This window comes from Thalassophryne amazonica, chromosome 23 (assembly GCF_902500255.1).
Source record: "Thalassophryne amazonica chromosome 23, fThaAma1.1, whole genome shotgun sequence".
Classification (NCBI taxonomy): domain Eukaryota; kingdom Metazoa; phylum Chordata; class Actinopteri; order Batrachoidiformes; family Batrachoididae; genus Thalassophryne; species Thalassophryne amazonica.
In genome coordinates, this window is record NC_047125.1 from 24,618,480 (window position 1) to 24,676,829 (window position 58,350).

At 40.5% G+C, this 58,350-nt stretch overlaps 3 protein-coding genes across 4 annotated transcripts; all 3 read left to right on the top strand.

Moving 5' to 3' along the window:
* The first annotated feature begins 1,301 nt into the window (after positions 1-1,301).
* LOC117505416 (kin of IRRE-like protein 1) lies at positions 1,302-28,909 on the top strand. The gene is made up of 15 exons (XM_034165060.1): positions 1,302-1,329; positions 2,049-2,198; positions 6,882-7,031; positions 7,114-7,271; positions 7,358-7,508; positions 7,931-8,036; positions 9,000-9,148; positions 9,328-9,455; positions 11,462-11,588; positions 11,719-11,819; positions 13,992-14,208; positions 15,491-15,598; positions 15,819-15,946; positions 16,236-16,313; positions 26,792-28,909. The coding sequence occupies exons 1-15, from the start codon at positions 1,302-1,304 to the stop codon at positions 27,452-27,454; spliced, it is 2,442 nt and encodes an 813-aa protein (XP_034020951.1). The 3' UTR covers positions 27,455-28,909.
* A 2,217-nt stretch (positions 28,910-31,126) lies between these two features.
* On the top strand, positions 31,127-47,438 carry ndufs2 (NADH:ubiquinone oxidoreductase core subunit S2). The gene is made up of 14 exons (XM_034164030.1): positions 31,127-31,279; positions 32,635-32,738; positions 34,387-34,577; positions 37,719-37,839; positions 42,852-42,964; positions 43,940-44,014; positions 44,177-44,254; positions 44,378-44,463; positions 44,922-45,041; positions 45,670-45,799; positions 46,593-46,688; positions 46,773-46,856; positions 47,124-47,181; positions 47,282-47,438. The coding sequence occupies exons 1-14, from the start codon at positions 31,185-31,187 to the stop codon at positions 47,317-47,319; spliced, it is 1,389 nt and encodes a 462-aa protein (XP_034019921.1). The 5' UTR covers positions 31,127-31,184; the 3' UTR covers positions 47,320-47,438.
* A 256-nt stretch (positions 47,439-47,694) lies between these two features.
* On the top strand, positions 47,695-53,552 carry fcer1g (Fc fragment of IgE, high affinity I, receptor for; gamma polypeptide). Of its 2 annotated transcripts, none has more exons than XM_034164034.1 (5): positions 47,695-47,831; positions 52,023-52,114; positions 52,575-52,622; positions 53,130-53,150; positions 53,317-53,552. In XM_034164034.1, exons 1-5 carry the CDS (start codon positions 47,771-47,773, stop codon positions 53,368-53,370), a joined length of 276 nt encoding a protein of 91 aa, XP_034019925.1. In that variant the 5' UTR covers positions 47,695-47,770; the 3' UTR covers positions 53,371-53,552. The 2 variants fall into 2 exon arrangements, with proteins under 2 accessions (XP_034019925.1, XP_034019922.1); XM_034164031.1 differs by having other exon boundaries at positions 52,575-52,619; positions 53,127-53,150.
* Positions 53,553-58,350: the final 4,798 nt, after the last annotated feature.

Genomic DNA, 58,350 nt, shown 5'->3' on the forward strand with positions numbered 1-58,350 from the left:
ATGGAAATGTCATTTCAGTGTTTTGGGGCGGGGCTACAATACAAGAAATAACTGTCAAGATGCACTCAAAACTGTCCTTTTATTAAATGTAGAAAGCTGTTACTATTTTTCTACATATTGAAGAGCACCTGGGCCTGTTGTCATAAGTGTGCAACAATGCTAGCTAGAAAGAGAAAAATAATTGCTTCACTGGCTCCACAGTGACATCTGGTAAATTAAATCACGTGAGGGGAACACATGGTCATATGTTTTAAATGCAGTATATTATGCATTCATTACATGGACTAATTTATTCTTCATGTCAATAACTTGACATAAACATCTAAAAAAAATCTAAAAACAAAAAATACATTATTAATAGATTTGTGATTATACTTTTTGGAGATGTTGGCTTGTGAAAAAACAGATATTTTGTTGTTGTTTGGTTGCTGCTTTTGTTTGTTACACTTTTGGAATGTGGTTAATTTTGGTGTTCCACAGGGAGCAAATTAAGGGCCCCTGTTATCTTTTCCTTTTCTTTCTGTTGACTCATTGAGGATTGTGTGCCACAAATCTCCATCTCCACTGTGTATCTCCTTCCCTCCCTTTATCTTTGGAATATTAATGCTCTGCACTGTCAGAAGCCATTGTGATGATTGGTGCAGAAATCTTTATGCACGCTGCGTTCTTCGTATTATCAGGCATATTGTACCTCTGCACATCTGACATGATCGGGGAAGAGTGCACGGGCGCGTACCAAATGGGGAAACGTAAGCGATAGGGTCACATCATGAGGGTCAGGATGTGAAGTGGGAAGCAAAGGCGCGTTTGGCAGTCGGGGTCCTTGAGTAAAATGAGTTTCAGCGCATCGCAAAAGAAAAGGGTGATAAAAAAGTGACATTTCCACAGCAGGAGATGAACAAGAGGGAGCGAGTGGGGAGGAAAGTGAGAAAAGAGGGGTGGAAAAGGTAGAGTTGGAATAGGATATGAAAAAGAACGAGAGAAGTGCCAGAGGGCTGATATTTAATGTGATAAATGAGTTGTGACAGCCCGCCTCTAGTCCTCTTCAACCAGCGAGCGAGAGGAACACAGAAATAGAAAGCATTATGGGTAAGAGGACATTCAAAGCATTATAGATGTGTACAGAAAGTGGGCGCCGCGTCCGCATCCACTAGTGGACATCCACAGATGCCATTATAGATGGACAAAGCTAACGAGGCGAGCGGTGATGCATGCATACGTTGGGAGGGAAAGGCCGGTGGTGACACAAAGCATTTTGGGTAAAGGATGTGCAGAATAATGGAGAGAGAAGGATCGAGGAAATGGGGGAGGAGGAGGAGGAGGAGGAGGGTGCAGAATGAAGCATCGGGTTAATGAGCTACTACATGAGAGGCTTGGAAATAAAAAACAATACACAGTGATGCAAATCCTCCATAGCGATTACATCCATTGTTTGGCTGACATCCAATTACTGCTTGTCATCATATACCATGGAAGAAAAGAGGAGGGTTCCCCACTCGTCCTTTGACTTTTCTTGCATCGGACAGGCGGCCGGTGGACCGTCACAGCGGCCCGCCGACTGTCGGGAGAGATTCTCGTAGACAATGACAGCCACTGTAGTTTTGGTTGGGGAGTGGAAGCTTGGGTGATGACTCACAGGCAGGAATGAGTTGAGGGGGAAAAAACGAGAAGAAGGGAAGGAGGGAGGGTGAGGGCGAGTTTGAGGAGCTAGAAGAGGTGAGAGACCCGATGGATAGAAGTTGTCTGTGTGATCGCCAGACTTTCCTCTCCTGAATCAGCTTTAATCGTCTCCCTCTCTCTTTTTTTTTTTTTTGTCCGTCTAACTCTTTTTTGACGCCCCCCTTTTTTTCCGCTCTGATGAAGCCGATGGCCGCAAGCAGTTAAATCCAATTAAATGCTGCAATTGTGGTGTTCCATTGCATCTGGGGGGAAATGGAGTTTTTAATCAATTAACAAAAAAACAAAAACCCACAGATGCAGTAACGTTTTATCTTTTCTCCTCCTCCAGTTCATTTCACTTCTCCATGTCTCTGTCTCTCGTCCTCCAGGGTGGACAGCGAGGTTCTCTCAGGAGCCGGCAGACCAGTCGGTGGTTCGGGGCCAGAGGGTGATCCTGTCTTGTGTTGTCTTCAACTACTCTGGCATTGTTCAGTGGACCAAAGATGGCCTGGCTCTGGGCATCGGAGAAGACCTCCGGGGTGAGACACTCACTCTGCCTCCTTCAGGCGCCTCCGCTGTGTGTCCAAAGTGAAATGAATCAATCAGGACGTAGTACGCCGGTGCTTCTGCTTCATATTTAAAGAGACAAAATCTGACATTTGATGACCTGCTACAAGTGTTTGTCACCACTCTGGTGTCTTGCCGTTACGGACGTAATGTCGTCTGTCTGTGTCCGTGTGTCTGGATGCATTTTTGTGAACACAGTTCATCAAGAGCATTACATGGCAGACACTTGATACTTACACCATCAGTATATGCTGTAGAATAAATGAATTCAGTAGATTTCAGGGCTGCTTATTTTTGCACATTAATTTTTGCACATTAACAATATATAGATTTTGCTCTTATAATGTCAGGTGTAGTAATTGTGCGTGCAGTGCACAGCATCTCTGAAGCCTTGTGCATTATCCAGTATTGTGACCGTCAGATTTGGCTGAATTCAGTGCTTCTTGGAGAATTCAGCCCAATCGGTGCCTGTCCTTCACGTCAGGAGGTGGAATTTGTGAGTCACATCAAGGAGTTGATGGAAGCACATGGTGGAGGAAATAAACCGACTGCAGCATAAGTGACGTCCAAACAACTATCTGATTCATCTTCAGTAACACAGAGCTGATTATTTGATTCATGCTTTCTTAGCTAACTTTTTATTGAAGCTGCAAAAGAGCTGATTGAACATAAGGTGATAGGGAGTGAAAGAAAGCAGCGATTGGTTTCTGTGCGCCATCTCCAAACTTAAATCAGCTGAGGTAACATTGCAAAACGGCGCACAAACTTTCAGTGCATAATCTAAATGCACAGTAGGGTGCAGGGCACAAAAGGGTTGTCTTTCATCAGAGTGTCACCTGTCATCTCTTTTAATAGACGGGTGCACCAGCAAGTGGCACATTGCTGTTTAGAAGGTAATCTTTGTGAGGAGGAAAAGGTTTTCTGTGCTCAAAAGCACCAAAATATGCAATAGGCAGCTGTGGTCAGTCATCCACCACCATGCACCTGATTTGGAGTTGTCCTCAATTTAAACTCTTCCAAATAATTTTATTTGTATAGCGTCAAAACACAAAATACATCATTTCAAGCCACTTATATACAGAGAACAATATACATATAGAATATACAGAGAGCCAACATTCCCTGAAAAGTGAGCATAAGATGACAGTGATAAGGAGAACACAGGAAAAAACCTCAAGCAGAACCAGATTCTGTTGGGATGCATCTGCGATGACGCATCTAGTAGCACACAGTTAAAATAAGTATTCATCTATAAAGCAAGAAACGTCTGTGTGTGTGTATGTGGCTCGCATATCTCTCTGACTATTTGTCAGCTCGACCTTTCGGATATGGCTTGCACACTGCACGATGATGTGCATCCTTTATTATGAAAATTTTGGGGATTCATTTTCAAAACCTTTTATTTGACATTAAACCTTTGTTTTGATATTGTACCATTAGTACTTCCAAGATGGCGCCCTGTGTGGCGTCTCTGTTCTGCAAAACCCCCATTTGTATCCAGATTTCTGTCAAAATTTGTTTCCATGTTCTGTTTATTTCATCATATAAAACCTCTAACTTAAAAAAAATACATTTTATGGCTTTATTTTGACACAAAACGCACTCCTCTCAAAACGTGACAGTGTGGATAAAAACAAGCGTACCCCTCTCTTCTTCTATGCCGTTTAATGGCAGCCGGCATCCTTATTGTTGCATTGCTGCCACCTTCTGCATCAGTCCGGTATAGCAGTACTAAATCTTCTCGATAGTCCAGTTTCTTTCATGTATTTAAAAAGCCAACACTTCCCTCTCTCACTTGACCTTATGGCTAAAATACTTCCTACAGAAACTTCTTTCAGGCCTTAAAATTGATTTCTTACAGTTTTTACTCTTTAATAGATAAACCGTTCAAAAATGATGAGATATAGTTTGTAAAATAATATATTTTGAGGGAAAATTAAAGGACTGTGCTGAATATTGCACAGGTATATTCACTGGTTATGAATTTTATTATTCATATTACAACCGGTGGCATTTTGAAACGCTGCATTCTGGTGATGGCATCTCACAACACTTTATTTAGAATTCAATTGCATTATTATAGGGTATTGATTTGGTGATGGTCTCTTTTAATTAACTTTTTAGCTTCCAATTTTCTATAGGAATATAAACTTCCTATGGGCACTGCACTAGTTTTATCAATGCCCCAATATTTATGGGCCTAACAATAAAATATGGACTGTCTCACTGAGGTCCTTTTCCAGAAACTCAAAGCATAATGTGAATGTAATTAAGCAAATGACAATTAGAGCTCCAAAAATGCACATCGGGATGAAGAATTGTCCAAAGAGAACCTGAACGAAACATTTATCTACATCTATTTTCATGACATATTTGTTTATCATTCCTCGCTCCCCCCCAACAAAACCCCCCACACAAAGTGCAACAATAACAAAGAATAACCAACGAAACATCTGATTTCATATTCTTCATGACGAGATTTTGCTTCTTTATTAATTTTGTCCCGACCAAATGATTAATGGGGAAATAATGATGATGACTCATAAACGTGACAGTGAGCAGCATGTTATTGTATCATAAGTGGAGTTTCTGTCTGTGGTGCCTCATCTGTGAGGGGAAAAAAGGGTTTTTGGTCCTAAATATTTTAGTGAGAGTTACACTGAGCCTGCAGAGTCGTTTTGCCTGAAAGATGTCAAACATTTGAGAGAAAAATCACCTTTACATTCATGCATTCAGCAGATGCTTTTATCCAAAGCAGCTTGTATTCTGTGCAGAAGCAGTTTGGGCTTCAGACACACTTTGATGTATGAACAGATGAAAAACCCCAATAGTTAATGGACCACGAGCCCGCTGTGTGTTTGCAGTTCTCAACTTAAAAACAAAGTGGTGAATAATGTGGCAAACTTGTTTCTTGCAAATCAAATATTATAAATAATTTTGAATAATTAAAAACATTTGACACTACAGGAGCATATTTAATTGTTTCATTTCAACTCCTTTATGGTTGAGTACTGAGGTAAAATTCCCCCCAAAACATTTCAGTGTCCAAATACTTGTGGAGCTGACTAATAATAATAATAATAATAATAATAATAATGGCCATATCCGCTGTATTTTCTGTGTGTGGTTTGCAGCTGCCTGCGTTACATTTTACACACTGACACCCTTCAGCTGGGCGGAGGAGAATGACATCATCACCTCTGTTCCATAAATAGCAGGTGACAGTGATTGACTCACATCTGATTTTTGTTGAGAATCAAAATCAGTAAATCAGCAAACGAGCATGTCCGTTGGGTAAATCTCCTGCTCCGCCCCTCTGTGGCCACCACAACAGCTTGTTTGACTTTGACACAACTTGAGGGAATAATGGGTCTGACGGTCGTGTGGCAGCTTCGTCAGATTGGCCCTGATTAGCCCAACGGGGGCAATTACTGTGAAAAACATGTGGCACTTCAGCCTTTATGACATCATTATGTTTGGTGTGGCTGTGCTGGCTTTGTGTATTCTGTTGATGCCTTCAGTCAACTCTCATTTTTTGTGCTTCTATGCTGTTCCTTTCCTTTCCTTTCCTTTCCTTTCCTTTCCATCATTCCATCCTCCTCCTCCTCAGCTCCCTTCTCTCTTTTTCGTCCCTCTGCTGTACTCAGCCCTCATTTTAACTCCATCTTCTCTCTCTCACTCTCTTTCTCTCCTGCCTGTCATCCCTCCTTCCTCTTCGGCTCTTTCTCCTTCGTTTTCGAGACAACGATTTTAAATGGAAACATGAATGAACACTGGTGCACACATACACCGCCTCCTTCTCACTCTGGACATTTCACATGCAAATGGATGTATATACAAGTCACACACACACACAGACACAGAAACAAGGACACACAAGGTTATGGTGTTGCAAACATGCGTTGTGCACGGCGGTGGACTGGAGCTGATTTGAGTTCTCCAAAACATCTCTGTCATAATGCATTCATCTTTCCCCCTGCTGGGGATAGAGAGCGTGCACTCCACCTAATGGCGAGAATGTACAGCATCAACACAGCTGTGCTGTGTGGCAGATGGGGGAAGGGAAAGGGGGGATTTGAGAGGACTCATTTGTTGCATGAGGGTTGGCACTGTGAAACGGTGTGAATGTGTGTATTTAGTTGTTTGACATCATGCACATGCGGCTCTATGACATCATGCAGCTTTTCATCACAGTGAAAGCAAAAAATTTGGTTTGTTTCCCCGTGTTGGACAAAAACCCTTAGTTTTTTTCGAATCAGCACAAACTCCAATCTGGACCAGATGGGTGTTTGGTTAAAAATGGGTTCTTGATGCATGCGTGCTTTTTGTAGTTTGCATTTGCAGGTTCATAAAATATACTAATTGCTGTTACCCAGAGCTCAATGCAATGCAAAGTATTTTGTCTTAACAAGATGACCAACATCCAAACACACTCACTCTCGACTGATTCGTTAACTTTTTTTCACTCGTACCTGCTGTCAACAGCTTTTTAAGTAAACCCGCTTACTTTTCTTACTTTTCTACATAAATGAAGTTAGAATAAAATTTACAGCAGCTGAATTCACACTTTGATCCACACCAACACAAAGTCACACTGTCAGATGTTTATGAAAATGCAGACTTTATTTCCTTATTTTGTTGTGTGTGTGTCTCAGCCTGGCCCAGGTACCGTGTGCTGCGTGTTCAGGAGTTGGGCCAGTATAACCTGGAGATTCTGTCCGCCGATCTGTCTGATGACTCGCTGTACGAGTGCCAGGCCCCGGATGCTGCCCTGAGATCCAGGAGGGCCAAACTCACCGTCCTCAGTATGTGTGTCCTCATTTACGTGCGTGCGCAAGTCAAGTCGAGATTGTGTGGTTTGCTAACATTCCCCCATACGGCCTCCAGTCCCGCCAGATGACCCGGTGATAGACGGCGGTCCGGAGGTGTTACTGACTGCACGAGAGTCCTACAACCTCAGCTGTGTGTCTCGAGGGGCCAAACCGCCTTCTACAATCGAGTGGCTCAAAGATGGCCTTCCTGTGGACGGGGCTGTCAGCATGACTGTAAGTTTACAACAACAATAACAAAACACACATAATGCAGTCGTAAGCCGTGTTTACAAATTTTGCACCAACATCTCTGTTCCCAGGAGGTGCTTCCGGACCGAAAGAGAGTCACCACCCGTAGCTACCTGCCGATCCAACCGGTCGACACAGATACTGGGAGGAACTACAGTTGTATAGCCACCAATCTGGCAGCTCCCACCGGCAAAAGCACAACAGTCACTCTCAATGTGCACCGTAAGCAACACTGCTCCCTTAAAGGAGTCCGATTATGCAAAATCTGTTATCTACATTTAATAGCTGCACGTGAATGTGGTTTTATATTCAACATCCCAAAAGTCTCACAGTTCTGTTCTGTGCATTTGGAAGTTATCCTGCTCTAAACAAACTTTATGCCAGAAACGGCTGGTTTTGGACACCTGTTACATATGTCACAGAAGTCCATTTGTGTCACGCAAGCAACGTTTTCCCATTACATGGAAAATTAAGTACTTTTTAAAATAATTTTATCAAGTTTCAAGTCGCTAGGTATGCTTGCGTTATTCTATTTCAGGCCTAGAAGCACAGCCACTGCAGTTTGCACTAAAATGGCATCTAAGTTGCGGCATGCACTGGATGCAGTGAGGCGATTGTTTTATATGTGCGTTCTCTCTTTTCAGACCTGCCAACAGTGACCTTGTCTATTGAGCCTCGCTCCGTACACGAGGGGGACAGAGTCACCTTCACCTGCCAGGCTCATGCCAACCCTCCTATTATGGGCTACAGGTTTGAAACTGGCCATTTTGTGCATGTGGAGTGATCGCTAACCGAGCCAGATGTTATAATTATAAATATCATTTATGTTCCAGTTTCCCATTTTTACAAACAGTGATTATTTCTTAAATTTCACTTGTGAGACTGTGTGGGTGTGTTTTTATATACACCCTATAGAAACCATTTAAAAACAAACAAAAAATACGCACATTTACAACTCAGACATTTTTGTAATTTTCTAATTTTGTAATGCTATTTCAGAATAAAGTCAAATATTTGATTTTATGTCTAGCCTCTATGTATGTCATATGCCAAACCAATGACCTTGACCCCAGTGATTGACCTTTAACAAATCTGATCTTGACTGTACATTTGAAGAACTGACCTATATATGTGTATCAAGCTTGGAAGACATTGCAGGTGAAAAATTAAAAATTTGAAATACGGCCCCAGTGACCTTGACTTTCGCCTAAACAAACCCTTAAAGGTCAGTTGTGGGATTGACTGTCATCTACATATCAAGTTTTTGGGAAAAATGTCCAAACAGACGAACCAAAATTTTAACCTTTGACCCCAGTGTCCTTGACCTTTGCTAAAACAAATGTCTTAAGGGCAATTCGGGGGTCACCCTTCATCCACATATCAAGTTTGATGGAAATCTTCCAAACCAACATTCCAACAAACATTTCTCAAATTTAATAATAATAAGAATTCTTATTATAACAGTACATATTAGTAATAATAGGAGGAAAATCACATTTCTCTGCTGTATTATTGCTGATAGAAACCATAAGAATGTCTTGTTACTTGATTTAGCATATTAACAATAAATTAAATGGTTCTTTATGTTTAAAAAAATAAAGGAAAGATTTTTTAACATTTTTAGTTTGCAAATATTTTAATGGTCCACTGGTCATTGTGCACCCAGTATATGTGTGTGTGTGTGTGTAGTAACAGTTTGTGTTGTATCTGTAGGTGGGCTAAGGGTGGCGTCATTCTGCAAGGTGCGAGAGAGAGCGTGTTCACCACCAAGGCCGACCACTCCTTCTTCACCGAGCCCGTCTCCTGTCTAGTTTTCAACGCCGTAGGAAAGACCAATGTCAGCATCCTGGTGGACGTGCACTGTGAGTCACACCCCGCTCATCTGATCTCCTTCCATTTGCGCCCGCTTCACTTACAAGCCCAGGCGGATACGCTGCTGTTGTGATGTGTTTTCTCCGAGCTGCTTCTCCCCTTTAGACTAATATTAGTCAAATGCAACAAGAGGTCGGTAAGGCCGCGTCATCTTTGTCTCTGTCTGTAGTCGGGCCGATCCTGTTGGTGGAGCCGCAGCCAAAAACAGTGGATGTGGACTCTGATGTCACACTCAACTGCAAATGGGCTGGAAATCCCCCGCTCACACTCACCTGGTTCAAAAAGGGTTCCAACATGGTAAGAAGTTTAAAAACAGCTCTCCTGATTGTTTTGCTTTCTTGAAGTGATTATCTGCACACTTAGATTTGTAATGTTTGTCCCATCCTATCATGATGTCTTTCACAGCAACAGATGACTTCACTGCAGAGACAAGTTGAATAATTATTTGGTATTACACAGAATTTAAGCTGCAGCATCCCATAAAAACAGACTTTTTAATAAACCATAAGACCCCGAGCTTCCTGTTTTAATATTATAGTTTGTGGATTGTCTGATTTTGAGATTGTGTTATTAAGAGATAAAATACTCAGGCAAGAACTGAGTAGACCAAGTGCTGATCTAATGTCAAAGAAATATCATGGCACACACAGTTAGCCGTAAGCAGAACTATTATTTCAGTAGCGTGTTGCCGTGTGGATCCACAGTCTCTAGATTGGGTCGTGCTTCTAAAATAGATAGCTGACATTTTTCAAGGATGATAATAAATTGTGCAATAAAAGTTTCTGTAATGAGTTGGAATGACGTGTGAGTCCACAATGTTTTTAGAACATTAGACCTCAACAGTTTTTAGAAGAACTCAACCCTTTTATTTCCTTTTAATTACATGATTTTTTTATGTTAATTTACTATCTTATCATATACACACACTGTTATTATCATCATTATTATTTTATTTTTAAATAGATCACAATGGAAATACGTGTTTTCACTTTCTTGTGTCATCCATGTATTTTTAACATGTTTACAATTATATTATGTGCTTATGTTGAACTTACTAAATAAAATCATGCACTAACGCTTTTAATATAAAAATGATTTGCCGCCCTCTGCTGGAATGGCATGTTAGTCCAGAATGTAATTTTCACAGCATTCATCCTTGACCCAAAATACATAAGCACACCAAATGGCAAATCTGAGCTCTCCAGTTTGTCCATGATTGAAGTTATATGAATGCACGCACACAGAGCTTCTTGTCTTCTCCGCATTCTGCTGCAAGTAGGTGCTTCTATTTTTCAACGTACATAAACAGAGACAGTGGTAGAAAACATCAAAAGCAATACACTTTTCACTCATGGTACCGGCAACATGACACTTAACTAAACTGACTAAACCAATTGAACGCCAAAAACACAATAAATCCATAACACTAACAACACTGTTAAACTAACACGAAGCACAATAACAACAATCAAAACCGCCAAACCCTGAACTCCCATGGTGCATTGCAGCACAACATCCATTGTTTACTGGTTAGCTAAAATTGCTCATTTCTCCAAAAATATTTGTCCTATCAACTTTCTGTTTTTGCGGCGTTCATCCTTGACCCAATATACATAAACATACCAAACGTAAAATGTCAGCTCTCCCCAGTTTCTCCGTGATTGAAGCCATTCACATATACACATGCGCACAGAGGCCACTTGGCTATTATAATATAGATGATTAATTTTTACTAATGTGTCGTGTTTGATGGAGGGTTTTATGCAATAACATGTGTCTGACGGCTACTGACTTGACAATTCCCCTCCCAAGATGGCAGATGAAACTATTGTAAGAATGGAGCTCGATGTCACCAGTCATTCAAACATTGTGGGTGTCCATGTTTTGCAGAGCAGATGCACTGGAATGCATTTAGATTGGACGGCAGAAATACAGACTAGGAATTATTGACTTCTGGCTTTCAATGAATGCAGCATTAGCATAGTTTGAAGTCTTTGACACTGTTTCTTCAGTAAAATGATAAATGGATCACAATGATGAGGAAAATTGCTGGATTGTTCTACCAGGTGCTCCTGTGAAATCATCATTCTGTGCCTGAAACACTTTACACAGCAAATTAATAGTATCAATAGTTAAAATTGTGTGTGTATGTGTATATATGAATTTACTGGTTATATTTACTGTACACATTATTTATTGTGTGTTTGTGCACTCTTATGGTTTCACATGTTCTGAATAATATCACGTCACAATCCAGGTTTGTTTATTTTTGGATTCCTTTCTTTATTTTAAATTCACCACAGGTTCTCAGTAACAGCAACCAGCTGTACTTGAAGTCCGTGAGCCAGGCTGATGCTGGTCAGTATGTGTGTAAGGCCATCGTCCCTCGAATCGGAGTTGGCGAAACTGAGGTCACGCTTACTGTCAACGGTCAGTAAACGCAGAGGAAAGAAAACCGTGTATTTCCAAAAAGAAAAGGCTCAATAAGGTTCGATTATTTAAATAAAGAAAGAGGTTTGACTGTCACAGTTCTTTCTTTGCTCTCCTGTTTTTGGTTCAGGTCCTCCCATCATCTCCAGTGACCCAGTCCAGTACGCGGTAAGAGGAGAACGAGGCGAGGTGAAATGCTACATAGCCAGTACGCCACCTCCGGATAAGATTGTAAGTGAAAGTGTCACATAGACATAAGAAAGTACCTTTTAAAAAATAAATTGTACAGCATACCAAATCTTAAGCTGTGGTTAATTATTCAGAAGAAGCCGAACAAGGGAAGGCTTTGGTGACAGAAAGCGGAAGGGTGTACTTTTTAGTCCTACAGCGGTTTGTATTTTACTGGTATTGTACCTTTCTGTTCCTAAATGGCTCCACTCCTGCACGGTAAATGCTTTTAGCTGCGGCCCCCTTTTCTTCTTGAGCGGTGACTCACCCTGAAACCCTGCTAGAATTTTCCTTCTATCCATCACATAAACAAACCAACACTAACATTAAGCCGGGCTGCTTTTAGCTCCCACGTCAGAAATCGTCCTGGGTGCTTTCTACACTCAGCTGTATCGCGGAGACGCTGTAATATTTCCTCTGTGACTGATCCGTCCTGACTCGCAGTGCGAGCTCCTAATGGAAGGAGCGAAGGAAGGGACAGAAAGAGATTTATAAAATATAAAGGACAGGAGAGGAACAGTTGTCCCAGTAAACACCACAGCCAGGAGATTCTCTTTTTCCGGAATAAATGGGCAGATTATGGGAACATGTGGGGGTTTATGCATAATTAACTTCCCTTAGTACAAAAACTTCAGTGCTGAATAATACAGCTGCTTTTACAGAAGTGCGAGATTCTCACCAAGTGAATCACCTCCACCCACTGACTGTCCCTTCAGTGTGGACTAGAAAAATATGTAAACTGTTGCTTATGCGGATGTTTGGAAATCGATATATAATTTCTTCTTTTTTGTTTATGACATACTTAGTCAATCTGAGGTCAGCTATCTGTTGCACGATACATGCGCTGATGTGACTAATTCTCCAACCCAGCAAATTCATTTTAACAAAATTTAGGCATATTTCAGTGGATGTCGTCTTGTATCTCATGAGCTGCTTAACCTACCGTTTAAATTTTGGTGTTAAATTATTTGTAAGCTTGAATGAAATGCTTTGACATGGTTATGACCAAAAGCAGCAAAATTCACCCCATACTTAATTTTAAACCCTGGACTCCTCAAATTTGGGGACTTGCCCTGTTTTGGAACATTTGAACACTCATAACTAACCAGTGCTGACACCAACATACACCACAACATCCCAGAGGACCTGTCTTTCAGCTGATCCAAACTTTTGCATTTTTGACCTTGTACAAGCTGAGAAATAAATCATAATGTATGGGTATGTGATTTTGGTGAAATAGGCTCTAGGGCTTAAGGGGTAATACGTCCGTAACCACTGAGGCTAGGGAGTACAGTTTGCCTTAAAATTCTTTGGAGACAAGTTTATATTTGATCCACTTAAACAGGAAATACCTCTTTTATTTTAATGACACTGATGAAATGACTCCCCAGTGTATTACAGTAACAAGTCAGCAATATGAAATGAATGAAGAGACTAAAAAGGAGCAGAATGTCATCACAGTCCAACACCTGTCTTTCAACTTCAGGTGGATTTCCCTCCGTAATCAGCTTCAGCAAAAATCTGTCTGGAGGAATTATCTTGGAAATTATTGGATTGTGTGTGTACTGTTGGAAAAAAAAATGCCTGCTTTAACTAATTTAATTGTGCACGATTTAAAAAAATTAGGTCAGTATTGTTTTTGTACAAAAATATGGTTTAGGAATACCAGCCATCACAATGGGGAAATTTAGGGGAGAAAAAAAAAAATCACATAAAAATCCCCGCACGTGTGAATCTTGAAAATGGTCGTGTATGTACCTTGAATTGTTAATGAGGTCAGATGGAGTTAATAATCCTATTGTAGAAAGACAACAAGACAGACATTTATGTAAAAGTTTGAACTCAAATCAAATAATATTAATTCATTATTTCTTAACACACACAACTAAATTTCAATTCATTTAATTTTAAATAGCGCCAAATCACAACAAAGCTGCCTCAAGGCGCTGTAACCTTACCAACCCCTAGAGCAAGCACACAGGTGACACTGGTAAGGATAAACTCCCTCTGATGATATTGAGGAAGAAACCTCAAGCAGACCAGACTCAGAGGGGTGACCCTCTGCTTCGGCCATTCTAACAGTGTCAAATTTTACTTGAATGTGTTGGAACAAGACTGTTATTTATTTATTTTTTTACATTTTGTGTTATCTTATTGTTGCATTGTGTGCTGTAGGTGTGGGCGTGGAAGGAGAATGTGTGGGAGAAGGAAAAGGGGACCCTGCTGGAGAGGTACACGGTGGAGCAGAGCAAACCGGCGGCCGAGGGCGGTGGCGTCCTCTCCACCCTCACCATCAACAACGTGATTGAGTCCGATTTCATGTCGACGTACAACTGCACGGCATGGAACTCATTTGGCCCGGGCACCGTGATCATCTCACTGGAGGAGACTGGTGCGTTGCAGCACTTGTTTAATTTATGAATACTATAGTTTAAACCGTCAAATAACCTTTCGCACATTTCTTTGGAGTCAGAATGTTTATTCAGCAATATTATTTTGAATAATAATGTTATTTTTATGGGATTTGTAATTTTTAAATCAACTAGGTATGTAGCAACTGTGGACATGAAGATGAGAAGGACTACAACAACATTTGACCCAAGTGACCTTGACTTTCACCCAATCATTTGACCTGTGAATGACCTTGAGAGCATTTCTGGAATCCACCAAAGTGTATGACACATTTGGTTTAAATTGGGTTGAAAATTGAATTCGATAGGGCAATTTTTGGGTCAGCCTTCAAATCGGCAAAAAGAACTTGGTAGGAGCAAGTCAACAAAGACAAGGAGACATGACCTTGACCTCAGTGAATGACCGTTCACAAATTGGACCTTGCTGGGCAATTCCACAACCCAGAGTGAAAATCATACATTTTGACCTTTAACTACAATGACCTTGACTCCAGTGATTGACCTTTGGGCCTTTCCCAAACTCACCTCTGTATGTGTGCCAAGATTGGTGCAAATCAGATGGAAAAACAGACAGACAATTCACAACTTATTACATGATAATAACAATGAATTACAACTACTACAACCACTGAGGCACTGACAGGCACCGAGGATATTTCCAAAGGCCAAAAACAGTCACAGATGGAATGTGTGAGGGCCATAGCAATAAAAATATTAAAATAATTGCAATATTTAAAAAAAGAAAAGAAAAGAAAAAGTAAAACACAACCTGCTCAAGAAATGCCAGATTTTGGAGGGAAAAAAAAAGAGGAAAATAAACTTGAGACTTCAACTGTTTTCCAGTAATAAGGCTTTGAAACCTTGATTAAATTAAAAATAAATAAATAATGACTAAAAGTACCTTGGAGAAATTTATGTTTAAACAATAAATAAATAATATGCATTTGGATAAATTTTCTGGTTGCAACTTGGAGTAAAATGTGCACGTTAGAAAGTTAGACTGCCATTGTTTACCAGAATACCACAGAAGAAGAACTCAGTTAGGCTTTGAACCCACAGTATTTTGGGTACTAATGCTTTAGAGATTAAAAATCAGCTCCTGATGGCCAGAGACACCTAAGTGACACCAACAGAATGAGTGAGGTGTTTTCGATGTTGTCCGTGTGCAACGTGGGCATTTTTCAACAAGTGTTACCTGCTGTGTCATTTCTAACTTGACTTTTCCCCCCGTTTCTCCTCCCGTCTCTCACCTCGTGACCTCAGAGGACGTCCCAGTGGGGATCATAGCCGGCGGGACGGTGGGCTGCACCATCCTCCTGTTCATCTGTCTGCTGGTCCTTGTGCTGATCTTCTACCGCCAGCGCAAAGGCAGTGAGTCTGCACACACCCTGCTTAGTTCCACCTTGTCATGCAGCATAACATAATGTTAGGTTTAACTATAAACCAAATGTTTTTGCAGCAAGTCAGACTTGCTTTAAGCCGCGTGGTTCTCCTTCCCCTCTGAATCGACTCCTTGTGCTTGCGAAAACACAAACCCGGCGGAGTTTGGCGCGTCCAGCTGCGTTCAGCCTTGCCCTGTTTTTGTTTCCAGGCCGGCGCGGGGTCACGCTGGGTAAGCCCGACATCAAGGTGGAGACGATAAACAAAGAGACCCACAGCTTAGAGGAGGACTCTGGCAGCGTGTCCACGGCATCGCGCATGGTGAAAGCCATGTACTCGGTGAGCGGCAGCGGGAAACGTGCACTTGGGCTGGACACTGTTTATACAGCCTGCATTAACTCCGTGACCTCTCCCTGTGCCACACTGTATCTTTTGACTAAAACCTCTTCTTTTCCCGTGTAATATCTCCTTGTTAACACTTTTCTCTTCCCTTGTCATACTCTGTTGCCTCCTTCCCTTTTCTGTTTTGTTACGGCACCTCCTCTTCTCCTTTTTGATTTTTGCTGTTTTGTTCTGTTGTTTGATGGTTTAGTTTCTCCCCTCTGTGTCCTTTTCTCCCTCCAATCAGCCCTTTAAGGATGACATAGAGCTCAAATCAGACCTGCGCAGCGACACCCTGGACACCCGTCAGGAGTATGATTTGAAGGTGAGATTGACTTCCGGTGTTGGGTCTCCAAATGGAGAATTGTTACAGTTGGACATACGGACATATATCACAGGCGAGAGCAATTCCGCGCTTTAAGGCAGTGATTCACAATGGATTGAGTCATTCACGTGTCTTTAAAAGTTGAAAATGTAAGATAATGTAATGCTGTTGGGCTAACGCTGGCATGATAAGTTCACTAGCATCACATAAGGTGATGCTAATGGCTGTCACATATTGTAATGCTAGTGGGATAATGTTAGTATGAAGTCTCACTAGCATCACATAACATGATGCTACTGGCCGTCATAATGTGATGCTAATAGGATAATATTAGCGTGAAAACTCACTAGCATCACATAACATGATGCTATTGGCCATCATAATGTAATGCTAATGGGATAATATTAGCGTGAAAACTCACTAGCATCACATAACATGATGCTATTGGCCGTCACATATTGTGACGCTACTGGGATAATGTTAGCATGAAAACTCACTAGCATCACATAATGTGATGCTAATGGGATAATATTAGCGTGAAAACTCACTAGCATCATATAACATGATGCTATTGGCCGTCACATAATGTAATGCTAATGGGATAATATTAGCGTAAAACCTCACTAGCATCACATAACATGATGCTACTGGCTGTCACATAATGTAATGCTAATGGGATAATATTAGCATGAAAACTCACTAGCATTGCATAACATGATGCTATTGGCCGTCACATAATGTGATGCTAATGGGATAATGTTAGCATGAAAACTTACTAGCATCACATAACGTGATGCTAATGGGCGTTACATAATGAAATGCTAATGGGATAATATTAGCGTGAAAACTCAGTAGCATCACATAACGTGATGCTATTGGCCGTCACATAATGTGATGCTAATGGGATAATGTTAGCGTGAAAACTCACTAGCATCACATAACGTGATGCTATTGGCCGTCACATAATGTAATGCTAATGGGATAATATTAACGTGAAAACTCACTAGCATCACATAACGTGATGCTATTGGCCGTCACATAATGTAATGCTAATGGGATAATATCAGCGTGAAAACTCACTAGCATCACATAATGTGATGCTAATGGGTGTCACATAATGTGATGCTAATGGGATAATGTTAGTGTGAAAACTCGCTAGCATCACATAACATGATGCTATTGGGCGTCACATCATGTGATGCTAATGGGATAATGTTAGTGTGAAAACTCGCTAGCATCACATAACATGATGCTATTGGGCGTCACATAATGTAATGCTAATGGGATAATATCAGCGTGAAAACTCACTAGCATCACATAATGTGATGCTAATGGGCGTCACATAATGTGATGCTAATGGGATAATGTTAGTGTGAAAACTCGCTAGCATCACATAACATGATGCTATTGGGCGTCACATAATGTGATGCTAATGGGATAATGTTAGTGTGAAAACTCGCTAGCATCACATAACATGATGCTATTGGGCGTCACATAATGTGATGCTAATGGGATAATATTAACGTGAAAACTCGCTACCATCACATAACGTGATGCTAATGGGATAATGTTAGCGTGAAAACTCCCTAGCATCACATAACGTGATGCTGTTGGCCGTCACATAATGTGATGCTAATGGGATAATGTTAGCGTGAAAACTCACTAGCATCACATAACATGATGCTAATGGGCGTCACATATTGTGATGCTAATGGGATAATGTTAGCGTGAAAACTCACTAGCATCACATAACATGATGCTATTGGCTATCACATAATGTAATGCTAATGGGATAATGTTTGTGTGAAAACTCACTAGCATCACATAACGTGATGCTAACAGGCTAACATTAGCATGAGAGAGTGCCTTCATTGTAAAAAACAGACGTTATATGCTTAAAAAACATACTTTGAGTAAAAACTGGACTTAAAGTCTTACTGCACATCTTCAGCTTATTTTACATGTTATCTGAAAAAAATGACCATGTGTAGTTTTTTTTTTTGCCAGACAAGCTAACTAATTAACATAACCAGATATTTGGTATAGATTTTAAAATTCTTCTTCTGTCTCTTTCAAACAAAAGTCATGGTGTGTTTTTTGTGTCAAATTTTCATTTTAATTACATTTCTAAAGGCCTAATACATCAAAAAACAACACTGATGCTTTAGCTTTTGAAAAAGTCAAGATATACTTTTCAAATTGAATATCTTGTAGCATCTTTGGCTAAATTGGGGCATTATTAAAAATCAAGTAGTCTTTTGTCTTGTTTTGACCAAGTACATGCCAGTACAAAATTACATGAAATTTGATTTTATAAATGTGGTTTTCAAAGCTTTTTCTTCATAAATGTGACAGTAAAAGACCAACTTTAAAAATGTCCAATTGTTAAACAGTATTTCTATATGTTAAGACTGTAATCTGGCTCCTCAGACCTGTCTGTCTGAGTCTGCACACTGGGCTGTGACCAGCCTCTGCAAATTTGTGGTGCAGCAAATTCAAATACATTCACACTCGTGAGAAACTCTTGTTTCATGCAAATACAGAGAAAACATTCTCTCCTGGTGTTATAACCTTAAAAATATTACTTTTGGAGTGGACTGGGTTGTTAAATATTCCATTTTAGTTACAGAACTGGTCCAAAAACCTAGAGGCTGAAGACAGTTTTGCTTTTTACATTTATATTTAATGTATAACATTTTTGAAGATGTAAACCATCCAGTGAGGTTGTCCTTCGAAACAACTTGTTTATTTAATTTGCATTTCCTCCCTAAAAGATTGTTTTGCCACGTTTACTTCATAAAATATTCAAAGTGTCTTTCTTTGGAATGGTTTTAGGGTCACATTGTTAATGTTTTCCTGTAGCAAAAATGATTTTCAGTGTTTGTTACTGGTGTGGCCAGGATATATTAGTAAAAGTCAAAGGGCAGTGATGTTTCTTAACTGCATTACGACTCAAATATGACTTAGCGCTGCAGTAGAAACAATTTCAACCACACGCTTGATCAAAGTCTCCTGTTTAAACTCATGTGCTGCCACCTGCTGGAGGCTCCAGGAGATTTTGACAGCTCTCTTTTCGTTAGTTTTCTTCATTTTGTTGTTTCTGCCTGTCAAAAAAAGGAGGGAGGAGCTTACTTACTTCCTCAGCCAAGGCTGGAACATATTTACAGCTGGGTGGACCTATGTATGCCAGGACAAAGATAGGGAGCAGGAAGCACAGACCTGGAATGGAACGCCGGTCTGTGTATTGTCAGTCCAGCCCCTGTACCTCTGAGCCACCTGCTCTGCCGTCTGGCAGTCTAAAATTTTGAGATGGTTTTACAGAAAGTAACAGAATTGGTTAAACTGTTGTTTTGATCCAGGTTGCCTTTAGAATTTTCAACTTTCTTTAACATTGCAGGATTGTCTGTTTGTAAGAACCTACCATATGATGTCACAAAGGTTTCTGGACGTCCTGCTGACAACAAATTTCCAACTTAAATCTAGGCAGGCTGCAGAGAATCCTTGTTCTGACCTGCTTTGTTGGTTCACAGGGGCATAAGGGTCCTTCAGAATGTTTATAGCCTCTCCCAGAAACAAATGTAATAAATACAACTATTTTGAGTATAACTAGAGATTATAAATCATCAAACAAGGCCTCAGAGATCAAATCACTTTTATTTTTAAATCGCCAAATCAAAAAGGACGACATTTCAAGGTGCTTTACATGAAGAGCAGGTTTCTTGAGTTATACAAAGACTTGACATTTGGCCGAGTGCGAGCACATGGTGGAGAGGATGAGGGCAAGGTGTTGGGGAAAGTGTAGTGACACGGACCCACAACAGGGGGCGCAAATGACCGGTCAATAGATGAGCCAAAACGTAACAATTTAATGTTGTGAATGTGCACAACGAATATACAGACAATCTCAGAATCTGATAGCAGTCAATACACAAAGGTGACGTGTGGGCAGGCTCGAGGATAGAAGACGTCTGTCCTGAGAAGAGCCGGAACCACACGATTTCCGCCGCCACCGAACCTGGTGAATACTGGAGCCGCCAAGTCCCGAATTCCCAGGTGATCACCGTCCCCGACTGTCGGATCTGGTACTGCTGGCGAGGAGCACAAACAGTGAGATGTGGGTGTGTGCACACCCAGTAACAAAAACAGTCAGAAGGTGGAAAGTCACCTCCACCTCTAATCACACACTCGTGCAGCTCCTGTTAACCACTTATCTGGTTGGGGTGTGAAGCGAAGCCGTCGCTGATCACACCAAAACGCCAATCCCACAGATAAGGCAACACCCACAGGAAAACGGCTGCAAAGAAGTTCAGACTATAAAGTCAGTGTTAAGTTCAGATACAGCAGAGAATATTACCTTCACAGGTAGATGATATCTCGGCAGCGAGGTGGAGATGACATCTGGCTTTTATGGAGTGATGAAATGATGGGTGACAGCTGTCATGAGTTGCTGTGTGACAGCTGTCACTCCCGGTTGTGTCCGTGGCGGCAGCGCCCTCTCGTGCCTGAAGCCCGCACTTCAGGCAGGGCGCCCTCTGGTGGTGGGCCAGCAGTACCTCCTCTTCTGGCGGCCCACACAACAGGACACCCCCCTCGGAGTTGGAGGAGATGATGAACCCCAGGAAGGACAAAGAGGTGCGGTGAAACTCACACTTCTCACCCTTCACAAACAGCCGGTTCTCCAACAACCGCTGCAGGACCTGACGTACATGTTGGACATGAGTCTCAGGGTCCGGGGAAAAGATGAGTATGTCATCCAGATATACGAAGATGAATCGGTGCAGGAAGTCCCGCAAGACGTCATTAACCAAAGCTTGGAACGTCGCGGGGGCGTTAGTGAGGCCGAACGGCATGACCAGGTACTCAAAATGACCTAATGGGGAGTTAAATGCCGTCTTCCATTCGTCTCCCTTCCGGATCCGAACCAGGTGATACGCATTCCTAAGGTCCAGTTTGGTGAAAATTTGGGCTCCATGCAGGGGCGTGAACACTGAATCCAACAGGGGTAAAGGGTATCGATTACGAACCGTTATGTCGTTCAGCCCCCTGTAATCAATGCATGGACGGAGTCCGCCATCTTTCTTGCCCACAAAAAAGAAACCTGCACCCATCGGGGAGGTGGAATTCCGGATCAGCCCGGCAGCTAATGAGTCCCGGATGTAGGTCTCCATTGATTCGCGCTCAGGACGTGAGAGGTTGTACAGCCTGCTGGACGGGTACTCAGCGCCCGGGACCAAATCAATGGCACAATCGTACGGACGGTGCGGGGGAAGGGTGAGCACCAGATCCTTGCTGAAGACGTCAGCAAGGTCGTGGTACTCAACCGGCACCGCCGTCAGATTGGGAGGGACTTTAACCTCCTCATTAGCATTTACACCAGGAGGAACCGAGGATCCTAAACACTTCCGGTGGCAGGTTTCGCTCCACTGAGTCACAACCCCAGACGGCCAATCAATCCGGGAATTGTGTTTAATCATCCATGGGAAGCCCAAAATCACGCGGGAGGTAGAAGGAGTTACAAAAAACTCAATCTCCTCCCGGTGATTCCCAGACACTACCAGGGTTACAGGTAGTGTCTTGTGTGTGATAAAAGGGAGAAGAGTGCCATCTAGTGCTCGCACCTTCACTGGCGAAGAAAGCGCCACCAGAGGGGCCCTACCTCCCTTGCCCATCTGCTATCCAGCAGATTCCCTTCTGACCCCGTGTCCACCAGTGCTGGGGCTTGAAGGGTTAAATCCCCGCTCAGGATTTTAACTGGGAGTCGTGTTGACAGATGTGTATGACCCACGTGAATGTTTTGACCCCCCCCTCAGCCCAGTCTCTAAGGGCGGGCGTTTGTGTTTTGACCGTTTGAGGCAGTCTCTCTGCTGATGCTCACTCGAGCCGCAGACAAAACACTCCCCGCGGACCAGCCTCCTCTGCCTGAATGTGGCCCTGCTAGTGTCCCTAGCACCGTCAGCAGGGGGAGCTGTAGCCACATGGAGCGCTGTGGCTGTGGAGCGTGGGGAAGATGGCTCTCTTTCGGACCCGGGAGGAAGAGGGACGGCTTGTGCCTGACCACGCCCTTCGCCTCGCTCCCGTCGGCGTTCTTCTAACCGATTGTCCAATCGTATAACCAAATCGATAAGCTCAGCCAAATCCCGCGGTTCCTCCTTAGCCACCAGGTGCTCCTTCAGGACCGACGACAGTCCGTTTATGAAGGCGGCGCGGAGCGCAGTCATATTCCAGCCGGATCTCGCAGCTGTGATGCGGAAGTCGACTGCATATTCAGCTGCGCTGCGGCGCCCCTGTCTCATTGACAGCAGCACGGTAGACGCGGTTTTGCCTCTGTTAGGGTGATCAAAAACAGTTCTGAGCTCCCTCACAAACCCAGTATAAGAGGCGAGGAGCCGTGAACTCTGTTCCCAAAGTGCTGTAGCCCAAGCGCATGCCTCGCCTTGAAGCAAATTAATCATGTAAGCCACCTTGCTGGCGTCAGACGTGTACATCACGGGACGTTGTGCAAAGACGAGCAAACACTGCATACGAAAGTCCGCGCACGTCTCCACACAACCTCCGTACGGCTCTGGGGGGCTTATGTATGCTTCAGGGGATGGTGGGGGGGGTCGTTGAATAACCAGTGGAATGTCTGTATTCGGCACTGGGTCAGCAGGAGGAGGAGCTGCAGCAGCGCCCTGAGCGCGCGCTTCCACCTGCGCGGTGAGAGCCTCCATCCTGCGATTAAGGATGACGTTTTGCTCGGTTATCAGGTCCAGCCGAGCGGTAAAGGCGATGAGGATGTGCTGCAACTCACCAATCACGCCTCCAGCCGACGCCTGCGCACCCTGCTCTTCCATTGGCTGTCTAACAGATGGTTGACGCCACTCGGGATCCATGACGTTGGCCGAGATATCCTGTTGGGGAAAGTGTAGTGACACGGACCCACAACAGGGGGCGCAAATGAACGGTCAATATAGGAGCCAAAAGATAACAATTTAATGTTGTGAATGTGCACAATGAATATACAGACAATCTCAGAATCTGATAGCAGTCAATACACAAAGGTGACGTGTGGGCAGGCTCGAGGATAGAAGACGTCTGTCCTGAGAAGAGCCGGAACCACACGATTTCCGCCGCCACCGAACCTGGTGAATACTGGAGCCGCCAAGTCCCGAATTCCCAGGTGATCACCGTCCCCGACTGTCGGATCTGGTACTGCTGGCGAGGAGCACAAACAGTGAGATGTGGGTGTGTGCACACCCAGTAACAAAAACAGTCAGAAGGTGGAAAGTCACCTCCACCTGTAATCACACACTCGTGCAGCTCCTGTTAACCACTTATCTGGTTGGGGTGTGAAGCGAAGCCGTCGTTGATCACACCAAAACGCCAATACCACAGATAAGGCAACACCCACAGGAAAACGGCTGCAAAGAAGTTCAGACTATAAAGTCAGTGTTAAGTTCAGATACAGCAGAGAATATTACCTTCACAGGTAGATGATATCTCGGCAGCGAGGTGGAGATGACATCCGGCTTTTATGGAGTGATGAAATGATGGGTGACAGCTGTCATGAGTTGCTGTGTGACAGCTGTCACTCCCGGTTGTGTCCGTGGCGGCAGCGCCCTCTCGTGCCTGAAGCCTGCACTTCAGGCAGGGCGCCCTCTGGTGGTGGGCCAGCAGTACCTCCTCTTCTGGCGGCCCACACAACACAAGGAGGAACAAATTCCCTCAAGCAGAACCAAACTCTGGAGAAGCCATCTGCCCTGACCACGTGGCTTGAGAGAGAAACAGAGGAACAAAGGAAGGACGGCAGAAGATGATCATAAAAACCCAGGCATCATCAACCTGTTCTTCGACTTCTCCACACGGACTTGTTTTCAAGACGATGGTGGTGATGATGTCATACAGGTTGTTGAGGCATTTTGGACCTTCTTCTGTGGCAGGTTAGCAACAGCAGACTAGGTGCCCTGAAGTATGATGTTGAAGAACAACAACAATCTTTGTCCTGAGGCACTTTCTTGACGGAGCTGTGACTGTTTCAAGGCACCCTCGTGCGCTTGATGAGGCGAGTAGTTCTGATATCTTTTGGTCTTTGCCTTACTTAATAAGATAGCTAAACCTATTGTTCAACTACTATAAATCACAAACTTGTTACAAAATAAAAGACGTTACAGCGTATTCTGCTCGTTTATTCTGCATGAGTCATTTCTAGGCTTTGACACCACTGGGTTGGACTTCAGTGATGAATGTTTTTTCAAGCAAAGAGCTGCCGAAATCTTCTCCTCAAACTATTTTGTGAGGCCAGAAACAAACTACCCCTCCAAGTTGGAGTGCTGGGCTGGATCATTGTGAAGAAACACAGACATGAATGCAACCCAAGAGGAGGTTAGATCACCCCAACAACAGCCTGAGCCAGACGCTCCTGTCCCCCGTCTCCGGCCCACATCACCTGGAGCACCAAAGCAAAGCGAAGTAACATCGCTTGAGGGTGGAATATAAGACAAAAATAAATAAATAAATGGAAGGATCCTGTCAAGAATCGTAGAAGGGGAGCATCACAACAGACAGCGATGTGGACTGACGCTGTATGTTGAGATCAACTCGACTACGAATGCCCAAATAACAATTTCACATTTTCTTCAGGAATTCTGTTTTTACTTCACGCACACAGTAGTAATGTATTTATGTATGTTTATTAATGTTATCTATAATATTTATTTAGCGCAGTAGTTCCAAACGTGTGGTACTGCAGGTAGGCTGCCGCCCTCTGGTGAACCATGACGGCACTGCAGCTAGGTTCGAGGTCATTGAAAAAAAAACGTCTTAGATTTATTTTGTAATAAATTTTAAAATGACCTGTTTTTTTTTTTAATGCAACCAGCAGAAATAAAACAAAGCCATAGGATTTAAATTAGTTGTTATTTTACATTTATATATTGTATACATGTAAATAAGGACTGATGTGCCCCAAGATTGGTGGAGGATAGGTGAGATATGGGAAAAACTTCATCTTTGTCTCATGTGTTTATCAAAAAAATATGATGAAAGGTAAGAGGTGAGCCTCGAATGACATTTTGATGTTCTCAAGTTTGGGAATGGATGATTTAGAGTTTATGGATAATTTAGATTCTGGGAATGACTTGATTTAGAGTTAATGGAAAAATTAGTTTGGGAATGGCTGATTTAGAGTTCATGGATAATTTAGTTTGGGAGTGGCTGATTTAGAGTTCATGGATAATTTAGAGTCGGAATGACTGATTTAGAGTTCATGGAAAATTTAGTTTGGGAATGGCTGATTTAGAGTTCATGGATAATTTAGTTTGGGAATGGCTGATTTAGAGTTCATGGATAATTTAGAGTCGGAATGACTGATTTAGAGTTCATGGAAAATTTAGTTTGGGAATGGCTGATTTAGAGTTCATGGATAATTTAGTTTGGGAATGGCTGATTTAGAGTTCATGGATAATTTAGAGTCTGGGAATGACTGATTTAGAGTTCATGGATAATTTAGTTTTGGAATGGCTAGTTTAGAGTTCATGGATAATTTAGTTTTGGGAATGGCTGATTTAGAGTTTGGAAATGGCTAATTTAGAGTTTTGGAATGACTCATTTAGAGTTCATGGATAATTTCGTTTGGGAATGGCTGATTTAGAGTTTGGGAATGGCTGATTTAGAGCCCTTGCATTTTGTTCCAAGCAGCGCTCAGTGCAGGAGTCATTGCTAGTTTCCAACCTTTCAACCATTTTTAACTTGTGCATTTGCCACAGTGACCCTCCCACCAGCATGAACAAGCCCATAGATGTCCCACTGTGCCATCTTTCTCATTCTGTTACAAGATGCCAACATGGCCTGGAATAGGAGGCTCGTCGGTCCTCACTGTCACCTGTCAGAATCCAGCATTTCACAGCTGAACTGTAGTTTTTATGGTGCTACTAGTGCAACTTTTGTGGACCCTGGCTGAGTAAATTAGGCGTTTTCTTGCCCTACTAATGACAGGAAGTTTTGGAAATTTGGTGTTGTGGCATTGCTGTCATGTTTTAGACCCCTCAAAATCCTGGCCAAAACATGCAGAAACACCTTACACAAGTGGGTTTACAGTGCATGTACTGTAGGAAACTAAATTGAAAACAACAGTTAAATGAAATAAAAGCAATCACTAATGGAAAAATACTAAGCTTCAACTTGGCGCTTAACCTCAGCGAGCTTTGGTGGCCGTTGTCCCGTCGTGTGCATTGACATGTTATGTACTCAGATTACCCGCACTGTAAATAGCAAAGTGGAGGTGGCCACCCCCTAAATGTGCTTGTGCTATGTGCTTTAGACCATGCACCACAGAAGAGGGTATCCTAAAACTCTGCAACATTGCTTTATGTATATCAAGGAAATCCATGTCTTAACTCTTTAACTTTATATATTAACACTGGTTTTATTTTAGCTAGTTTATCCAGTGCGTGTTCCCGTCATTACACCTTTTATCCCTCTTTTTGTCTCCGTCACTCCAGGACCCCACCAATGGCTACTACAACGTGCGTGCCTCAACCCATGATGAAGGCCGCCCCGCCTCTCGCTCCACCATGCACTACTCTGACTACCGCTCCCCAACAGGAACACCAGGGGGAGCGGCTTCTATTAGTAGTAGCACCGGCGGGTCAGGAGCCACAGCCAGCGGGGGAGCCCCTGGTCCTCCAGGTCCCCTCACCTCACCTGGCCGCCCGCAAGCCTGCTATGACCCCCGGCCCCCCTCTAGACTTTCCCACATTAGCTACGCTCAGTTTAACACCTTCACCCGCGGGGGCCAAAGCCAACAACCTCCAGCCAACCCTGCGCCAGCTGCCGGCGACTTCCCAGGAGACTGCAGCCTCCTGGACTCTACGTCTCAGCTGGCTTATGACAACTATGGATACCCCTCACATTACTCCACGTACCGCATGGGTTTTGCCCCGTCCAGCTTGGCCCCTCTAGAGGCCGGCCCATCTTATGAGATGTATGGGGTAGGATCCGGGGTGGGGGCAACCGGAGTCGGGGTGGGCCCTGGGGGTCCGACTCCGGCGGGATCAGAGACTGGACTTGGGAAGTACGGCAGCTCCACTCGCTTCTCCTACACTTCCCAACACTCTGACTACTCCCACAGCCGACACACACAGAGGATGCAGACTCACGTGTGAGAGAGCGACGTGTCGCCACGTCACAGTGTTAGCAGAGCGCGAGGGGAGCGTCTTATAAATAGCGTTACACATAAAAAAAAAAAACACACAACCACACATTTACACGCAGAGACACCCACACTCCTCACTGCACACAAGCACACAGCTACACAACACAAAAAAACTCCCAAAACAAAACAAAAAAATCACAAAGACACACCCATGCACAGTCAGAAGACCACGCCCACAAGATAGGGAGGGTGTGGGATACGCAGAGGCTGGACAGAAGACGGGGAAGCATCGACTTCCCCCGCTCCAGATGTGTTTGTAGATCTGAGCTCTGAAAGAGCAGATGGTGCAAGTCACAATCAAGACTGAAAGAGAGAGAAAGAGAGAGAGGAGATCGCAGATCTTTAAAGCCTGTGCAACAAATTTAAATGTAAATGACGGGAACGTCAAAACTGGTACACACTGATCAGGATAAACCTCAACCAGTGACGTCATGTCTGGTCAACATTTTAATTTTTGTCTTTCTTTGTTTCTTTTGGTTGGTTTTATTCGGTGGTCATAGAGCACATTTATATATAGTGTCTCTGTACAGTGGTTGGCGGCGGGAGGATTTAGGGTCGGGTCGGGTGGGGCGGGTTGTCATCATTTTGCACTGCATCTACAGTATTCATGCTTAAACATCTCTTACCTATACCTGTGTAATGTCCCGTTTTTATTTGCACACCAAACTAGAGCTTTGTATTCTATTTTTTAACATTACAGAATTATTTTTGTCAACGTAAAAATGTGTATTGTGTATGTACGGACCAAATGTTTGAGCGTGGGTTTTCACCCGTGGCGGCAGATTGCCAACACGACAAAGAAGAAGAGCTTGAATTCCTCCTATAACGTGCTGATAGGATTCATATCGGTGTATACGAGAAACCTAGTGCCAAGTGTTCATGTCGTCCTTCACCGTAGACCATGTACAGTATATGCAGTAGAAGCCCCTTCCCTTGGCGACTGTTGCTATGCCTTGAGTCGTTCCTTGAAGTTTTAGATGGCTTTTTCTCTGAGCTTTTAGCTCCAGACAGAAAAATCGCAGATGTTGGATTTCAAACTGAGTGGCCTTATAGGGGAACGTGTGGTACATTTCCATTCGAGTCATTCCTCATTGTCAGTGTGCCAAACGGCCGGGGTTAGAATGTGTAAGTAGAGGTTTCGTCAAAGGCTCGCCCCACAGTACCGACATGATCGGGAAGCGCAAGTCGTCGATTTGTACAGTGCGTTTGTACAGACGTGTGAATGGCCGGAAAACACGTGGCGCCCGACCTGTGCGTGCATGCGGCTGTCATGTGTATGTGTCTCCATGTGCGGGTGCGTGTGTGCTGGTATGTGTCCATATCATTTCTCTCACAATCCCGTTACAGTACTTTTATACCTCTGGTAGGACTGTATCCTGTATTATTGTGTCTTTGAATTTAGAAAAATACAATGTTTATCTTATTGTACTGTTCTTCGTAGCAGAGAAAACTGTTCAAATGATGTACAACGAACCTTATCAAGCTCATTTTTTTTATTTCATTATCTTCAATATTTTTTAAAAATGGTATGTAATTATTTTTCCACAGTATTACATAAATAAAGCACTGTTTTTTATATAAAAAAGTGACATTTGTGGTCTCTGAGGTCAAATAAAGTTTCTGATTTTGACATTGCAAAATTCTATTCCCAAGATTATTGGTTTTTTTTTTGTTTGTTTTTTTTTTTTTGTATGTCAACAATTGTATTTCATTATTTCTTGCATCACCGTTAACCTCTGCCTACTAACAGAAGCTGGTCACGGTTATGTGGCCAGTTAGTTTGCCATCACACTCAAAAAGTGTTTAAAATATTTTGATGAAATTTGGTTGTGAATCAGATCTGTTTTTAACCCTTCATGTTCTTTAATAGTGTTGCCTTGTGACATCATAAAGATCTGATGGATGGATAAACCAATCAAAATTGAAATTGCCCTTCTCACTCCTGTTAGTAGAGGTAACTAGAAGGTGAGTACATACCCTGCCTGTGTAATGAATACCAAACTACAGAGGATGGTTGGAGTTGTATGATGTCATAAAGGATCAAAGGAAAGGATTTTACCAAAGACAACTGGGTTTGATTTGCTTGTGTCCTTGGAGAAGACACTTTGTGTTTTCAAATGCTATTTTAGGTGGGCCATAAAATTTCCCCAACTCTTCTTGACACAAAGGACGTGTTGCCATAAAATTTCAACATAAACTGATTCATAAGTGTTTGCATCTGCAAAAGCAGTCAAGGTTGCTCACATAACATCAACCCTCTGGGTAATAACAGGAGGCCAGGAGTTCCCCACTGGAGCTACACCCCTTGTATTTAAGTCACATTCATCAGATCATTTTTGATAAAAAAAAAAATATGCCTACAAATTTTGGTTCACCAGACAATGAAATTGTTGCTGCTTCAGTACATAAAAGCATTTTTTTAGTGAAGCTGTTTGTTTTCTTGTAATGTTTAAATTTGTACCATATTTATATATCCATATATTGTTGTGTTACATCAGATGTAATGCAGCAATAATAACAATACTTTGTGTGCATTGGGAGGAGATGTATTACACCGACAGGTGGTGCGCACACACACTGGTCGACCATCAAAGCTGTCTTATTCAACCACAAAAGAAGACCTTCCTGGCACTTTGGATGATCAGGAGAGGTAGTACTATCATTGCATGACAGTCTTCTCTCCAACACTTTTGTGGCCTACTGTTCCTTTGTTGTGGCAGTTAGAAATACCCAAGGTTGACCTTGCACTACTTGAACTTAAGGCAGAGAACAACAATAGAGTATTACTCAATGCATTTCATGAGCATTTAACAGAGAGGTACCAAGAACTTGTTTTACTTTTTACTGACGGGTCAAAGGATCCAGAAACAGGTGCTACTGGAGCAACTTTTGCAGTCCAAGGAGGGAATATTGATGCAAGAAAACTTCAGATTTCCTGGATGTATTTACAGTGAAGATATTGGCTGTTCTAATGGCAGTCCAATGGACATCACAGATCTGTCATCGTAAAGTGTTGGTGTACAGTGACTCTGTGTCAGCTATCAGCAGTATTGGGACAGGTTCATCCAGGAGTTGGCCTCATTTACGACATTCTTCTGGCGAGTATGAGAAGTTAGACAGGTTGGCCGAAAAAGCTGTGACAAAAGCATAGGGCAAGTGTATTGCCTGGAGGGAAATTAACTTACAATGGCAAAAATGCTGAGAGCAAGAGATTAAGTGTATGTATGTTCAACATCTAGTAGAGTGACAGATTCAGTAAATAGTAATAGAAGAAAAGGATGGAAAAGAAAGCATGAAGTCACAATTGCGATTGAGAAATGGTCATACTTTCTTGACTCTCTCCTAGAAAAGCATCAGGATGAACTATGGAATGCCCACAGTCAAGAGACAGTGCAGCATGTTCTCGTGTATTGTAATAAATATTCCAGAGAAAGGCCAGAGCTTCTTTCAGAATTTAGCAGAATAGGCCTGAAAAAGGTTTCTGTAGGAAGTATTTTAGACATAGGGTCCAGTGGGAGGGGGAATTTAAATACTTTAAATACACTGGACTCAATGAGAGGATTTAGTACTGCTATAACGGACTGATGCAGAAGGTGGCAGCAATGCAGTAATAAGGATGCCGGCTGCCGTTAAACACCACAGAAGAAGAATTTCCTAGCGTCCTTTGCTGGGCTGCTACAATGTTGAGGTCGCTTATTAAATTAGGACGTCCTTCATCAAAATTAATATTAAATAATAATGTGGTGAGTCCAGGTTGTACGGTGCTTCCGACCAGGTAAGTCAGAGAACAATGGGAACGTTGCGTTTTGTGTTACAGTCTTGTTTCACGTCTGAAGGACGCTGGTGTTAGCAGAATGGTAAATGTTATGCTAACATTAGCGTAACAATGGCATGCTAAAGATTTCATAATATAGGTAAAAAAAATGAGACGTTTTTAGTGAAAATTTGATTCTATATAAATGTATACAATGTAAATATTAAATGTTGCATTAATAATCGCATCTTACTGGCCATCTTCTTTGCTCGTGCGTCTGAAAATTCCTTGGCAAGAATTTTGAATCAAGATATAAAATGTAATGTCAGAGCAACAACTTATATTTTTTTCCTTTAACTTAGAATTTTAAAGCAGCCCGTATTTAGTTGAATATGTTCGAGTTTACAGCGTACCTGTTGAGTTTGACAGGAATGACCCATAATGTTGTTGAACAATTAGTGAGTTCAATTAAACGCGCATTAAATCAGTTATATAGAGGGTTTTCAATCACGTGACCGATTTGCTGCAGGACAGGTGCCGTCTCCATTCTGGATTACAAGGAGGCTGGTGCGTGATAGAAAAATGGAGAGAATGTACGGTTATTACGACGCTTTAAATCCTCGAGATGAAGCTGTTTATCGTGATAGATGTGTAGCAGTTGGTTCAGTGGATCCGTATCTTATACCAGATAGTGAATTTAGTGGTGATGTAACGAACTGGTCGACAGTGTCACACTGCAGTATTGTGAACTAGGAAGCTGCCGACCAGGTCAGCCTCGCCTGTCTCCTCCAGAGCATCACAGCGGAGCTCTGAAAGCGGAGGTCGTCTTGAAGTCCTGAGCAATTTCTCTCACCAGGCACTGGAAGGGCAGCTTGCGGATCAACAGCTCGGTGCTCGAGGGCCACAATGTAAATAAGCATCCGTATTGGAAGTGTTCTTGTGTTATCCTCTGCAGTATTTTTATGTATTCTTATATAATTTTATTGCCAAATAAAATAAAATAAAATTCTGGGAGCAGTGGATTTCTGTTAGCGGCGGATCTCTCTCAGCGCCACGGTGCCGTGCGGCTTCTTCACACCGATGTTGAAGCTTCTACAGTTGTTCGTCAATTGCACGTAGCGTATCACAGTGGCCACCGTGTCGTAATCCAGAATGGCCGCGGGACACAAAATGACGTGACCGATACGTCACATGAAAACCCTCTATATAAAAAATTGTCATGTTTTGGGTCAGTATCACATCTAGACTTTGATGATCATTTTTTAATCTGGACTGTCTGTACAAATGTATATCCATCCCAATAGGATCTTCACGGGTCAACAACTCACCTTAATTTAATTTTAATTTTTTTTTGTTGTTGTTTTTTGTCTTTGCAGGCAGAAGCAATGGCAGCCGGATGTGGAGTGGATGAAGCAGTATGGTGGGGTGGTAATGTACCCCTCTACTATAAATGAGAATTGGCCTCTGCCCCCATGGAACGGTACTGTTCACACAAAACAATATGTTATAATGAAGTGGCTTTACAAGATAGAAGTACAGTAGATCTGACAATTTTTTTAAACTCACCTTTCAGTTTCCACTTACATCCATTCAGCTGTTTTTGTATCAGGACTTTAAATACCACACAAGAGGTGTTGCACATCTCCTTGCACAGAAACAGTGGATTTTTTTTTTCTTTCAATTCTACTGTCACAGATGTAGCTATGTGTGACACAGACTATGTCCAACAGCTGTTTCCGTTGAAGAATAGATTGGAGGACATTCAAATAAAATGTGGGCACAGAATTTTTTTTGTTTTTGTTTTAGGGTATCTGAAGAATGTCTGCTTCTCTTGTGTAAACCACATTCTTTATAGTGTGTTAGTTGTAAAGTTACAATAATTAATTGGCTTTGAAATTTCTTGCCAACATTTTTTTTAAATGTTCAGATTCTCTGACTCATGTGAAATGTGAATCATTTATTGTTTCTTTACTCATTTATGGGATTGCAACTAACAATATTTCCATAATCGATGAATTACTCATTTATTTAAAGTAGCACTTTGAGATTTCTTTGAAATGTAAGGTGCAATACAAATGAAATGTATTATTATTATTTTCTCAATTAACTGTCAGAAAATGATGAAAAATATCGATCGGTGTTTTTCAGAGCCCAAGATGATGCCTCCAAACGTCTTGCTTTGTCTACATCTCAGAGATATTCAAATTAGTGCCACTAAGTTTTTAACATCTTCTTCCTTTTTTGCTCAGGATATCCGCAGTAGATCCGATCTGGGTCTCCATGTTTATTTGGCGCAAGTTTAATGCTAGATGCCAGATAGAAATTAAAATTCAGTCAAATAAACCAGACAGTATTTACATTTACGAGGCTGAAACCATAATTTTTGTATGGATCAAAACCCTTAATCGGTTATCAAAATAGTTGTTGATTCATTTAATAACTTAGTTTTTGCAGCTCTGCTAGTTTTATTGCTCCTTCTGACAGTAAACTGAATGTCTTTGGGCTCTGGGGAAAAAAAAACAAACATTTGAGGATGTGATCTTGGGCTTTGAGAAGCACCAATTGACATTTTTCTGATGTGGTGGTATAATTGAGGAACTGATTAATTGGAGAAAATAATCAAGATAATCGCTAATAAAAATAATCAATAGTTGTTGCTCTAGTTGGTAGTGTGTCAAGACAAGTAGCTGATTTGACTCACTGTATTGATTAAAATACATTGATATTGCTCCATGGTGATGGAAAGAACCTTGGCTCACTGGGTGACATATACTTGTCTGATATTACTGGATTTTAGTGTGAAATAGAATGCAAACCCATTACCTCTCTGATACTAATTCAAGGACCATATTACCTATTTGTGCTGCTCTCTGCTGTATAAAACATGATCAGCTCTTCTGCTCATGGATGGACTGTGATGAATGACAAACATGAACCTTCGTTACACCATAGCTATGAGTGGAGATGGAAATTTCTCATTTTCTGTCTCTTCTTTGGACTCAGACATTGAGATCCTGTCCCACACGGAGCTTATATTTGACCTACAGATTTGAACTTCACTGTGTTGCCATGCAAGCTGAACATTGGCTTTCTTTTTTTCTTTCCTGTATTGTTTTGTGTACCTGCAGACAAAGATCCTCCTGCGGTAAAGGAGGTTTCCAACCTGACCATTAACTTTGGTCCCCAGCACCCAGCGGCTCATGGCGTGCTACGCCTGGTGATGGAGCTCAGCGGCGAGTCGGTCAAGAAATGTGACCCTCATATCGGCCTGCTTCACCGCGGCACCGAAAAACTCATAGAATATAAAACCTACCTGCAGGTAATAAACCGAGTGTACGAACTGGCTGCAAACAGTCAAGACTTTAGAATCTTTTGCAGTCCAGAACTGAAGGTGATCAGAAAATATTACTGACAGAGTTATGTGGAGTTTAAAGGTGTGAATGTGAGTACAATGAAAGTTGATAGAGAGGTAGCTCTTAGTCAAGGAAGAGTCAGTTACATTTTGGTGCAGATTCGGCTCAGGGTGCATCTGACCTTTCATCCTTGAGGTATGATCTTTGGTCCAGATCTTTGGTCCAAATTAAAGAAGGTTAAATCAAAGAATTTGTTAAAAAAAAACATGACTACATTTTTTCCAAAGTATAAATTGTTTTTATTTTTGAAGTGTTGTTACCACTTCATGTAACAAGAAGCAAATTGAATTTAATCAACACATTATTACCTCCATCAACGAAGTTGGATCGAGGTTATGTTTGTGAACAGCACACCCACAATTTTTCATATATTGTGAAATTTTTATAGCAGATTCATATCCTGATAGGCAAGAACTGATTCAGTTGTCAAGGTCAAAGTCAAGAAATTCTTGGAAACTTGGAAAAATCCCTATCCTTTAACATTGTATGAATGTTCAAAAATTGGTAACTCTGTGATAAAGATAGAATTTCTTTCATATTTAAGAGCGTTATGTAGGATGGTATCCTTTAGTGGCTGACAAAGTTTGATCCGGATCTGATGTGGATTACAGATTTTGTGGCCATTTAAATTTTACATTGAAAACGTAATTTAATATAGATTTTACATTATATCTTTATCAAGCATGCCCCAATCACTCTCATATTTGAAAGTGACGTGCAGACTGGCACTCACTATCCCCTGACAAAGTTTGATTTGGGTCTGATCTGGATTGTGGATTTTGTAGACATTCAAATTTAATATGGGAAAGTCCATTTGGTGAACATTTTGCATTTTATCTCATGGATGGAGGTTCCAATTTTATGCATGTTTATCTATCTTCCAGTTAACAGGAAACCAAGTGCCAAAAAGCAATGACAAATCGTACACAGCAGAGACAACCAATGTTCTCCAAAAATTATCTGATGAAAAAGAATTCAGAAACCAAAAAAGTTGAAAAAACAAACAAACAAACAAAAAAAACAACCTGACCACACCACAAAAAACTTTGATTCAAGTGCAAAAACTAAATACGTCTGATTACATCTAATTTAGCTTATGAAAAGCCACTTCTAACAGGATGTTGACCTTGAAAATGTTTTCTAAGGTAAAAATTTGTGGAATTGGAAACTAGTGTCGGCTGGGTTTGCTCTCTACGAGTACGGAGCTGTAGTTTATAATGCAAACACTGTTAGGGAGCACAAGCTAATGCATTAATTAATGGTGGGGCGGGCACAAAACATAAGGAAACGTTTTTGTTTTGTTTTTTGTTTTTTTTGCCCACGAGGGACAATTGTGAAATTTTGAGTCTGACCCAAGAAAGTAGGGTCTAGTTCTCCATCTTTTTCATTCTGAAAAACCAACATTTATCAATATTGCACCCAGTGAGGCAAATTTTCACATTCTCAAGAAATGTTGGTTGGTGACATGAGTCAACCACTTCTTCTGGTCATTGAACAGACGATCATACGTGAGATAAACATGTTAAAACTGTTTTCAAAACATTTGTAAGCGATAAGTAGAGACTTACTTACCGCAACTGACTTCTTTTACTTTGGCCACAGGACTTTTAAATGAGCTGTTCTTGTTGGCTCACGAATCCAAAAAAGTGTTCTGCCAAGTAATTCATATAAAGTTATATGCCATCTTTTTATTCCAGAGTGTGGTCTTTCAGTTTGAAAACATGATTTGTTAACGACTAAGAATGTTTTTCTTCTGCTGCTTTAGATGCAAAAACTCAGTAAGTCCACTTAAGCACCTCTGTTTAAAAAGAAGGGTTTTTTTAATTATTATTTTTACCTGAGGGAAGTTGTACGCCTCACTAAATTTTATTTTAAAACAAATGTGATGAGGTGGAGTTATTGTGTTTTACATCTGAACTCTTTATATACAGTTTTTGAATATGAATCACATTGCTTTATTCAGTATGTAGGAGCAGCTTCTCACATGTAAACAGTGCCATCTTGTGGCCATAGATAGTATGAATATATATATATATATATATATATACATACATACATACAGACACACACACACAAAACTGCAGTACCTGCCAAACTATCTATTGCTCAGATAGTTGTTAATTATATGAATAATAAAATAATTGTTGACACTCTAAAGTGAAATTGTTCCATACTATAATACGCAGCCCGCCACACAACTGGCACTGCTGGTTAGCGGCGTAACAACCCATTGTATAGGCCCTACCCACCCAGGGTAAAATAAATGAGGCTGTTTTATACGATGGCTATATTCTGGGCTGTTGCCTGTTGAATTATTTAGGTCAGACTATTTCTATTAACTAGCCCAAAATATGCCCTGAGGTATAAGCCAGCCTGGACTGTTTTATATCCCGGATGTGTCCTGGACAAGGTGTGATTGAGGTTGGGCTATTTCTCTTTCCAGCCCAGGCTGGTTGTATTTTGATGAATGGTGTGTGTGTGTGTGTGTGTGTGTGTGTGTGTGTGTGTGTGTGTGTGTGTGTGTGTGTGTGTGTGTGTGTGTGTGTGGTGGTGGTGTGTGGTGGGTGGGGGGGGGGTTAATCTGGTCCGTTACAAGTGGTTTTGCTCACGTGGTACCATCGGCTTCAGTGTTGTTTGAAGAGCCAGAGTTCAGTTGTTGTACCTCGAACACAACAGAAGAAGGTGACTGGCACATTATGTGTGTCTTGTCAGTTTTGGGGAATCAGTACTGCAGTGCTGCTGTGTGTTTGAAGTTTAATGACCGAGTACAGCGTAATACAACTTGTGCCAAAATACCTGTTTCTAGTTCAGCCATACTGAACTGATTCACCTGGTTTGTCACGCAGCAAACATACAAGTGGCACAAGAGAAGCGGAAAACCTTGTTCCCTAAAGCTGAAAATAAAGAACATCAGTTTTCTTGACATTAGTCTTCTAGTTCCTCAGTAAATTTAAAAAAAAAAAAGGAGCAGAGTTGAGGTCATCTGTTGCTTAATTCTTGGAAATCCCTTGCAGAGTACACTTCAGTTTTTCTTGTTTCGGCCTCAGGCGCTGCCGTACTTTGACCGCCTGGACTATGTTTCCATGATGTGTAACGAGCAGGCGTACTCTCTGGCTGTGGAGAAGCTTCTCAACATCCAGGCTCCGCTCCGTGCACAGTGGATCAGAGGTACAGACTTCAAAGCATCTGGACACCTGTTGAATCTCCAAAGTGTCAAATGTGTTTTGGTCGCACGCCCATTTTTAAGTTCCATGTTGCATTTGGATCAATTTGCATTTGGCCGGGTGTGTTTTCCCTCTTTTTAATTTTTAGAAAGAAAAATAATAAATTTCCCATGAAGAACATGATTTTTTTTTTTTTTTTGTCCTTTTGACTGAACACTCCCTCATACCACCTTAGCACATACAGTAGTGTTCAGAATAATAGTAGTGCTATATGACTAAAAAGATTAATCCAGGTTTTGAGTATACTTCTTATTGTTACATGGGAAACAAGTTACCAGTAGATTCTCACAAATCCAACAAGACCAAGCATTCATGGTATACACACTCTTAAGGCTATGAAACTGGGCTATTAGTTAAAAAAAAGTAGAAAAGGGGGTGTTCACAATAATAGTAGCATCTGCTGTTGATGCTACAGACTCAAAGCTATTATGTTCAAACTGCTTTTTTAGCAATTCTGTGAATCACTAAACTAGTATTTAGTTGTATAACCACAGTTTTTCATGATTTCTTCACATCTGTGAGGCATTAATTTTGTTGGTTTGGAATCAAGATTTTGCTGGTTTGCTAGTGTGCTTGGGGTCATTGTCTTGTTGAAACACCCATTTCAAGGGCATGTCCTCTTCAGCATAAGGCAGCATGACCTCTTCAAGTATTTTGACATATCCAAACTGATCCATGATACCTGGTATGCGATATATAGGCCCAACACCATAGTAGGAGAAACATGCTCATATCATGATGCTTGCACCACCATGCTTCACTGTCTTCACTGTGAACTGTGGCTTGAATTCAGAGTTTGGGGGTCATCTCACAAACTGTCTGCGGCTCTTGGACCCAAAAAGAACAATTTTACTGTCATCAGTCCACAAAATATTCCTCCATTTCTCTTTAGGTCAGTTGATGTGTTCTTTGGCAAATTGTAACCTCTTCTGCACATGTCTTTTATTTAACAGAGGGACTTTGCGGGGGATTCTTGCAAATAAATTAGCTTCACACAGGCGTCTTCTACAACCCCTGGCAAAAATTATGGAATCACCGGCCTCAGAGGATGTTCATTCAGTTGTTTAATTTTGTAGGAAAAAAGCAGATCACAGACATGACACAAAACTAAAGTAATTTCAGATGGCAACTTTCTGGCTTTAAGAAACATTATAAGAAATCAATCAATCAATCAATTTTTTTATATAGCGCCAAATCACAACAAACAGTTGCCCCAAGGCGCTTTATATTGTAAGGCAAGGCCATACAATAATTATGTAAAACCCCAACGGTCAAAACGACCCCCTGTGAGCAAGCACTTGGCTACAGTGGGAAGGAAAAACTCCCTTTTAACAGGAAGAAACCTCCAGCAGAACCAGGCTCAGGGAGGGGCAGTCTTCTGCTGGGACTGGTTGGGGCTGAGGGAGAGAACCAGGAAAAAGACATGCTGTGGAGGGGAGCAGAGATCGATCACTAATGATTAAATGCAGAGTGGTGCATACAGAGCAAAAAGAGAAAGAAACAGTGCATCATGGGAACCCCCCAGCAGTCTACGTCTATAGCAGCATAACTAAGGGATGGTTCAGGGTCACCTGATCCAGCCCTAACTATAAGCTTTAGCAAAAAGGAAAGTTTTAAGCCTAATCTTAAAAGTAGAGAGGGTGTCTGTCTCCCTGATCTGAATTGGGAGCTGGTTCCACAGGAGAGGAGCCTGAAAGCTGAAGGCTCTGCCTCCCATTCTACTCTTACAAACCCTAGGAACTACAAGTAAGCCTGCAGTCTGAGAGCGAAGCGCTCTATTGGGGTGATATGGTACTACGAGGTCCCTAAGATAAGATGGGACCTGATTATTCAAAACCTTATAAGTAAGAAGAAGAATTTTAAATTCTATTCTAGAATTAACAGGAAGCCAATGAAGAGAGGCCAATATGGGTGAGATATGCTCTCTCCTTCTAGTCCCCGTCAGTACTCTAGCTGCAGCATTTTGAATTAACTGAAGGCTTTTTAGGGAACTTTTAGGACAACCTGATAATAATGAATTACAATAGTCCAGCCTAGAGGAAATAAATGCATGAATTAGTTTTTCAGCATCACTCTGAGACAAGACCTTTCTGATTTTAGAGATATTGCGTAAATGCAAAAAAGCAGTCCTACATATTTGTTTAATATGCGCTTTGAATGACATATCCTGATCAAAAATGACTCCAAGATTTCTCACAGTATCACTAGAGGTCAGGGTAATGCCATCCAGAGTAAGGATCTGGTTAGACACCATGTTTCTAAGATTTGTGGGGCCAAGTACAATAACTTCAGTTTTATCTGAGTTTAAAAGCAGGAAATTAGAGGTCATCCATGTCTTTATGTCTGTAAGACAATCCTGCAGTTTAGCTAATTGGTGTGTGTCCTCTGGCTTCATGGATAGATAAAGCTGGGTATCATCTGCGTAACAATGAAAATTTAAGCAATACCGTCTAATAATACTGCCTAAGGGAAGCATGTATAAAGTGAATAAAATTGGTCCTAGCACAGAACCTTGTGGAACTCCATAATTAACTTTAGTCTGTGAAGAAGATTCCCCATTTACATGAACAAATTGTAATCTATTAGACAAATATGATTCAAACCACTGCAGCGCAGTGCCTTTAATACCTATGGCATGCTCTAATCTCTGTAATAAAATTTTATGGTCAACAGTATCAAAAGCAGCACTGAGGTCTAACAGAACAAGCACAGAGATGAGTCCACTGTCCGAGGCCATAAGAAGATCATTTGTAACCTTCACTAATGCTGTTTCTGTACTATGATGAATTCTAAAGCCTGACTGAAACTCTTCAAATAGACCATTCCTCTGCAGATGATCAGTTAGCTGTTTTACAACTACCCTTTCATCAAATCAAATCAAGAAAAAAAGATTGTGGCAGTCAGTAACGGTTACTTTTTTAGACCAAGCAGAGGAAAAAAAATATGGAATCACTCAATTCTGAGGAAAAAATTATGGAATCACCCTGTAAATTTTCATCCCCCAAATTAACACCTGCATCAAATCAGATCTGCTCATTGACATTGACCCTATGTGTCTTTTTGCAAGGAATGTTTTTGCAGTTTTTGCTCTATGGCAAGATGCATTATCATCTTGAAAAATGATTTCATCATCCCCAAACATCCTTTCAATGGTCCAAAATATCAACATAAACTTGTGCATTTATTGATGATGTATTGACAGCCATCTCCCCAGTGCCTTTACCTGACATGCAGCCCCATATCATCAATGACTGTGGAAATTTACATGTTCTCTTCAGGCGGTCATCTTTATAAATCTCATTGGAACAGCACCAAACAAAAGTTCCAGCATCATCACCTTGCCCAATGCAGATTCGAGACTCATCACTGAATATGACTTTCATCCAGTCATCCACAGTCCACAATTGCTTTTCCTTAGCCCATTGTAACCTTGTTTTTTTCGGTTTAGGTTTTAATGATGCCTTTCATTTAGCTTTTCTGTATGTAAATCCCATTTCCTTTAGGCGGTTTCTTACAGTTCGGTCACAGACGTTGACTCCAGTTTCCTCCCATTCGTTCCTCATTTGTTTTGTTGTACATTTTTTGATTTTTGAGACATATTGCTTTAAGTTTTCTGTCTTGACGCTTTGATGTCTTCCTTGGTCTACCAGTATGTTTGCCTTTAACAACCTTCCCATGTTGTTTGTACTTGGTCCAGAGTTTAGACACAGCTGACTGTGAACAACCAACATCTTTTGCAACATTGCGTCATGATTTACCCTCTTTTAAGAGTTTGATAATCCTCTCCTTTGTTTCAATTGACATCTCTCGTGTTGGAGCCATGATTCATGTCAGTCCACTTGGTGCAACAGCTCTCCAAGGTGTGTTCACTCCTTTTTAGATGCAGACTAACGAGCAGATCTGATATGATGCAGGTGTTAGTTTTGGGGATGAAAATTTACTGGGTGATTCCATAATTTTTTCCTCAGAATTGAGTGATTCCATATTTTCTTTCCTCTGCTTGGTCTAAAAAAGTAACCGTTACTGACTGCCACAATCTTTTTTTTCTTGATTTCTTATAGTGTTTCTTAAAGCCAGAAAGTTGCCATTTGAAATGACTTTAGTTTTGTGTCATGTCTGTGATCTGCTTTTTTTCTACAAAATTAAACAACTGAATGAACATCCTCCGAGGCCGGTGATTCCATAATTTTTGCCAGGGGTTGTAACTGTCACAGCACTTACAGGTAACTCCAGACTGTCTTGATCGTCCTGGAGCTGATCAGTTGGTGAGCCTTTGCCATTCTGGTTATTCTTCTATCCATTTTGATGGTTGTTTTCTGTTTTCTTCCACGCGTCTCTGGTTTTTTTTGTCCATTTTAAAGCATTGGAGATCATTGTAGATGAACAGCCTATAATTTTTTGCACCTGTGTATAAGTTTTCCCCTCTCCAATCAACTTTTTAATCAAACTACGCTGTTCTTCTGAACAATGTCTTGAACGTCCCATTTTCTTCAGGCTTTCAAAGAGAAAAGCATGTTCAACAGGTGCTGGCTTCATCCCAGGGGACACCTGATTCACACCTGTTTGTTGCACAAAATTGACGAACTCACTGACTGAATGCCACACTACTATTATTGTGAACACGTTTTCCTACTTTTTACTAATAGCCCAGTTTCATAGCCTTAAGAGTGTGCATATCATGAATGCTTGGTCTTGTTGGATTTGTGAGAATCTACTGAATCTACTGGTACCTTGTTTCCCATGTAACAATAAGAAATATACTCAAAACCTGGATTAATCTTTTTAGTCACATAGCACTACTGTTATTCTGAACACTACTGTATGTGCCTCCTCTGATGTTCAGGTTAATTTGAGGAATGGTGAGTTTGAAGCTCAAATAAATCTGCTCATTTTACAAAGTCCATTTTCCAAAAGGTTGGTCGCTCTCAGTGGTTTTGTGCACTGTTGTGTTTGCAGTGCTGTATGGAGAGCTGACTCGCATCCTGAACCACATCATGGCCGTGACCACGCACGCCCTGGACATCGGTGCCATGACGCCGTTGTTCTGGATGTTTGAGGAGAGGGAGAAGGTCAGGTGATATGTTCAATCCTCTGTGACTCAAATAACTTCAGAGTCCATCTGTCTTTTTCTTTATATGTTTTTGTGTTTTAGACTTTAGCTCAACTCTATTCACCACCTGTAGGGGCCAGCATTGACAAACAAGTGCTTAAATTTGATGCATTCGGTGTATTTAGTAATAATTTGAGGAGCTACAGTTACAAAGGGCCAAAACAATGTATGTTGTAATGTTAAAGGAAAATTTAATGGAATGAGTCACTTTTCAGTGTTTTCCTGAAGACAAAATGTGTCACTTCTCGAAATATGAACACTGAGCTCCTCGTTTCCAAAAAGAGACATAATGAGTATAAATATTAAATTCTGGTCAAGTTTAATGCACCACATCAATTTGAGAGACTTTTTTTGTTTGTTTGTTTTGCACATGTATGTACCATATCAATCTACCACTTACTGGACACATCTGGCCTTTATTGAAGGGAATAATCTATGATGAAAATTAGGAGCAGGTGTGCTTGAAATTACCACGGTTGAATGAAAAGTAATTAGAGGCAGATGACACTCAGCACATTACAGCATACAGTCCTGATTTCCACCTTCTCCTTAAAAAGAAGGAAGACCTTCGTGCACATGACTCTGTGATGATGAAATTCAGACAGCTGGTTGCAGAAACAGAAATTCTTCTGTGACGGCTTCACTAAACTTGTTCGTCATTGGTGGAAATGTATTCCATGGTCTCGCAACTCTGTTGCAAATTAAACTTATACAATTAAAGTGCAAATTCTAAGGAAAATGTTTGTTTCATTCCTTGAAATATTCCCATCTAGTCACAAGTGATTTTCTTGGAGGCATTACTTCTCATTCAACTCTTGTAACTTGTTTATATCAAGGTCACCAAGGCAACTGTGGGTTGTAATGGTAAAATAAGAAACTATGTTTGAGACTTTTGTCAAGGTTGGGTGAGTTTTTGACTTTTCTTCCTTCACAGATGTTTGAATTTTATGAGCGAGTCTCTGGCGCGAGGATGCACGCCGCCTACGTCAGGCCCGGAGGAGTTCATCAGGTAGGTTCATGTGGTGGTGTTTGTTATTCAGTGGTTTATATTCACCAACAAAGTCATTTCTGTGTGATTATTAGGTTGTTGTAGCAGCCACAAAGTGCAGTAATTTTGGAAAGAAGTGTTTTGTTGAATGTGAATGGTGACATAGCTCAAAATTTGTTCCAGGATTTACCTCTTGGTCTCATGGATGACATCTATGAGTGGTGCAAGAATTTTTCCATCAGAATAGATGAAGTCGAAGAGGTTGGTGCCTGCATAGATTGCGGTTTACTGTATGCTAGTTCTTAGCGTGATAGCACATGTTGTTAAAGATGTTTTTGAAGATCCAGTCAGTCAGCCTGGTCTTGGTTTGGTTTTTCTCTGCAGATGTTGACCAACAACCGCATATGGAAGAATCGTACTGTGGACATCGGAGTGATTTCTGCAGAAGACGCCCTGAACTATGGCTTCAGGTAACACCCCCTGACGCTTGGCTAGCAGTAAACAAGAGTTAAGGCTAGCTTACCAGAGATACTTCCAACATAGTTTATTTTGCAGCCATGTTTAGTTCTTTGGCCCAATTTTGATTTTATGCAATACTTTACAATGCTGCATTGTGAATGTTATTTATGAAGTTAAAATATTTAAATTAGGACTTGGAAAGTGAGATTGATGTTGTAGCTCCTCTTTTATTATGAACAGGGTTGTAAAAATAAGTGAATTTGTCTTTTAAGGTTGAAATTATACTGTGTTGGTGTTAAAAATTTGTTGAATGTCTGTTTTAGATTTACTTCCTGCAGCTGGCAAATCTGAAAATGGGAGATTTTGCTAGATCTAACAAAGCAGGGAACATTTATAAAACATCTTGTTGGAGCTGTTGTAACACTTCAGACTGTGACCAGTCATCTCATCACACTTTTATCTCTTCCAGCGGCGTGATGCTGAGAGGCTCGGGCATCAAATGGGACCTGAGGAAGTCTCAGCCGTACGACAAATACGAAGAGGTGGAGTTTGACGTCCCTATTGGAAGCAATGGCGACTGTTACGACAGGTAGGACTTCCTGCAAATGGCATTGGATTCACATGAAACAGGTTTCTGGATAATCAACCTACCGGAACCCTGATTTCCAAAAGTCAAGTCCTCATTAGAGGAGTCAAATTGAAAATGAAAAAAGGCAAAGACTTGCTAAAATAAGGCTGTAAAAGGTGTCATGTGCTGCAAAACGAGTAATACTGTGATATAATGCTGTCACTGTACAAAAAGTGAAAAATACTGTGCCATATTGTGTTGAGAGCATGACTCAAACCAGTATAGTCCAACTGATCATTTTTCAAAGCTGGCATGAGTTTGACTGATGTGTCCAAAAGCGGCACACGGAGCCATTTAGCCAGGTCGGGTTGCCAAACATGACCAGGTGTAAGAGCTGATTTAGTCGTTTGTAACTGTCTTTGATACAATTTTTGTTTGTTTCTGAAATTTTTTTTAAATTGTCATTTTAATATCCTGTGTTGTGAAATACTTTGTAATTGTTGCTTGAAAGGTGCTGTGCTAATTAATGATGACTGTCAGGTTTACACTAATACGGGTCTTGATAAGTTCTCAAGTGTTTTAAGACTTGTGGGTAATTTCTTGTTTCTGTCTTGTCTCTAAAATAGTTTTCTTTCTTCCTTTCTTTCAGGTATCTGTGCAGAGTGGAGGAGATGAGGCAGTCCTTGAGGATCATGCATCAGGCCCTTAACAAGATGCCAGAAGGTGAGATTAAGGTCGACGATGCAAAAGTGGCTCCGCCCAAGAGGTCCGAGATGAAGGTGAGCTCAGTTTACATTTAAATTGTTTACATTTCCCTTCAGAGTTACAACCGCTGGTGGTGGTTTTCTGGGAATTACAGAATTTCAGAATGTGGACCTAACAGCTGTTTATGCAGGACGGACAGTGTTACGCTGTCGCGGCACATTTGACTGTATAAAAGAAAACGCTGACTGCGATGAGTGTCGTCATCTGTTGGTGATGAGCTTCAACATATGTGGTCAAGCAACTCCCAACTAGCACTGCTAGTTACATTTAGCGGTTTGTGTGTATGCTAGCCACTTGACATAAACTGTTAGCGTGAGCAGTGGTTAGAATGACCACAGATGGTAATGCTAACAGCAGTCATACGCATACGCTAACACTCATTGCTTATCGGCCCACTCAAATTTTGTTCGGTCGGCACATTGGCACCCCCTTACTTAGCCACAGAACATTTTGCCTCCCCCCATTAGCCTGTTTTCATCATTGGGTATAAATGCAGGAGCGGCGTTGCGTTGTAATGTGGCGTTGCATCAGGAAGGGCATCCGGCGTAAAACTTGACAATTTAACATGTAGATCCACCTCGGATTTGCTGTGGCAACCCCGAATGCAAAACAAGGGAGCAGCCGAAGGGTCTTACTGTACATCGTTGTGTATAAACGGCGGTAAGCTCTACATCCAGAAATCCGGTAATTCACATTAACCTGTACCTTGTGTACTTTACAGTTTAAATTATGTTCCACTTCTTAAAATCGGAATTATCATCAGAGAAATGACTTGTTTTTTTGTTTTGTTTTTGCTCCTTGTGCCAGATGTCCATGGAGTCTCTCATCCACCACTTTAAACTGTACACAGAGGGCTACCAGGTGCCGCCCGGCGCCACATACACCGCTATAGAGGCGCCAAAGGTGAGACCACTCCCACCACAGACCAGTCGGATCTTTTCTCTCCGCCTTCGTTAAATCCTCTTCCATGTTTCTGTTTTCTTCCAGGGAGAGTTTGGCGTTTATCTGGTGTCAGACGGCTCCAGCCGGCCGTACCGCTGCAAGATCAAAGCTCCTGGATTCGCTCACTTGGTGCTGCTCACTTACTCCCTAAAATATTAACGGCACCCTCTATGAATTATTCAGCGCGTTTAACGGCTGTGTCGACTTAATTAAGCCCGTTTTACAGAGTAATGCAGATCTATTTTTAAACATGCCGCTGTCCTTCCTGTTCCTGCTCGCTGATGGCTGCACAAACGTCTCTTTAACACCATCGTTATGTCTTTAAAGTCACACAAACAAACTGTTCATGAATTATTATGAGTCTTTATTATGAGTGAGTTTGTTTTTTCTTTCTAGGCTGGCCTGGATAAAATGTCTCAAGGACACATGCTCGCAGACGTGGTGGCTATTATTGGTAAGAAGGCGATTCTTTGTCTCATTTTTCGAGCTGTGTTGTAACTTTTGTGTGTGTGTTTTTTATCGTAACAAATGTTTTCTCCTTCTTCGTCTGACAGGCACTCAGGACATCGTGTTCGGCGAGGTCGACCGTTAACAAGCTTCATCCTCGACGCCGCTCGTCTGTCTGTCAGGTTCTGTCGTCACTCTGCGCGTCGAGGCTTCACCAGATTATCTGTACAATCTCCAAATAAATGTTAATAATTTTCTGACCGACCTGTGGCTGCTTCATGAAACAGGTTTTGTACTTTTTCAGTGACAGGATAGATTAAAAAAAAAAAAAGAAACCCAAAGTTTTAATCATGCCACAGATCGTGTGTGTCCTTCCTGTGGTGTTGAAAAAAAAAAAAGGGGGGGGGAGTAGCCCAATGAGATCTGAGACGAGTGGACTTGAAGCTCAGACCACAACTTCCCCTGTTGACTGGATGACACGCAGCGATCTAGTCCTCACCAGAACGCAGAGGAACCGAGACACAGGTCGTCTGATTTTAACGTTTTAACAGCCACTGAAGAAGCTCTTTGATCCACCTTTTGACCTTTTTGCCGCCATGTGGACCAGACGCTCGCTTCTCCTTGCCTTTCCTCTGTGGATGAGTTTTGGAAGAGCTGGTGAGCAGTAACGTCAGGGTTTAATGAAGTCAGTTTAATCCTACGTTCAGGTATTTCCTTTAGCAGAGAAACGGTTAAAAATGTAAAAGTCTCTGTATGTAGGGCGCTGAGGTTTCGTGACGATTGGGCCGATCGGCCTGTTTGTAGCAGAGGTGAAGTCACCACATTGCAGTTCCTGTGAAAAGAGAAGCTGGCCAAGCACAAGCTGGTTTAGACGAAATCACAACCAAACGAGCTTCTTGTCATTTCAACAGCCTCCATTAAAGTTAATTTATATTTAAATATTCTTACTTGTGTCATTTAACACAACTATTACAATTGTATATATTTAATGGCATTGAAACGCGCGTCATCTTTAAAATGAATTTTGTTTTTCTTCTTCAGTTGACAAGAAAATGTTACATTTAATCACATCTTTAAAATCTTTTTTTTTTCTTTTCTTTTTTTGGTGATGTTTAAGTGCCCAGTCTCCATGTAATATGGAGTTGCGGCAGGAAAGAGCGTCCATCGTAAAACTTCTGTAGGTACGTACGTATCTTCTGTGGCAGCCCCAAGCAAAAAAGGAGAAAAGCTTATGTTTATTTTTTTTAATTAACTGCTGTCTTTGTGTACTGGGAAATGAAGTACACATACAAAGAAATCAAAGTGTATAAAAGTTCATTTTTTTAAAGGTATTTTAGTCATGATCTACAGAAACTCTGAATAACACAGGTTAGAGTTGAGTAATTCTGTAATTAAATTTTTTAAAATGTATATAACGTTTTGAATATTAAAAAAACAAAAGTACAAGGCACTTTGTTAGCTGTTTTGGCTTTAAATGTAAAACATTAGTAAGTACACAGCTGCCGCAACGTAGATGTAATCTATGGAGCTCAATAACTACATTATTTTAAGATGTTGACAGCTGTTCCGTCTTAAGGACACTGAGCAACAACCATTGTGAGGTTTTATTTATTTTTTAAAATTCAGACAAATTAGTATGGTGCTTGTATGCAACATTTTGATTTAGAATGTTATTTAAAAACTTGTACTGGAGTAGAATGTGTAAAGTAAGTGATGTACAATAACCAGCCAAGTTATAGTGAGTTCTAAAACAAAACGAAAAGAAAAATACTGCATTTTAGAAATTGCTAAATGACTCCGAATCAGGTTTGTTTGTTTGTTTTTTACAAAACCTGCAGGTATCTCACTGTTGGCATGCCTCTCAAACAAACACACACACACCCAAAAACAACAAAATCCCAGCATTCTACAAAATACGTGTGCAGTGTAGGACAAGATAGGTGCTGAAAGTCAAAGTTTGCACAGTCTGTTTTAAGTGGTGGATATTGGACATGTACTTTATATCAGTCAAACACAGATACTGATATTTATGTTTTGGTGGGTTGCACATTAGCCATTTCCTTTGAACCTGTGCTAGATGTGTGTTACGGAAACTAAAGGCTGATCTAGTTCACACCCGTTTGACACTTCTTAAACAAGATGCAACACACTGCATTGTGACTTGTGACTTTTTGTTAAATTGTGAAACTTTAGTATATTTAATTTTCCATTAGTTGAGATTGAACTTGGAAATTATGTAAAAACCTGTTACATAGATTGGATTCTGTCACAGGAATAAAATTTTACATGCAAGTTTAATGATTCATAGAATAAGGAAACAAAATCATGTTTAAGATGATCCATAATTTTGCAGTCATAGTTTACAAAATATTTTAAAATGGTTATTAGTGTTTCTGTATGTGTTGTTTTTAAATGTGTAGAAAACGTGCATTTAAAAAAAAAAATGCAATCTGACCTTTTTATGCACAGTCACCCTGCAAATTGAAGTCATTGCATTTAAAATGTAAAATGAACATTAAAAGATAATAAAGAAAAGCATAAGACATATTTGTAAATGAAATTACATTCTAATAGGGTAGAGCATGTTTGATTAGTAATTTTAAAAACTAACAAACAGCAGCGTGTGTGTGTGTGTGTGTATATATACATTTAATCTATATGTTTGATTAAAAAGTGTACAACTAGAGGCGATAGCTTTGCCACTATACAGTCTGAGACACCCATTTACCTCTTACACATTCAAAAGTCAGATTAAAGATCACGTATGAATATGTGTCCTCAGTTAATCAATTTGATTAAGCGTGAATATTTATGTTTATCTCATTTACATGTAGAAATTGTAAGAATTTTCTATGATGTACAATCAGCATCTGTAATTGCGGAAAAAAAATTAGCTTAGTGCAAAACCTTCATGATTGCATGTTTGCATTAAAAACCTTGTCGCATTATATCGTTTGACACATTCTGCAATGAACCTTATTTAAAAAAAAAAAAAAAAAAAATAGGTATTTTTTTTATTTGCAAATTAAATATTGTGCTTGGTGGTTAGCACATCTACACATTTCTTAAGATCCCATATAGAGTGCTACATTATGTGGGTTTTCCAAACTTTTGTGTGTTGGGTTGAAGAATATTTTACGAAGAATAATTATGCATATGACAGCCGGTGGGAACAGGACATGTTTGTCTGTGAGAGAACATTCAGATCCAATACGCATTTGCATGTTAACCCCGAGCAAACAAACAAAAAAAAAAAAGTTGGTGATAGCACACCATATGAAGATCAACAGGAAAGAAAATGATGTGAAACTTTTGTAATCATTGCAACTGTGGGTAAAATTCCATGGGAAACTTGACCAATATCGTAATTTTTACAAAAGTTGGCACTACTCAACCATAATTGTAATAACTAATAATACTGGGACAGTATGCTAAAGCGTTTTGTTTGACTTCACCGGCAATTTTATAATTATTACAGCATTGCTGTGTTCACGAGAAACACAGCAATACTGTTGTAGTAATTTTAACTGCAGTTTCTTGTGCTACTTCCCTTGCTTGCTTCACTTTACTTGCTACAAACAGTATATTTTAGTCTGTAATGTCTACTGTCGCTGATTAACACTGAAATGGTGAGATCTCTCATAGTCTTTGTTTTTTGTTTTTTTTGTCATTAACTGCAGTCATAAAGTACAGAAGTCATTCCAACATGCGTTAGTCAATTTCTGCAAAATGTTGCATTATGTTGCTCGATTTAACTAGAAGTAACAGATTACAAAATAAAGTGGTGCAACAATTCAACAAGTGGTTTTGATGGAGATGGTCAATGAGATATGTAGTTTTGTACAGCAATTTTATTTACATATATACAGAATTTTATTGGCATGAATACAGTGCACCCGCAAAATATTCACAGCTCTTCACTTTTTTCATATTTTATGTTACAGCCTTATTCCAAAAATTCTGCTCACAAAACCCCATAATGACATAATTTTCATTTTAGTTTTGCAAATTTATTGAAAACTAAGAAATCACATGTACATAAGTATTTACTCCCTTGAGCAACATTTGTTGATGCAGCTTTGGACTGCAATTATGGCCTCAAGTCTTCTTGAATATGATGCCACAAGGAGTGGCTTCCGCCTGGCCACTCTACCATGCAGGCCTGATTGGTGGATTGCTGCAGAGATGATTGCCATTCTGGAGGGTTCTCCTCTCTCCACAGAAGAATGCTGGAGCTCTGACAGAGTGACCATTGGGTTCTTGGTCATTTTCCTGACTAAGGACTTTCTCCCCCAATTGCTCAGTTTAGACGGGTGGCCAGCTCTCGGAGGAATCGTGGGAGATCTGAACTTCTTCCATTTACAGATGATGGAGTCCACTTTGTTCAATGGGACCTACAAAGCACTCTAAATGTTTTTGTACCCGTACCCAAATTTGTGCCTTGAAACAATCCTGTCTCTGAGGTGTGCAGCCATTTCCTTTACTTCATGCTTGGTTTGTGCTCTGACATACATTGTCAACTGTGGGACCTTTCAAAATCCTGCCCAATCAACTGTATTTACCCCCAGGTGGACTCCATATCTCAAGGATGATCAGTGGAAACAGGATTCACCTGAGCGCATTAATTATGATGTAATATTACTATTTTAATAAATTCAAAAATATAAAACAAAAATAAATAAATAAATACCAAACCTTTTTTCACATTATCATTATGGGGTTTTGTGTATAGAATTTTGAGGAATAAGGCTGTAACATAAACTGTGGAAAAAGTGAAGCACTGTATACTGAAAGAAAGTTGTTTTTGTATATCCTTTTTTTTTTTTTTTTTTCTCTATGCTTCCTCAGAGGCTCTTACAGACCCTCAGATCTGTTATATACTGGATGGTATTCTGTTTGTGTATGGCATCGTCCTGACAGCATTGTACTGCAGAATTAAGGTTTGTACGCATCAACACCGACAGTAACGTTTTCACTAATCATAAGGTTTCATTTTCATAGTGAATAAGCTGAAATTACATTATTTTCCAGGTGGAAAGTGGAGTATCATCTGCAAAATAACACTAAAAACTCACAAAGGACTATCAAAACAAAAATGCAAAGTTGTCAGATTCTGATACTGCCATACGTGCATACGATATCTCTGTATTATTGTCAGACTTTAAAAGTTGGTATTCAAACAACAGTTCCAGTTTTAAACTCAAACATTAACACCAAAATTAAACTTGAATTTGTATGAGCTCATTTGAGTTTTATCAACTGACATTTTGAAAGCATTCTGGTCTATGATATGGATATTGTTTTCTACTGTAAAAATGTATATTAAAATAAATGTTTTTGTGTTATGAGATGGTTAAAAAATGATCTTAGTCCTCATGTCTTATTGTGTTGTTTGAACAGATCCTGAATGCCAGGGATGCTCAAGATAACATTGTGAAGTCAAAGCCAGTAAGATTACGCACACCCTGAACACATCATCTATAACGTGAATAACAGATAACATACGGAAGAGACTTAAAAAAAAAAAAAAAAAAAAAAAAAACCCTGAAAAAGTCAAATCATGTTAAAGGCTTTAAACTTTAGTGCTTAGAAATACAATCTCTTGGGGTTTTAAATGTTTTCATTCTATCAAATCAAATGTATTTATATCGAGGTTTTAGTTACAATACAGTGTATGCACTTCCAACAGAAAGCGATCTAATATATCTAGTAAAAATAGTGCCAAATAATGAATTCCGCAATTACTCATCTCGTTTAGTATAAAACGTCCACTTTGATCATTTTTACAACCTTGAGGACATTTTTAAATTTGGCAGTTAAACTTACAGCAATAATTTGAATTGTTATTGAAATTTGGAATCAAAATAGACGTTTAAAAACAAATTTCTAATTTTGTTTATAATTTGTTCATAATTTCACTTTGTTTAACATGTTGCTCTTTCTTACCCCTTACAGAAGACTGAAGGTGTCTATATGGTAAGTTTGTAACGCTGGAACTTAATCAAATATTGATCAGAAAAAAAAAAAAAAATTCACTAAATTTTTTTCTGAATTGATGTTGATAAGAAGACTCTTGTTGAAACATTGAAAAGTTGGATTGTTGTAAAATTGTCATGACTTGTTTTCTGTATCTTCCTCTCAGGGTTTGACTCCTCATGCTGAGGACACTTACGAAACTATTGGAACAAAGAAGTGATGTGATGAAAGCCCAAGACTGATTGCTTTTATTTTAAAATTTGTATTTAAGGGTTGCTTTTCACCCTGAATGTTAAACTTTCTTCCTTCACCATTGTTGTTTTCTCATTTGGTTCTGTAAAATTTTCAGGGAAATGGAAAAACACAAGATGGAAAGAAGGAAGTTGAGTGATTTTGTTTCTTAAAAAAGTTTTTTCAGAAGCTGATATTTTACTACTTAGTTAAACATATTTATTTCTTCTGCTAAAGCATTGTTTTTATTGTGCTTCTTGATATTCTAAAATTTCAAACTTAAAAAAATAAATGTGTTTTATATACATCTGACTATTCATCATACACTGTCTAATGCCCATTTATGTGTAATAGATGCTTAATAAGTCCCCTCCCCCCACGTTTTTTTTTGTTTGTTTTTATTTTTGGCAATACATATCAATGTTGCACATTCTTTGTTGTGACTGTTTCTGGATGATTCACACAAACACACACACACATTGTACATAAGTCAAATTTATGTGTATGTGTGTCCACCTGTGAGTGGTTTCTTGCTTAGCAACAGTACAGTCACCCCTAGAGTGCCTTGACTGGAGAGTGGCATCAACTCAGAACATGGTGCCATTTTGGGTTCAACTGCGCTGAACTACTGAATGGACCTTTAATGTTTTCAGCATTTTTTAAAATTAATTAACCACATACAGCAACACATCCAGGTACAGGTGCTTTTAAAATAAATATAAAAATAGTTACACTGTCAAATGTACATAAATTTACAATTTATGATGATTTTTTTTTTTTTTATCTGTAACTCCGTGTCATTCAATGATGTACGCGACAGTTTTAAGATCTCCGTCTCTGGATTATGCTTTATTCTGGACTAATTTGACCCCCCAACAAGCTTTTCTTTCTACAGTTATCTGCAAATCAAAGATAAGCTGAACAATCTTTTTATGACTTTGTGCTGTAAATGTGTGGCCTTTTCTGATCCATTTATCAGCGTGTGCGCTATAAAAACTGTTATGATGGGAGATGAAGGATTAAAAGCAGAAAAGTGTCAAATCACAGCCTTTTGTGTCTGATTTAATTGAGCACGGTTTGAAAAAAATAAATGTCTGGACTTATAATCACAGAAATGACTCCTCTCCCACTTTCCACAAATCCACGAGTGTCAGAGCTGAACTTTAATTTGTACCTCTGTTACTGTGCACATCCAGACTGCTCGGGGTGTTTTTAATGGAAATACATTGCGATCGGACAGGACATTTTATCTGATGTGAGTGAAAAATCTTGTCGCCACTCTCTCTAATAAAGGCACTGTAGTCACCCCCCCACAGACACACACACCACCCACTCACAGTCCTTCCTTCCTTCCTGTCTGTCCGCGGTGACCAAATACCAAGCAACCATTAGCTCAGTGTATTAACTCGATATGCGACTGAATCAGTCAAGATCAAAATTCAAAGATAAAAGATGGCTTCAGTGTGACTCAGTTTTCCCTTTGATGCTGTTGATGCCTTACATCAAAGGCAATTAAAGCATGGGTTGCATAGCAGCCAGTCACCTAATAAACAGTGAGATGGTTCATGTCCAAATATTTACAGTGTGTGTGTGTATGCATAGGTAGGTGGAATTTTATAAAAAAAAAATTTCTCTTTGTCACCCAAAAAGAAAAAACAGCAAGTTTGTGAAAGACCACAGGGTGGCAGTGGTGTTGTCGAGTTTGAGCTGTAACCTGTGCAGGAGCTTAAAATGAAACATCACACACACACTGTCAACTCAGCCTGCGTGTCCTCATGTAAATCCTGTCATGTTTAAAAGAAAAGTTTCAGTATTTTTGAAGTTAAACTCCTCTAACTGGCCTCGTGCAGAATTCAGCATCCTTAGAAATGGTAAAATGTATTTAAATGTAAAAGAAACCCAAAACAATTACGGGTTAATTTGTGTGCGACATTCACATTTTAGTAGCACAATTACAAAGCAAATTTCAGTTCATTTTAAGATAAAGTTCCCGTTTTTCTGACGCGGGATGTAGTTTCTTCTTATTTGTGTGAATCGGTCCAGTTAACATAGGTGAACTTTAAGTTGGTGCCCATTCAAAAGTTGCCTTTGGGCGGCTGACCTATGACCTAACGGGCCTTAACAGTACCTGAAATGGTGGTAGATTTTGTTTTACTCAAATATTTATTCTGTCCTGCAGTGAAACTATTAATAAAGTAATGATGATGAAAACAACAACACTAATAACACAATACAGCAGTAATAACATCAGTAACAAAACCAACAGTAGTTGTAATTAGCAACAAGAACAAATGGTAACAATAATGATTAGAAACGAACATCAAAAATAGTTTTAACAAAACAAAAAAGCTTTAAACACCTACATAGTATAGTAATAAATGGCATAATAACAGTTCACTAACAGAAAAGATTTTGCACAGTAAAAATGAATAATTTTTAGTTCTCCATTCTTCTAAACTCTGTTTATTGAATGTTTCCTCCTCACAGCCAGATAGAAACACACAAATAATGTACATTTCATCAATCACGGACCAAAAAAAAAAAAAAAAAAAAGGAATTTCTACACTTCCAGGTGTTGTTACACTAAAGATATACTTCATCACACGGTTGCACATCTGCAGTTATAAACGAAAGAATCAGAAAACGTGGGAAAAATACAGATCCCATATTGAGCAACAGTAAAGATCATAAAGATTTATGGAAGTCTGAAATGATTCATTTATGTCGGTCTAATAAAAAAAAAAAAAAAAAAAAAACCTGTTTCACAAACTCAGAACAAACAACCACGCAAGATGCTGATGACAACTCGAGCTTTTGTGGATGTGATTGGACAAGCTGGGCACAGGGTAACTTATCTGTTTCAAGAAATTCAGCAAGACAGAATTCGTTTAACTTAACGGGTGAAACCTGAACTCATGTCTCCCATGTGTCTTCTGGCACCTAACACCAAGTCCTTCTTTGTGCCACCACATTGTGAAGGCTTTGACTGGTGGAGTAACAGACAAAAGTAACCACATTCCAAATTTCTCCAGATGCACTTGCAAAAGCTTTTATCTCCCTCAGCGGTGGCATATTTGTTTCGGAAGCTTCCCTCACTGCCCAGTTTTGTTTACATCCAAGGCGACTCCAAGGTGTGATGGATGTGGAAGTGTGTGGCATCAGAATATGTTCCCAGACCTGAACTGCCTGAAACAAAATGACCACTAAATTGTTTCTATTTATCCAGGGGTTTTGTTTTGTTTTCAGCCTCATATGTCCACTTCTTGTTGAACAAAATAACTTGACAACGTTTGACCCATTTTGGACCAAAAATGACTGATACACCTGTGATTACCAACACTGAAGCCATATATCACCTTTGTGTTGGTCACATTACCTTCAACCTTGGGTAACCTTGGGGGTATATTACCACCAAATCACAATTTAGGAATTGTAGTTAAACATACAGTGGTGTGCATAGTTCCGCCTGTCTACTAATAGCAAATTGGCGTAGCTAACTTTTCAGCTGGCGTGTTGGTGAGGGTCCACTGGTCCTAACCTCTTTATATTATTTGATGGTGTCTATTACAACCCCAAACTGATTTTAAAGTTTACAAATAAATGTAATAATTTCAAATAGCTAACAAACCAGAATCAGTTTTGTTATACATATGATTCTATAAGGCAAAAGCTAAGGAAAAGGCATATTGTGAGCTGTAAAATAAGTTGAATAGTAAGGAAGGAGGAAAGGACTTGTACCGATTGGCCAGACAGAGGGACAGAAGTGGAAAGGATGTGCAGGGGGTTAGAGTGAAAAAAGATGCACATGGTAATGTGCTGACAAATGAGGTTAGTGTACTGAGAAGGTGGAGGGAATATTTTGAGGAGCTGATGAATGAAAACAGAGAAAATCAGGAAGTACAAGGGATTAGTAAGGATGAAGTGAGGGCCGCTATGAAGATCAAGAGAGAAAAGGCAGTTGGTCCAGATGACATTCCAGTGGAGGCATGGAAATGTCTAGGAGGGATGACAGTGTAGTTTCTATTGTAGATTGTTTCATGAAATCTTGGAAAGTGAGAGGATGCCTGAGAAGTGGAGACGAAGTGTGCTGGTTCCTATTTTTAAGAACAAGGGTGATGTGCAGAGCTGGAGTAACTACAGAGGCATAAAGCTGATCAGCCACAGCATGAAGTTATGGTAAAGAGTAAATGGAGCTAGGCTTAGACAACAGGTTAAGATCTGTGAGCAGCAATATGGTTTCATGCCGAGAAAGAGCACTACAGATGCAATGTTTACTCTGTGAATACTGAAGGAGAAGGCCAGAAGGAGTTACATTGTGGATTTAGAGAAAGTTTATGACAGGATACCAAGAGAAGAGTTATGGCATTGTATGAAGAAGTCTGGAGTGGCACAGAAGTATATGATGGTAGTGCAGTATGTACAAGAATAGTGTGACAGTGGTGAGATGCACAGAAAGAATGACAGACTCATTCAAGGTAGAGGTGGATCAGCTCTGAATCCTTTCTTGTTCGCAGTGGTGATGGACAGGTTGATAGATGCAATCAGACAGAAGTCTCCATGGTCTATAATGATTGCAGATGACATTGCGGTCTGTAGTGAAAGTAGAGAGCAGGTTGAGTCAAACCTGGAGAGGTGGAGATATGCTCTGGAGAGAAGGGGAATGAAAGTCGGTAGGAGCAAGACTGAGTACATGTGTGAATGAGAAGAATCCATGTACAGCTATGTTGTACGGCTTAGAGAAGGTGTCACTAACAAAAAGACAGAAGGCAGAGTTGGAGATGCTGCAATTCTCTTTGCCAGTGACGAGAATAGACAAGATTAAGAATGAACATATCAGAGGGACAGCTCAGGTGGAGATGGTTTGGAGACAAAGTCAGAGAGGTGACATTGACATGGTTTGGACATGTGTAGAGGAGGTACCCAGGTTATATACAGAGAAGGATGCTGAGGATGGAGCTACCAGGCAGAA

Bases quoted from the DNA above. Each gene is read 5' to 3' on its own strand.
- LOC117505416 (XM_034165060.1), top strand. From the start codon at position 1,302: ATGGGGGAGGAGGAGGAGGAGGAGGAGG. The intron at 14,209-15,490 runs GTGCGTTGCAGC...TCGTGACCTCAG, and splicing joins CATCTCACTGGAGGAGACTG to AGGACGTCCCAGTGGGGATC. The intron at 15,599-15,818 runs GTGAGTCTGCAC...TTTTGTTTCCAG, and splicing joins CTACCGCCAGCGCAAAGGCA to GCCGGCGCGGGGTCACGCTG.
- fcer1g (XM_034164034.1), top strand. From the start codon at position 47,771: ATGTGGACCAGACGCTCGCTTCTCCTTGCCTTTCCTCTGTGGATGAGT. The intron at 47,832-52,022 runs GTGAGCAGTAAC...ATGCTTCCTCAG, and splicing joins GATGAGTTTTGGAAGAGCTG to AGGCTCTTACAGACCCTCAG. The intron at 53,151-53,316 runs GTAAGTTTGTAA...TCTTCCTCTCAG, and splicing joins AGACTGAAGGTGTCTATATG to GGTTTGACTCCTCATGCTGA.
- ndufs2 (XM_034164030.1), top strand. From the start codon at position 31,185: ATGTTGAGGTCGCTTATTAAATTAGGACGTCCTTCATCAAAATTAATA. The intron at 37,840-42,851 runs GTACAGACTTCA...TTGTGTTTGCAG, and splicing joins CCGTGCACAGTGGATCAGAG to TGCTGTATGGAGAGCTGACT. The intron at 44,464-44,921 runs GTAACACCCCCT...TATCTCTTCCAG, and splicing joins GCCCTGAACTATGGCTTCAG to CGGCGTGATGCTGAGAGGCT.